Here is a 72,089-nt window from a genome sequence, read left to right on the forward strand (position 1 = left end):
GACAGTACACCTGTCGTATTAAAAAATTCCTCTCTTCCTCGGGCAATCCTCATTGTCTCAATAATTGGATCTTTGTGGAAATGCCCCACCCCCCACCCCAGGGTTTCAACAACAAGGTCACAAGCCCAGGCAGAGGCAGGAGCTAAACTAGAGCCCCCAGGGTCATCCATCACCGGGGGTTTCAACAACAAGGTCACAAGCCCAGGCAGAGGCAGGAGCTAAACTAGAGCCCCCAGGGTCATCTGTCACCGCAGCTGACACCATCCACAGGGTGTAGCGGCTGAGAATGGGAAGAGGCCCAGGAGTGTCAGCCTGGGGAGGTGGAGCCCTCAGCGAAGGCTGGAGGAGCTAGAAATTCCGGGGGGGGGGGGGGCGGTGCTCAGTGGGACACAGGAGGGTCCCAGAGCCAGACTGCCGGGAAACAGTTTATCTAGACATTCCTGTGGCCATTGAGTCACCAGCTGCATCAGGCCTCAGCAGGTTGGGGCTCAGGGCTGGCTCCCCAGCCTTGGATGCAGCTGGCATGACAATGGAGGCACCAGGAACAAGGAGATATCACCCAGGAGGGTCTGCTAGCCGTTCTCCAGACTGCACTGACTGCTTTCTTATTTTCTGTATTCTTGCTGCTCTGATCTTGGCGGTCCTGTCCCTCCAGGGCGAGCTAATTCCTGGGGACAGCACCTGACTCCTGCAAGTTCACCTTTGCTCTGCAAACCAGCCAGTCCAGCGCCAACACCCCACTGTCTTGTAACGGAGTAAAGGTTGAAAAAGGCAAAATGTATTACAAGTTGTCTCTTTAAAGCCCCCCACCCTTTTGGGGAATTAAAACCTGCATTCCTGCCCAGGGCCAGTAAACAAAGGGGCGGAAAAGTGTTCTTTGTTTTCTAGCATCTTAAACCACAAGAGTTGGCTCAACAGAATTTTCTGGAGGTCACGAGATCATCTTCACCGGAGAGAAGGTCAACCAAAACCACCAACTACAGTTAAACAACAGCCCATAGCCTCAACACAGGACACTTTAAAAAGCCCCGTGTTTCTGCCTAAAGGCAGGATGGAGGCTTTTCCAGATGCTAGTTTTCCTGTTTCCCTTTCCTCAAACCACTTATCCTTGTTCGTTCTCACTTTTTGGGCATCATGGACAAGTACCGAACTTTCCATAACAATCTTCTTTATCAAACCCTCATACACCAAGCCAATATTCCCCGGCCCTAAATTCCCCCAGGGCCAGGAACCTGCAACTAGAGACCACTCTGTAGCCCAGAGTCTGTGGAAGTTTTTCAAACTATCCAACCCTAAATTCAGCATACCAACCCTGCCCAAGAAAACCCCAACAAAGGCTCTGGGCCCTGCCGCCCCCACTCACCCCGTGTGGCCCTGCATGGTGTAATGTGGCCTCTTGTTCCTAAGATTCTTTGAATATAAGCTTCTTCCCTCGTGACAGTCACTTTTGTGTCTGCCTGCCCTACCACACCTGCTTAAACCAAATCCTGGGTACCAATTTTAGCACATATACCTGCCAGCTATGCTGGGTTTGATCGTCACATATACAAAGGGAATGGAACGTGGACCAGATCCCCGGTGATGGGAGGGAAGGACAGGAGAAGGCCCAGTGCTGGTCCATGACACACAGTCCAGGCCAGGGGCAGTAAGCGCCACTGGCATCCTGCAGTGCAAGATTTTAAAACATGAAGAACAGGAATTGATAGTAGGAAAATATGTGCTCTCTTTGATTCTAACTGATGCTATTCGCTTCTGTGACTATGCTTGCTTTTAGTTGTTTAATAAATATAGTTAATCAGAATGAAAAACAGAGATAAGAACAAAGGTAACTCCATGATAGGCTAGGCTTCCTGGATGTGAGAAGCCTAGTTCTGCTTCTGTATATATGGCTTGCTGGCTTGGTGCTTAGCGTAAGTGGAGCCATGGCAGGCTTCACTAAAGTAAAGGAAAACAAAGCCCCGGGGAGGTAACTGCAAGTTGCTTTCTGATAAAGGACTGGAGAATCCAGGTGCCCTCCAACCAACTAAGTAAATAAGAAGAGCAAGACATGATCAGCGCATGAATAGCTTGTGCAGGGCGTGTGTTCCCAGTATCGCTTGTAACCAAAAACTAGAAGGTATACAACAACAGCTCCCCCTCCCCCATCAGAGACCCTCCTCTTCCCCTGGATGATGTTAACTACAACTGGCGCCAGTGCAAAAAGTCCGAAACTTAGAGTCAACAAACCTAAAGCCAACGCGATCAGCCACTTCTAAACAAAAGGAACAAATAAACTGAAGGGGGATAAAGTGCAGACTAGTGTGTCGTGTGCAGACTAGTGTGTCGGGTACAGACTGGTATGTCATGTGCAGACTAACGTGTTATGTACAAAATAACGTGTCGTGTGAAAACTAGCATACAGAAAAGTATAAAAGCCTAATCTTTACCCCAGGGCGGGGTCCTAGTTCCTGGAGAGGCCACTGCGTTGGTGCTCTGGAATTTGGACCCTGGCCCGGGGCTAGTTAATAAACTCCTTTGCCTTTTTGCAGCCTCAGTGACTCTGCCTCTCTGTTCCTGGGGCCAAGGGGAACCGGATCTAACAAACAGGCAGTGTGAAAGAAAGCACCAAGCAAAAGACTTCTGACCCTCTATTTACTGGTTGCCGGCAGATTCTTCTCTCCTCTCACCGTCCTGCGCTTGTTCCCTGCACACGGTTCATCATCACCCCCACCTCTCATGCCCCAAGTCCCTCTCGTCCCAGAAGGACTGTTCCGAGGGCTCATCTACGAATCTTCTAGGTTGAAACTAGAACTTCCCAGCGTTGTACACTCAGGAGAAGAGAGTTAAGTTTCTAGTTTACAGTAGTCCCCTCTCACAGGTAGGGCTTTCCTTGGCCCATTTGGTGGAGAGTTTTTAAAAAATAAATAGGTACCTGATTCTCTTCCACAAGATATTGCTCCCACTGTGCTGTCTTCTCTGCTCTTCTTTGCACCCAATCTGTCAGGTTCCAGAGCCCAGCTGGTGTGCACACCTCTGCTAAAATGTAGGCGGCTCTCGGTAATCCCTGGGGCTTCCCTACTCTTTTCTGGGGCAACCCCAGGGAGGGAAAAAATAAAATGCAAACAGTGAAATGGCATAAATCCCGTTTCAAAATAAGGAGAAAAGCTCAGGATAATAATAATTGTCTTAGTAATAATAACTTCCATTAAGTAGATGGCCTTTGTACCAAAAGTTACTCTGGGAGCACCTCATCATTGATTATTGAAAGAAGCTCCCTGGTGGGTATTTGACCCCCCCCTCTTAACTGGGGGTCCCAGCTTTGCTCCTGTCCCCTTTGGACCCTGCCTGAGCCACACATAGCTCTTGCAACCCCAGTTCACCTTCCAGGTATAGGGGTCCTACAGCGGCTCTGACCTGGGCACATATTATATTATTTCTTCCTCTTCTTTCAGATAAACTTCCTTTTCTTGGTAGGGGAATAAATGGTGGACATACGTGGGTCTTAGAACAGAGACATGTGCTCTTCCGTAAATGCTGAACATCTCATTTGAGCAAGAATTTGAGAGCTGGACAGCCTGGGTTCAAATCCCAGTTCTGCCACTCCTAGCCATGTGACCTAATCTCTCTGCATCACTGTCTTCCCAATCAAATAAAATATGAAAGCAAGATCAAAATTTGGACATCTGTACACTTGTAGATTAAAATGTCAGTTGACCTAGGAAGAGCATAAACGTTCGTTCTTTAAAGTGGAACAAATTGTTAATTATGCAAAATTCTATGTTAGTAGATTAAGTAAGTGTTTACAGAATCGTTATAAGCCAAGTGCAGTAACATCACATAAGAAGTATTTGGATAACCTTTCTCCTGGAGTCTTGTTAATGGCCTAAAGACTGAGGAACCTCAGGTAACCAAAGGAACTGTCACGGTTTTTGCCTCATCAGTGATAAAAAAGAAGAAGGGGAAAGAAAAAGAGGAAGGAAGGAGAGAAAGAAAGAGAAAAAGAGGGAGAGAAGGAGGAAGGAGGGAAGGAAGGAAGGAAAGAGAGGAGGGAGGGAGAAAGGGAGGGAAGAAGGGAGAGAAAGAAACTATTATTTAGTGATCTGTCATCTGCTAATTATTCAGTTTCACTGTAATTTCTTAAGCAGAATGTGTGTGTGTGTGTGTGAATGTACATATATAATTGCACTTCTGTGATTTCAATATACTCCTTGAAAACATTTTTTTATTGAGATTTTTCTCATTAAATTGTTGCTTTCGTATAGGTGGTACCCTGCAAAATGGTTTCAAAATTAACTCCTCTCTTTCCTTATGAAAAAAAAAAATCATCTGTAAAATTTGGTCCTGCTATTAAATTAGGCACCCAGTTTAACGTGAACGGGCTTAGTAAAATACTTCCACAGACTCAACATCAAACATCGCCACTTTCACAAGATAAAATCTGAACATCAATATTAGGTGAGGTTGTCCTGTGTAACATAGGTTACAAATTTGTAATCCATTGAACCAAGTAATGGGGATGCAATTAGTAGCATAGTCAAAGGATTTGATGAAAACCAGATCTATTTCTGTTATCAGATGAGTGAGTATTCTAAACGGTTTTCCTAAGGACAAAATGTGCTCCTCCGTAATGGGATAAGAGCCACTCTAAAATGAGAAGTCGATCTCACTTGGATGCATTTTATTGGAAAACACTCACCAGGGTCAATTCCTGCTCCAACTGGTAGAGAACTGAGCAGACCGTGATATGTCATCACCAGATTCCACCCAAGGATTAATGGCTCCAAAGAACCAGATGCCTCTCTAAGTCTTCCTGTAATGTTACACCCAAGTGTGACTCGGCCCACCATTCCAGTCCCCTTTCCACACCAAGGGGCAGAGGGTGGCTTTTCACAAGTCACAGAGGAACAGGGCACATGGATAATCCAGTCCATGTTCTAAACCATCTCTCTTGGTTCGGGCCAAGTCATAGTACTTGTGGGACCTGCCAAAACAGAAGCTCGCCTTCCCTGGGGCGGGTAGGGTAGCAAGAGATGGGATTTGTTTAGAGCCATCTCTCACCATGAGGGAAGGCTACAATGTCCCTGGAAAGATATTGTCTGATTCTGCTACTAAGTTGCTTCAAATTACCTTGAAAGGTTAAGGGATTTCTGTGGCTGCTCCGCTCCACATATAAGGGCTGCAACAATGAGATTTCAAGACAGCGCCGGTGGTCTTCCCGAACTGGAGCTGAGAAGGCAGGAGCGGGGCTGGGATACTTGCCCTTCTTTGCACCCTAGCAGGATATCAGTTCACCTGCAAATTCATCTTCAAGGTACAGTGTGTTGAGCTTGTTTTCAAGCATGGGAATATCTCACATCCTGGGCTAGGAATTGAAACAGATACCACTCCTTATACATGTGTCCTTCGTTGGCCGCTTGGACTCATTTTCTCCTTACCTTAAACTCCAACCCTGTACCAGTTGGGAATAACTTAGGCCAGTAGATTTCTTCCATCTCTGATTTTTTCCATCTTTTCCTAAATGTCAATGATGTAGGACTTTCAAGTTAAAGAGTGTGGAAAGAGCCAGAGATCAGTGTCAATCTCACTGAGAAAGACTCTGTTAAGTTTAAAAATAAAGACTATATCTCAGGTTGATTGATGGGTAACAGTCTCAAGGAAACATTCATTATAGGTGCCAGACCATGGAAGCTTCTCAGGAAGCTGATGGTCAGGAGGATTAATCTTTAATTTGGGGTTTTTACTTGTCTGAATAATGTGGGACTTGGGAAATTAAACTGTAGAATTTTCTTTTGTTTTAGTTTATACAATTGACAGTTCTCTAGCCCCTCATTAGATAGACCCAAGTATATGAGCCTTACACAAAGTCACGGTTCAATAAATGTTAGTTGATTAAGTTGATATTTCATTTAAAATTTGTTTTAAAAATGAGTCCTAGTTCTCTTTAAGTGTTAAGTTAATTAGTAAATTTAAGAATTGCCGTTGGAATTATGACTTTTCCAAACTGGTAATGATTTGCTGCAAATAGAACTAATTCTCTCAATCAATGTAAACTGTAGCCAAAACTACTTTTGCTGTGGGGGGATACAGAGAAATAGAATTTCTCATTTATCAAGCAACAGTTCCTTTTGCTAAAAGCCCATCATCTAAGTATTGATATTTGCCCGTCGCATATGTGCAAGGCAACCAGATCCTCATTTGGAAGTGAAGAAACTGAAACACAAAGCGCCTGTCATTTTGAAGGTGAAGGTACAGACTATTCCTTGAACTTGATGCTGATCATTTTCCCGACTATTAGAGCCACAGGGACCTTGATGAGCCTGTAGACCAAACACTTTAACTCACAGATGAGGAGACTGAAGGGAAATATGTTTTCCAAAATCTAAAAAAGAAACTTTTTAAGCAAAGTGAACAAAATCCATAAAATAAAAAGCACTAACCATGTATTTAAGATATAATAATAATATGATTATAATAATTGTATAATAATCTTAATAATAATATATGGTTAATAATAACATAACTATAAGCCAAATAGCCTTTAAAGAAAATAGGAGAAATAGAAATTATAATTGGCTATTTAGCATACCTATGTACTATTAGAACTTTGAACATTTCTTTTTCCTTACCTCAAACTATGTATCTTTTCTGTTAACATAAGAATGCAATAAAACTGGTTACAGCTTATATTTATTTGTTTAAATGATGATAATTTATTTTTATGTTGGAAGCAAAATTTAATTGAGAGACATAGTGACGCTTCTCTATCAGCTCTGCATTGATTCATTTACTCATTAATTCAACAGATATTTTCTGAATGCCAACTGCTTTCCAGGGCCTGTCCTGGGGTGGCACATTCAGGTATATTCTCCTGAGTACAAGATCTTAAGCTAAGTATATTCCGTGTTTTCACTAAGAGGCAAATACATTGACAGCCTGGTTTTTTCCTGTCCTAGAGAAGACTGGAAGTACCTCTACAGAAGAGGGTCTTCTAAGTCCACACACTTCCCAGCATTCACGTAACTATAGAGGGCAACACGGAACTGCACAGTAAACATGTCCTAGCACGTGAACTGTGACCTGCAGTTATACTTCTAGGAGTTTATGCTGTAGATATACTTGTATATGTGAAGGAAATGTATGATTCACTCTGGAATTTTTGTAATAGTCCCAACAGGAACTAATTTAAATGTTAGATAAATTATGGCATATCCATAAACAGATTACTACACAGCCATGAAAAACAATGTGTGCTGGTAAGGAAATATTAAATAAAAAAAGCAAAATGCAGAACAATGTATATAGTACAACTCTGCATGCAAAAAAAAAAAAAAAAAACCACAAAATACTTGTACCGTATATATACACATATAAGCTTTCATTAAAATGGAGATAGAAAGAAGACATCATTAACAGCGGATATCTTTGAGCAGTGTTACTGGCAGCAGCAAGGAAGGAGAAAGATGTTGACTTTTAGTCTCATATATTTCAGTACTTTTTGAAATGTTTTACCGTGTGCATGTAACTGCATTCATATTTTTAAAAATACAATCTTAAAGGAGTGTCTTTGCTAATAACGTAAAACCCTGTAACCCTGTGACCAAATTATTCTGGGAATTTTCTGACACAAGGATTGAATCAATTATGACATGCAATAATTTTCGTATGCATCCCCAACTATATGAATTATTACAGCAAAAGGGAAAGAAGGAAAACAAACTGTTCTAGAACACTCGGGGGAAAAGGAAAGTGACTGCTGCTCTGATCCCGGCGCCTTTGCTGTCATGCGCGTTTCTGTCCGCGCCACCCCAGTGCCCAGCCTGCTGCTCTCCCAGACAGCTCACTGTCCTCCGCCTGCTCCAACTCCCCCGAGTCTGTGGCATTTAGACCGGCTGCTCTCTGAGGCCTCTCGAGTTTCTGAGAATTATGCTTTATTGATCAGATAACCCAGCACGCCCAGAAAGCTCACCGTGGGGGGCGGGAAAGTGGGACAAGCACCACCACCATGATTTCATTCTCACCCAACGGGGTGACAGAGATGATGAATGAGCTTTGTTCCAGATAGTCTATTTTCTAAAAGAAAAAATATCTAGTTCTGGAAACACAACTATTTTGAGAAATCAGACCCTGGCTAGAGCCTACTTTTTTGTTCCACATAAAATAACACTGATTAGTGACAGCCAAAAAGCCACTGGGCTGGCAAATTGGTGAGGGGAACGGGAGAAACAATATTTTAGCCAAATTTTGTATTTTATCCAACTTGCCTTTCTGAAAGCTTTTAATAGCAGCAGAATATAAGATTTTCTAGAGAAGTGATCACATTTAGCTCAAAATTCTTTGGAGGATTTTGACAGACTGTGTCAGCATGAGGGAATTGTGGGTTCTTTGACCACTGGACACACTGTATAAAGGACACTGTATTAAGCAAGGTCCCTGCCCCACAGTAGCTGAGTCTACTTGAAGGGACAAGAGCATGGGGTCACAGCCACAGAGAATGGAGACCTGACTCCTGGCCCCAGCCTGGCCAGGCACGGAAGCTTTCCATGCCTCAGTGGAGCTGGACAAAGCCGGGGCCACCTCTGGGCACAACAGGACGAGCTTAATGACCTCCCAGTTCCCTCGCAGCCGCAGTTAGGTGAGAGATTTCAAATCAAATAGTACGGATACGACCATACAAACCTGGGGAGGTTAGCAGTGACCACGGAGGTGGAGGAGGGCTAAACTCGGCTTTTACTTTGTGCTGTTTTAACTCCACATGCACCGGGGGTGTGTTTCTCCTGACATCTAAGGTGAGGAATCCATAGGTTTCTCTATTGCTTCATGTGGGGCTCAAAAACTGGTAACCCAAAGGCCATGTCTGGCCAACAGACATGTTCTTATGCCCTACATAATGCTTTAATATGTCTTAAATCTATTTCCAATGTTTTAAAATGAAGAGATTACACAATTTTTTAAATCAAGATTTCTGAAGCCAGGCATGGTGGCTCACGTCTGTAATCCCAGCATTTTGGGAGGCCAAGGCAGGAGGATTGCTTAAGGCCAGGAGTTTGAGACTAACCTGAGCAAGAATGAAACCCCATCTCTCCAAAAAGATAGAAAAATTAGCCGGGCATGGTGGCACATGCCTGTAGTCCCAGCTACTCGGGAGGCTGAGGCAGCAGGCCAGGAGTTTGAGGTTGCTGTGAGCTATGATGACGCCACTGTACTCCAGTCTGGGTGATAGAGCAAGATCCTATCTCAAAAACAAACCAAAAATAAAATTAAGATGTCCAGCTTCTTTTGAAAGATTTAATATCAGGCAACACTGGGACCACACCTCACTGGCAACAGCTGGAGCTGAGTGGCAGTGTCTCTTATAAATGGGCCATATGACGGCCATGGTAGCTCATACCTGTAATCCCAGCACTGTAGGAGGCCAAGGTGGGAGGATCGCTTGAGGCGAGGAGTTTGAGATCAGCCTGGGAAACATAATGAGACCCCATCTCAACAAAAATAAGAAAAAAATTATCAGGGCATGGTGGTGTGCACTTGTAGTCCCAGCTACTTAGGAGGCTGAGGCAGGAGGATTGCTTGAGCCCAGGGGTTAAAGCCTGCAGTGAGCTATGATCACCACTGCACTCTAGCCTGGGCAAGAGAGTGAGACCCTGTCTCAAAAATAAATAAATAAATATTTTTTTTTAAAAAATGAGCCATGCATTCTAGAATTTGCCACAGAGCCCTCTAACCACACCTGGATCCCACAAGCTTCTGAGTTTGTGGTCCCTGATTGTAAGTAAGCAATGTGAGGATATAAATTAAGCAATACAGGATTTTATTAAGCACTTCCTGTGTCAGGTACAAAACATTCTCCACAGCAGCTTTTTCAATTGCAAACTGGTCAACCTTGAGAACTTATATACTGTCCCATTTCACACATGAGAAAACAAAGACTGACTTCAAGTCACTCCTGTGGGAGATAGAGGTCTCCCAGTTCCTAGTCCAGGGCTCTTTCCATGACACACGTAGGGCTGAGTTTCAGGACACTGCTGGCTCCAGGACAGAGACATGTCCATGTGCATTGAAAACGTAACACAGCAAACAATGGCCCTTAAATCCTATCTGTCGATAGTGTCTGGAAGATGCACGTGCTTTCGCTTTTTATTTTGACGTAATGTTAGATTTAGAGAAAGTTACAAAGATAGTACAGAGTGTTCCCCTATACCTGTCACCCAGCTTTCTCTACTATTAACGTCTTCCATAGCCGTGGTACATGTACCCAGACAATGAGATTAGCATTGGTGCGATAACATTCACTGAAGAATTTATTCACATTCTTCCAGTTTTTCCGCTATTGTCTTTTTTTCCTGCTCCAGGATCCAATCCAGGACACTCCATTGCATTTATGTGGTGTATGTGCATCGTAGCTCCTCCTTATTCTCCTCCAGTCGGTGACAGTTTTCCTTGTCCTTCAAGACCTTGACAGCTTTAACAAGCAGGGGTCAGGTGTTTTGTAAAATAGCCCAGAATTTGAGCTTGTTTGCAATTTTCTCAAGAATAAGACTGAGCTTTCTGGAATTAGAAGTGTATCACAGAGGCAATGGGCCCGTCTGTCACATGGTATCAACAATACTTATCACTGGTGATGTGACCCTTACCCAGCTGGTTATAACGTGGTGTCGGTTTCTCCACTACAGAGTTACTGTTTCCCCCTCAGTCACGGAGTCATCCCAGACTCAAGAGGAGGGGAATTCGGCTCTGCCTCCTTTGGGTGGGGGCATCAAAAATTCGTGATCTTACGTTAAAACCACCACAGTAATTAGTACATTTTTGGAGAGATATCTTTGATGTTGTGCAAATATCCTGTTTCTCCTTAAAGTTTCATCCATTAATTTTGTCGTGGATCAAGGATTCTGCCTGCAGTGATCACTACTGTGGTGTCCCTGGTGCTTTTCTGTTTCCCTCACTCCTTCTACACTTGTTCATTGGAATTTTCTGAAAAGAATAGTTGTTCTTCCTCCTCCACTTATTTATTTCAATAATGTATATAAATTCCGATTCATTCTTTGAGTTGCCACTAAGATCATGTTATGTATTTTGTTGTTCACATTGTTCCATCTTTGGATATTGGGCACTTTCGAGTCGGCTCCCCTACCCTCCTGCAGTGCCCCCACCGATTTTCCTTACTCCGTTCTCACTTTTTGGCACTTTGAAATGTGTCCAGGGCTTATTTTCAGAGGTTGGGGCTCTGCATAAGATGATTGGGGGATAAGTAGGAAAGAAACAAAGTAAATAGCAATTTTTCTCTTGAAAGGAGATAGAAATATTTTTTTAAACTTTTATATGGAAATAATTTCAAGATTACAAAAAGTAAGGATAGGTCAAAGAACTCCCATACACCATTAGCCCAGATACGCCTATCATCACCATCTTACCCTGCTTGCTTTATCACACGTCTTATCTAGCTACATATTTTTTCTGAACCGTTTGTGAGCAAGTTGGCACATCATGACCCTTCACCTCTAAATGGGTACTTCCAAGTACTCCAGTGGGTACTTCCTGAGAACACAGTCATCCTCTTACATAATCACAGCACGACTGTCAACTTTCGGAAATGTAACATCGATGCAATTCTGTTATTGTCTATATTCCAGTTTTGTCCGTTGATTCAATATTGACCTTTATAGTATTCTAAAATTTAGTTTTTGAACAGATCAACTGAGACTGATGTTTGTGATCTTACTGGTCCTCATCCCGGGCGTGGTGCCCGTAGCCTCTCTCCTCCGTAGGCTGCTACGTATTGGGCTTGGTTGACAAGCCTCCCCGACCACGCCCGCATAGACGCTCCAGACCGGGAGCACAGGCTGGACCTCGGTGGGTCCAAGCAACACCCTTGCAGAGCATCTTGGGAGAATTATATTCTATGATGACAGACACAAATTAGTCCTTATTTTTTCCTGAGGTAGGTGAACTTTCCCCTAAATAGATGGGGAAGCTGTGCACGGTGATGACGGGACCTTTGGCATCAGACAGCCTGGGCTCAGAGCCCAGCACCAGCATTTACTGGTTCTGTGATTTAGACAAGAATTTAAACTTTCTACGCCTGGCTCCTTGTTCAGTAACGGGAAATAATAAGACCTACTCCCAGAGCTCTTGATATCATTAAATGAAATAATTTTCAAGACTGCATTAACAATTGCAAAAGAAGATTCGTTGTTCACTGTCACTTCTGTGATGTCAGTGCCCAATGAGTGGACACTCTGGGGACTGTAAAAGCAGCAGGTCTGGGCGAGATTCCTGGCCTTCTGCATCATTAGCTCTGGGACTGGGGGAAAGTCAACCTTTCAGGCTCACGTCCTCCCCCACAAATACGAGAATAATGAAACCTACCACACTGTAATGAGGAGTAAATGAGATATGACACCAGTGTAGATGGCTAATGGGAATATGGATGATGGTACTCATCATAAGCATTTGTTATGAACCAGGTATTATGTCAAGTGCTTTGCATGTTACGTTATTTCACGTAATTCTCAGAACAATGCATTTTTATATGAGAAAATCAAGCTTCAGAAAGGTTATATAAGTTTCCCAAGGTCACATGAACTCAAAGTCACAGTGATTTCCCTAATAATTGTTGATGTCCCTCCTACATGACTTGGTGTCACCCCAGTCAATTCAGGTAAACCCCAGCAGGAACCTCAAGGCTGAATTATTATGGGCCATTCCGTACAAGCATTTTTTTTCTCATAAGTCTTTTTTCAGTTAAAATTTCCAGCTACCCAAGAGCTCACTCAGATAGCCCCAGACTACCTTTTATTTCCCCTGAGCCTCTTCCTATGACCCAAATGCACCGTCAGAAAAACCCGAAGTGACTTTGAAGGATAGTAATTATAAGGAAAACATGGAGAGAGACTCAGACTTAAATTTAAATAGCCTGACAGAATTTTAGAGTGGAAGTTAAAAAAAAAAAATGTTTTTTCAAAAGGTGCTAAACTGAGCAGAACCACTTCCATAAATGCTCCGGCTTCCGTCTGCAAAGTGAAGGAGGAAGGGGAGGGAAGCTCAGTGTGCTCCACCCAGTGGGGCCGAGGTGGAGCGAGAGGAGACAACTGCCAAAACGTCTCAGGCACAGTCAGCTGCAGCCGTCTCAGCACCTGGACCTGGTAACCTCGGACCTAAAAGTGTTGTCCCCATGGGTGACAAAGACCACCTGAGCGGAAATGGAATGGCAGTGAGTGCCCCTGCCTGGCACCTGTAGAGGCAGAACCTCCAGGTGACGGGGACTCAACAAACAGACAAACACACGTTTTTTGTGCTGGTGTCAGGAGTCGTCTCGTTTTTGTTTGTTTAGTCCTTATCGTATTAAAACTGGTGACAGTGGGTACCTTGGACAGAAGGTACTGGAGAAGAGAAGGGAAGTTTGTCTTGATGTATGAGCAGAGAGACATTCTGGGAAAAAAAGTTAATCTAGCTCTGCCTTGATAAAGAACCAATGTTTTGCACGATTCTCAGAGCATATTTAACAGACAGCTGCTCCTCACATTCCTGCCTCTCTGTCCGGCAGGTCAGGGGTGTGAGGGGAGGACCTGGGCTCTGGATATGGGCAGGTCTGAATCCCAGCTCCACCGCCATTGACAAGACGACCTGGGGCAGCGGCTGGCCTCTTCGTGCTTCCTCTGTAACATGAGGGTAAGAATAGGGCTGTCATGAGAATTGAAGGCAGTTGTAGAGCACTTTGAAGAGTGAAGGGTATTCACTTAGTACTCAATAAAGAGCATAAAAATAAGCCCGGGATCACGAAGCTGCAGCCCACCAGCCAGGAGGGAAGCTTGGAAGCAGGTTTCACTGACCACTTAGAGGGGCCAGGCCAGCTCCGTCCCAAACTCATTTCCAACCCCCGTTGTCACCCAGCACTGAGTTTCAGTCGCTAGCACCGATGCATTTCACCCCACTGTCTATTGTAATAAAAAACACAGAGGAATATTTCCCTGTACCCGTGAGTTTATAAAAATAGGGGAAACAAAAAGATAAATGCAGTGAACTTGATTTTTAGAGGTGTGAGGGAGACACAGATACTATTCCTATGTGTTTATTTGACAACATCAGGAATAACTCATTTACGAGTTATTTAATTTGTTGCTCCTGATTTTCAAGCCATTGGGGATGGAGGAAAACACAGTTATCTGGGAGTCGAGGAAAAGAAATTATCTATATTTTTAGAGAATCTCAGGGTTAGAGGAAAATAAAGACGTCAAAGGCACACACACACTCCCCTGAAAAGCCTCTTCCCCTCCAATCTACACACACCATGGGATGAACATGGCAAGCTGAAACTTAGAAGGGGTTCGCGCAATGATCTGGAACTGGGTTTATAAAAAAAATCTATTGTACAAGAACAGCATGAAGACACCTGGGTTCGAAAAGTTGCTCATGTGAAAAATAGGAGTTTACTCTTACAGATCTTTCAAAGTGTCTCGGGAGGGCTCAGATACCTGATGGCTTTGTGTGTCTGCACATTTCTTAGTATTTCTTATTTCCATGACAATGAAACACCACCGAGCCATCCCAAGGGAGATCACAGTGGTTTCCCTTCTTCCTGACCCCACAGAGAGAACAACTTGAGAGAGTGACGCCTTTTCACTCTCATTTGAGCCTGGACGGGGCAGCACCATGTGCCCACGGCACATAGATGACGATTTTCCCTGCCTGGTCCAGGTGTAGGTGCGGAGAGAGCAACTGTCAGTGCTTAGGTTTTCTATCGGTATCCCCACGGAGAAACAGACACCTTTTATTCTCTCCTGTCTTATTTTGATATTTTCCTAAAAATACTTTTCTAACATTGCTGTCAATTTTGTCTCATGAGGATACAAAGCAGGCGATGCCAGCTACCACCACGCAGCTCACAGTGTGCACGATAAACGAGCAGCAAATGTGAAACAAGTAAAAAAAAAGGGGGGGGGGCGGGAATAGCATGGCATAGCTCCTCTAAAACAAAATGCATTCCTCTCATAGAAGTTCTTACAGATTGTCATAGCCCCGCATGCTGAAGTTCAGGTTTCCCAGCAGTTCCCAGCGAAACAAGCAGCTGGGCTGTGACATGCAGGGAGGGACTGAGTCTCGTCCTTAGTACAATGGCAACTGTCAACTTTAGCAAGACCGTCACTCCTTAAACATGCTCAGCATCACTCAGCAAATGTGATTATGGGGCCTGACCACTAAGAGCCTGCAAATATAACACCCTAAATGATGTAAGGGTGAAACCCGTCACCAGGAGCTTTGCTAAAGGCTTCTCGGGACACGGTCCAGCGCTGGGCCTGGGACAAGATGGGAAGCTCTTATCCCGTGATCTGAGACTTTCTAATTCTGACAGCCCAGCAACAGACATAAATAAACCTTAAATACTGAGTCAATAAGAAGCAACGCATTCGATATCGTGTATAAATTAAAGACAAGAATGTATTTAAGTGGTGGTTCGAATTCCGTTAACATTACTGATGCTTGCCAGGGGTGAGGCAATGCACTGTGAGCTCCCTGAGGACAAGCGTGTGGCTCGCAGGTGGATGGACTGTGGAGAGTAAGTGGCGGGCTGTGCATGAGGCAGCGTCCTCTGTCTTACCACCCTTCATCTCCACTTCACGGGTGAGGAAACTGGGGCTCAGAGCCGGTGAAGTCGCTGCCCACAGTCACAATGCTGACAGCAAGTCCTCCGCCCTCCCTCTCGGCTCCCTTGCCCTCCTGCCTGTCAGAGCACAGCCTCCCAGCCTACAGGACAGCTGTGTCCACGTGTCCCCTCGTGGGTGGGCTGAGGCTTGGTGAGGAACTCCGATCCCAGTTGCTGCTAGAATGACAGCAATAGCTCGTCTGGCCAAAGGAGTGGAATTTGCAGTGCGGAGCAGGAAAGGGGGCTGCTCAGAGAGGCTCACAGGAAGGAGGGAGGCAGAGAGAAAGTGAAATAGTTCTGGGTGCCCTGCAGGGAGAGCACAGGGAGGAGGGTTTGGAAAAAGCTAAAGAAGAAAGAAGGCTCTCTCTGTAGACAGAGAATGCATTCCCTAAGAGGGGCAAGTAGGTAGCCCTCAGACAGCATCCAGTCAAAACGTGTTTTCTTTTGCCAGGATGGTGTTGGACTCCTTTTTGAAAGTGAGGTCTTGGAGCAGACCATGTGCCCTTCAGACCCCAGAGCCACTGCTCCCCTTCCGCTTTGTGATGCTTACCTGGGCCCTGAGGGCATCTGAGCTCCTGACCCTCCCTAAGTCCTTCCGAAGGTCAAGGTCACGGCCACTACACTCAACCTCCTGCATAAAAACAGAGCCCCCAAAGTGCTTCCTGACCCAAAGAGAATGAGCAGGAAGCAAACCCAGCACACATGGGATTCTTCCCAGCCTGATTTCCTGTGGGCTCACTGTGATTAATTTGCTCCTTGGGTGTGTGGACACCACCCTGCTTTCAGCTATTCCCTTAACCCAGCTCATGATTATGCAACTGCAGTGTTTGCTAGAACAAATCCTTCCACATCCAAACCACATCTTCCTCCCAAGCAGAGTGGATATGAAACGCCTGGTGACATAAGCAGGTGTGTTCCTGCATAGGCCACTCTTGTCTTTTGAATGAAATCTTTAACGTAAAATGTTTGTCCTACATTTTGAGAAAAGAAAAAAATGTCAGTGGTACCTATTTCAGCAAATTATCCTTTCTCTGACTACCTGATACCTAATATGAACTTGAAAGTCTTAGGAGCATTTTGTAACAAAGGAATCTGTGAATAAATTATGCACAGGAACCGGTGTTACCTTTTGCATGCTTAAATTGCGAGTTCTACATTTAATACCTTTCTCCCAGTTCAAAGCAGCACTATCTTCTTATCTGGCATTGGTTCATCAGGAAAATGAGATGCCTTAGATAACCGTGGAGCCTGAAGGAAACCCTCAGGAAACAATTGCTGGGGGTGGGGGGAGGCACTCATTTCACACCCTAGCTCCATGAATGAAAATGTAAAATATGATACAGTTTTGTTAGCAGCTTCTCCTTCAGTGTTCAGGGGCTGGGAATTTGTTAGAATTCTGTACACTGAATCCATTAGCCTGGGAAAGAAAATAAGTAGGAAACATGCCCTTGAAAGACAGGAGCATGTGCTGAGGTCAGGCTGGGGGATGCAGCCCGGGTTCAGAGAGAAGTTCCAGAGGCCCCGGGCACATTTCCCGTCTGGTGTTACCACAGAAGATGACTGGACTTGAGCATTTCCCTTACCCGGAAAGGACAAAGCAATCTCTTCTCACACCTTCGCTCAATGTCTAAGATGTTCGAAGGGGCCATTGCCATTTCCAGGCCAGCTCTTCTTATGAAAACAAATAATTTGGAAAGGGGTCATTTAATTTAACTTAATGAAGGATAGCTGAGCACCCTTTAAATGCTGTGACACATTATAAACAGAGCGAGACTGAATCCTTCTCTTCAGGAAGCTCTGCCTCACTGTCACGAGCACCCCGGTGTCTATCAGTCGCAAGTCAGAGTAAGCTCTCTGGGCTCCTCAAGGGGGAGAAGGCACCTACTTAAAACTTCTTCCCCTCCAGGGCGATGTCTGGGGGTGGTGGGCTCCGATTCTGACAGCCGCACCACTCTCACACTGCGTGACCTTGGCACGGTCCATTAATGCCCCTCTGAAAATCAGCTTCTTTATGCACAAAATGAGATGGTAATTAGCTCAACTAAGCCATTCCACAATGCAACATCTCTCAAAACATTGTGTCATACACAATAAATATATACAATTTTTATTTGTCAATTAAAACATAAATTTTAAAATTATTTAAAAATATTTAATTAAGGCCGGGTGCAGTGGCTCACGCCTGTAATCCTAGCACTATGGGAGGCCGAGGCGGGTAGATCATTTGAGCTCAGGAGTTCGAGACCACCCTGAGCAAGAGCAAGACCCTGTCTCTACTAAAAAAATAAAAAGAAATTAGCTGGACAACTAAAAATATATAGAAAAAATTAGCTTAGCATGGTGGCACATGCCTGTGGTCCCAGCTACTCGGGAGGCTGAGGCAGGAGGATCGCTTGAGCCCAGGAGTTTGAGGTTGCTGTGAGCTAGGCTGATGCCACAGCACTCTTCTCATGGCAACAGAGCAAGACTCTGTCTTAAAAAAATTTTTTTTAATTAAAAATGTTAAAAATGAGAAAACAATAGCTGTCACACAGCTGCGTGTGACAAAGGAGAATCAGCAGAGAGCACCTGGTAGACAGCAGGCGCTGGGGAAACATCCTCTCTGCCTTCTCTGCTCACCAGCTCGTCTGACACCTCTAGGGCAAAGAGCATCCACTCTGAGTGTAAGGTTTTTTGGATTGGCTGGCACCAGAGAAAGAAAGATGAGCAGAGTTGAAAAGGGGTAAGAAACGAGGCTTTACTGGGGCGCTCCCGGGAGAGGTTCACGGGCCCGAGAGAGAGACCTGGGAAGTCGCATCACCCTGAAGTTTCAGTGGGTTTATATATGATTTTAGGGCTGGAGGATGGGAATTTCTTCTGGGTGGGGGGAGAAGAGTGAGGAATTTCTTTGTTGCAGTTTTAGGGCGGGTACTGAGGAATAGGAGGGGCTTCTTCTTTTTTTCATTGGGGAAGCCCCTGTGCCTGCCGCCAGCCTTACACTGAGGATGGACAGATCTAGGTCCAAACTCTCGTTCTTCCATTTCCAGTTATGTGCCTGTCAGACAGTTCTCTCTCTCAGTTCCCTGATCTGCACAGTGAGTGTAGAATAGCACACCCCAGAGTTGCAGTGAGCATCAAATGGAACAATGTATAGAACATCCCTGTTATTCACGAGGTGCTCAGTAGATGGCAGAGATTATTGTTACTCTGGGAGGAAAACGTGGAAAGAGCGTAACATTTACTGAGTGGGCCTATTGTTTGCCATATATGTGTATATACACACACGCGCACACACACACAACTGTGAGGTAACTGTTAGAGGCTGATTTTTTAAGAAAGTTAAAATCATGACTCATAAATATAGAATGAACATATATCAAATATTTTACTTACAATAATGAAAAAACAGTAAAATATTATAACTGATTCAAAGGAAAATTCAAAAAATACATGTATATAGCTAATTAATAATATTGAAATGAATTTACAAATAGATGAACAATGTATTTACATCCATAGATACATCAATTTCATCCACTGGGCAAAATTTATTTGCATGAATTACTATAATTGTTCTGTAATTTACAGAATTGTAAAACAGCTCAGATAGTGACAGGGGCAGGTACTTGTAGAATCAGATAATCTGGAAGGGTTACCAGACACCCTTTTTATTTCAGTTCATTTCAAAGTCTTTCACAATGCCTCCGTCGTAGCCATTATTGTTCCCATTTGCAGTTGAGAAAACAGACTCATGATAAGAGTGTGTGATGTGTCTATGGTCACAAAAAAGTATAAATGACAGTGTCTAGATTTCCTATCACTCCAAAATTAGAGTGGCTTCATTTGAAGGACTGGGATTTGCTTATTCTATTATATTTCAGGAGATGAACAATCAATACATCCGTCGGGAAATCTTCTGCTGCGAAACCTGTCATGAGCTCAAAAGCTTCTGGGAAAAAGAAATTAGCAAACAGACTTGTTACCGGGAACTGGAAGAGGATCGTCGGGGAAGAAGTGCCCTGAGAAAGTATGTGGTTCGTTTTGCTATTGTTATTTTTAAAGGAAGTCTCCCAGAAATATACCAGATGTGAATGCGGGGGCTGAATTCTCTAGTGTTCTAGGAATGTCCACACTGGATATGGCACCACAAAGTCTGCACAGCCACAGGAGGGAACAAGGACAAGGCTTGGAAGGAAGAAGTTTATTGTCTTCACGGGTCCCAGAGAGGGGTCATCACACGTCCTGCAGGGCCACAGGGGAAGCACCAGGTTTGGGTCAGGTGGCGGAAGACCTGGGAGGGGGGAAGTCTAAGCCAGAGCGTTTATTGGGTTTCCATGGAAAGGCAAGGCGGAAATACAGCTCAGAGTTGGCAGGTCTGAATAACTCTGGTGCCTTGGGGCTGTAGGAGTGGTTTCTAGTTGCCTGCTACCTGGCCCCAGGACGATTTAGGACAGGTGTGTGTGAGAGTTAGCTAAGGTGTTTGGGGTTGCAGACTTGGGATTGTTTGGTTTTTGTGTGAGAGTTAGATAAGGAGGTGAGGTTGGCGGAGGCTTTTGCTGCCTCTGAGAAAGGGCTGGTCCTAGCAGGGGCAGTCTCTCCCTGACCAGCAAGCTTTTCAAGATTGCAAAGAATCATGATACACAAAAAATAGAAAACATAATGAATAAATCCACTCATTCAGTCTTACAACCATCTATAACAGGGTTTCTCAGCCTTAGCACTACTGACATCAGGGCCAGGTAATTCATTGCTGTGGAGGGCCGTCCTGTGCCTTGTAGGATGTTTAGCAGCATCCCTGGCCTCAAAACATTAGGTGTCCCCTCCCATATTGTGACAACCCAGGGTTTCCTGGAGGGCACAGTCGCACCAATAGAGAACCAATGACTTATAGATATAGACAAACCTTTTTTTAAATATAAACAAAAATGAATTTGTGTTATTTATAGCTTGATGAACTGAAAAAATCTGTTCTATGTTGCGATCCTGAGCACGTGAAGTTACACTGAATTTCAGGGTTAGATCAACAGATGAGTGTGTGTGTGTGTGTGTGTGTGTGTGTGTGTGTGTGTGTTTGTAAAACTGGATCCCCCATCTGGGATAATATTAATACATATTAAGCTTCTTAGGGGAAGGATAATGAGGTCTTGCCCTCATCGGCAGCTGAACTTCTTGTTCTGAAGGAGTCTGCTGATAGGGGAATATTTACTTTTATGAGAAGACTCATGTCCCATGTGTCAACATTACTCTGAGTAAAGGGCCAGCACCTACCCTCGCAGATGCAGCCCTGGAGCAGTTGGGTCGGTTCAGCTCCTCAGGGCCTGTCTGTCCTCTGTCCTGACAGTGAGAACAGCCTCTTCGGCCATCTGCTTGCTAAGATGCATACTTGCTTGCGGAGTGGTATCCTGTGTTCTTCTCCACAGTAGGCTCCGTGCCTCCATGTTTCTCTGTCTGTCCAGCGCATGCTGAGCTGAAAACATGTGTAATTCATGTGTGTTAAACTCAACACTCAACATTATTTCTAAAAAGCTTCCTAAGCCCCAGAGAGGAGCCTCCCCCCACACCCAGAGAAGAGCTCTGCCAACATTCCAGCCACATTCCTGGTGCCCAGCTGGCAAGACCAGGCTTTCCTACTCGCTAGAAGGGCCATGTGTTGACGCGTCCTCCTGGAGATCCTCAGGGAAGTGTGGCGAGTCCGTGGTGTGGTCCCCGCCTTCATCCTCCCCCAGCCCTGGCCCACTAGCCCCTGGGGAGCCAGAGCCCATCAGGAGCCTGAACCACATCTTCCCTTCCAGAAGCTCTGGGGTGCTGGAGTGAAGGCAAAATGTGCAATATCATCTTATTTTTGTCAAGATATTATATATATATATTAGCTATTGTAATCCAAGGTTTTTTGGATTGGTGGGTGCCAGAGAAAGAAAGACAAGCAGAGTTGAAAGGGGTAAGTAAAGAGGCTTTATTGGGGTGCTCCTGGGTGAGGGTAACGGGCCTCAAGAGAAGGGGGCCCCGGGCGAGATTTTCGGATCCCAGAAGAGAGAGACAGACCCGAGAAGTCACAGTGCCCAGAAGTCTGAGTGGGGTTATATATGTTTTTAGGGCTGGAGGTAGGGGTTTCTTTGTCAGGGAGATTTATGGTGGGGAGAGCAAGGAATTTTCCATTGCAGTTTTAGGGCGGGTATTAAGAAATAGGAGGGGCCGGTGGTATGTGTGGACTCTAGGAACCGAGACTCTTCTCAGGGTAACCATCCAGGTGTGGTCGTCCTTTAACTTAGCTGGGCCTTGCAGGCATTGTCCTTGGCAGGTCGTGGGCTTCTTCTTTTTCCATTAGGGAGGGGATGGGTGCCCCCCACCAGCCTTACAGCTATAGGGAAAAGATTAGAAGAAAACACCCCAAGATATTAAGAGTGCTTATTTTTGACTGGCGGGATGGCAGATTGCATATGTGTGCTCTCCTATTTTTCCTAAAGTGTCTGTAATGATACTGGGCCATTTTGTAATTAGGAAAACAAGTTATAAAAAAAGGAAAACAATTGCAAATGTTCATAGAACAAATGCATTAATTCTGCAGGCTCCCATGTGCCACAGAAATGAACCCCTTCCTAACGTTTTAGGCAATTTTCTCCATTTTCTATGACCAAAAGAATAAATCTCCAAAATGTGCTCCTCATGAAACATTGCATCATCATCTCCCCCAAACAAGAGTTTGGAGATGGGCTAACCCAGCAAGATGCTATGCCAAAGCTGGGTGGAGGGTGTCAGCACACTGTCTCCGGATTCCCTGGCTCAGAGCAGGCAGCAAAGCTGGCAAGGACCCATTTTCCCTGGGCATGGATGGGCTGTACCTGGCTCAGGCCCTGGAGGTGCAATCACAAGGCACAGTGGGTGGCCCCAGACCCGAAACCCCTTCCTTTCTCTGAGTCCGGCCAGAAAGAAGCAGCACAACATGGATGGGTTGGTCCCCCAGAGAAGAAGGAAACGCTTTGCAAACAAGAAATCGAGGCAGCTTGAGAAAAGTCGAGTGTAGCACAGGTACCATCCATGACCGTACCTGGTTTGCCTGGGACAGTTCGGGTGTACACCTGTCACTCTGGTATAATTATTGCTTGCATTCCCTTTTATTTTCAAAAATATCTCAGTTTAGATGATAAATCATATGGATGCCTAAGCTAAGTGACCAGCTGGCAGCTATACCTAACAAACTATGCAGTGCTTATAATGAAAAAATCATGTTTTAATGAAAGCGTGGTCTTACAAATACGTCTTCAGAATTTTGCAGAATTCAACAGTGTCAGACAGATGTTGAATCTGGTGGACTTGATCACCCCAAGACCACTCCTCCCTCTGCTCCGATGCCTGCATGTCAACGGGATCAATCAAAATGCTTTCTGCGGCAGGTGACAAAATATCAGACACCTAATCTGCTAACCAGATGAAACAACTATTTCAAACTTTTTATAAGACAAGGCTTAGTCTACGAAGAATAAGGAGCCAGAAAAATTTCAGTTAGATTTTTCATTCAAACTGCAGGGGAAGGAAATGTGGCTGGCAAATTTTGTGTGTTGTCAACCTGTGTTGATTGATTAACCGAGCTCTGCACCTTTACCAGAGACCCTGCCAGTGGGCTGCAGGTCACAGGGAAACAGGCTCAGGCCCATCTCTTCCCACCAGGAGAGAATCTAGAAAAATAAACAGTAAACATTACTTGGTGAGGCCAGTATTTCCAGGGAGAAGGTAAAAATGTTCTCTTTGAGCTTTAATGCCAGCTGTAGCACCCCTTTGATATACTCGATTTGTAGAACAATTTTGAAGCATTATCTTCCTCATATAGACCTTCCCTACAGCAAAATAAAAACTTGACATATGATCTGTATTCACCAGTTTACTGAAAACCCAAAAATAAACAGGAGTGACACAGCAATGAAAGATATCGACAAAAAAAAAGGGCAGCAAACAGTCTAAATATTCATAAAACAGGATTTAAAGGGCATTTGGGTAGATGGGAACCTGAATCCTTCACCATTTGTCAATAAATAGTTGGTACAGCTGCTATGAAAATTGAAAAGATGTGTTATGAACCCCAGATTTCTGAATGCTATTCCAAGAGTAAATGCATCGTACCAAATGCATTTTCCCCAAGATTAATCCAGGAACCACCAGACATCAGGCCGGCACTCCGGATCCTTTCTATTCTCTCCGGGGCCGTAATTAAGCAGAGTTTTAGATAAGAATTTTACTGAAGGGAATTTGGTAATAGGGCCAAGAGGCTTCAAAATTCATAGTCTAGGTCCTCTGAGAAGCAGAGAGCAAGGCTAGATTCCATGTGCATGAGAATGACTGGAGGGAGCACCTATGAAATAAAAAGGGGAAGAAAGTTGTGGTTTGCTAATAATGCTAACAACTGGCTCTCTGTGGGGGAAACGTATGTACATAGATACACACATACGTTTACATCTTGTTGATATAAAGGACGGATGGCATGCAGTTTACAAACAATAAGAAAATGTACAATGCTTTTTATTATGAATTCCACATAGCCACCTTCTCAAAGTGTGCCTTTATCAGCTTTCGCCAACCTCTTGTATCTGTAGCAAACCACTGGTTACAACTGAACCATGATTTGACAAAATCAGATGGCAAGTTTTAAATGCTTGATTACTGTCCAATTCAGCAAAAGTCACATTGTTGATGCTAATAGCTTTCTAGTGTTGGAAGAATATTTCCTTAATCTTTACGTTTTTTCTATTCACAATGTAATAAGACATGACACACTTCCAAGCTTAATCTGCATTACTGAAACTTTCTCCATCCCTTATTTAAGTCCAAACCAGGGGTGAGCAAGCACTTTCTGAAAAGAACCAGAGAGTAAATACTTTTGGCTTTGTAGGTCACGTGGTCTGTGGTGCAGCTACTGAGCTCCGCCACTCTAATGTGAAAGCAGCTGCAGCAACACGTAAACAAAACATGTAAACAAATGGGCAGGGCTGTATTCTAATAAAACTTTATTTACAAAGACAGCTTTTGGCCTGAGGGCCAAACCTTACTTCAGATAATGAACAAAACAATAAATCAAGCCCCACTTGATTGATAGGGTTTGAAAACTTTGCTTCCAATGAGATGTCAGTGAAGATGAGCTCAGAAGAGACGTTTGGCAGTAACAGCTCAGCATGTGGGACTTTCACCACGCAGATGGATCAACCTAAGTAACCTGAAGAGCATAGATTATTGTAAAATAATTAGGAAGTAATGAATTTTTCATGGTTATTATCATTGTTTTAGCATAACTTAATTGTAAGTTTATAGAATTGACTTTTAATAATGTCTGCATTCAATAATTAGCTCGCAAAATTCCTGAAAAATTAATTGGTCCTCACAGACCATTAGGAGGCAGCTTCAGCGCAGCACTGGAGTAGACAGAGAAGGTGAAAGGGCATCTGACTGGGATGCAGTCTGACCCCCACGCAGGAGACAGGGAAGGAAGTAGGTAGGTAGACAGCAGGGCAGGCCCAGTAGTTTTGGCCAGACTAATGGGGAGTCCCCGAGCCACAGCCACCTGTTAAAGAAGTTCTGCATCTTGCAGGAACAGGCCTGCATCAGGACCTCGGCCGTGCTCAGTCACTGGCTGGGAGCACCTGCGAGAAGCTTGGCCTTGGTATTTAACTGGGGCCACACAGGTGAGAAGTAGCTGCGACCGCCAGTCAGTCGTGCTCCAGACGTCGGAGTGGCACCTTGCTGTGGCCACCACACCAAGTAAAAGTTAAGGTCCCTTTGTTAATGAGTGAATCCACATTATATTAAGACGTCCACCAAGTTCAAAGAAACACTGAGGCAGCAACCCCTATTAGTGAATGTTAAAAGATGGCACGTGACAGAAGTCACGCAGGTGGAGGCAGAGTTGGTGACAGCCCCTCAGAGACGCGGACAGGAAGAGCGTGTGGACCTGGGCAGTCTCTAGGTTGCAGAGGTGGGTTACAGATTATAATAACGGATGAAAGCTTAACAACTACAATGAAGAAATATAATTATGAAAAGCACTAATAGCTGGATGTAAAAATAGAAGGTCATCTAAGCTCAATAAACCATCATTTCTTAAGCTCAGCAACTTCTGGCCACCAGTGCAGGACCCACGTGGGGCAGCCGCCCACTCACGGGAGGGCAGCGGCTCCATGCAAGACCCCCGCCCCTTCAAACAGGCAAACGGTACTTGTATGTCACTCATTTCTATTGAAAGTTGAGGTACAATGAGGATGACAAACCATGTCTTGGCAATATTCCCCCATGTCCCTCATCCTTTGCCAGTGTTCCAGCTTTCAGGCCTGGGTTGCTGATGGGCTCACGCAAGAGCCGCAGCCCGAACAGGCTGCTCTCGGGTGCTGAACATTCTTTCCTGGCCCGTAGCTAAGCAGGGCTTTAAATAAGACTTTTTCCTGAAGCCGGTTTGGTAAGAGGTGCCGAGAGCCTTCAAAATATTTATACCCTCTAAGTGATGAGATTTCACCTCTGGGAACTACTCTGAGGAAAAGAGACTGGGGTATGGAAGAGTATTAAGCATTATACTCATTGTAGGTTACTTATAAGAATGAAAAATTGAGGCAAATTTGAGTTTTTATTCTTTTTTGTATGTTCTAATTTTCCTGTAAGAAGCGTATCTTACCTAACCCTCAGGACCTCAAACATGACTCCCCACGCTTCCCCTTCTCTCCTGGGCCCGTGGCTGAGCAGTTTAACAGCGGCGGTGGGAGTTAGGGTTGCAACTTGAGGGAAACACAGACCTTCAGACCACAGCAGACTCCAAGTCTGTTTTTTGAATATGAATGTACCATGTTGCAACACCATTTGTTAAAAGATGATCCTTCCTGCACTAACTTTCCTTCACCCTTTGTCAGTAATCAATGGACCAGATTGCTGTGTGTTTACTTCTGACTCTGTTCTGTGCTACTGATCTGTCTGTTCCTTTGCTGACGCCGCACTGTCCCGAGGATGGAAACTTCCAGTAAGTCTCCAAATCAGGCGGCCTGAATCCTCTGACTGCATTCTTCTTCAGCACTGCGCGGCTAATCTTCTTCTTTTGCCTTTCCGTGTAAAATTGAGAACCAGCTTGTCAGTGTCTACAGAAAAGCCTTGCTGGGATTTTGGTTGGGATTCCACTGAATCCGCTTATCAGTTTGGGGAGGATTGAATTCAGGGCTTGGGGGGACCTAGTCATAGTCATTTGCTGTCTTTACTCATTTGTGAAAGCCACAGGATTCTTTTAAAAATATTCTTTAGAAAAAAACGCAAACACTGCAGTGGAGCAGCGGGTGTGGAGAAGCAGCACTAACCACGCGCTGTCCCCTGCCAGGCTCAGGGAGGAGTGGAGGCAGCGGCTGGAGAGGAGGCAGCGGATGCTGGACAACCCCGACGAGAAGGAAAAGCAGGCGACCCCCGTGGACTGAGAGCTTCGCCTCCCGACTGCAAAGATGACAAGCTTCCGCCGGCACTTTCCTAGTGGAAAAAGCTCACACCCAAGTTATCTTGACTCGCTAAGCAGGACACTGGCCCATTTGCTGGGGGATTTACATGTGAAGCCTCCCCCAGTGCTAATGAGAGTTATTATCCAGCTCAATCCTCTGCACAGAGGACAGGATGACCGCAAGCGGGACAGGACGCCCGGGTTATTTAATATAAAAAGCTCTTGGAATTAGCACTCCCCAGGTTTCAAAGATCCATGTAGTATAACGTATTTCCACATTTTCTTCTCGTTTTGAAATCTGAGTGTTTTCTCTAAGCATGAGTTACCGAGGGCCATGTCCTTGCTGGGAATCTGGCTTCCCCAGGCCTCCCAGAAAAAGAGAGTCATAAAATTTTGTCTCCCTTTCCTCCCTTTTTGTGAATACAGAAATGTAACTGCTTGCAGAAATAAAGCTATTATTATAAAAAGAATTTACTAACAGTATGGGTTGAAAATGAACTAAATGTTTTCTCTTCCTGTAAATTTAGGGTTTTTTTTTTTCATAAACATGTTTAATTAGAGACATACAATGAAAGCAGGACAATGCTTAATAAACTTAGTGGTGGCACCCTCCCTCCTGTGTTGGTTAGGTCTGGTGGTACAGCAAGTGTCAGCCCCAGCTGCCCAAACACATTCTGGAATTTAAAGTCACCCTCACGTTAGCCTCCTCTCAGGTCCCGCACGTGACCAGAGCGCAGGTGGCCTTCTACAGGAGGCTCCTCTGCCTGGGGCTCCTCGCTGCAGGACAGGAGCAGAGGGACAGAGGATGGGAGCCCTGGGCAGCCAAGGAGCACAGATGGCCAGAGGGACGCAGAGGGTGCCATCGGGGGACAGTGTGAGATGGTGCTGGAGAGGACATCCCAGCCCTCAGGGATGCCACGTGTTGGCGTAGCCTGCTGCCTCTGCTTCCCCTGAAACATAAGGCCTCATCACAGCTGGGAGAACCGCAGGAGGCAAGAAGGGGCGGAGAAATGTGAGCAGATCCGGGGTACAGTGCTCAGGCCCCTGCTATGGGCTCTTAATTCAATTGCGACACAACAAATAAGCTGTTACCTACAGCTGGGAAAATCTGAGCAAGGTTCAGAAAGGGAGGCTGATAATAAAATAGAACTTTAGTAAAGACAGGAACCTGGGAATAAATACCAGGACACTGACCGTGTCTGGGGGTCAGAGAAGGCCCCGGAGAAAGCCGCGCTTAGCTGAGACCTGGACTGTGGTAATCACCTCACTGTGTATGTGCGCATCAAAACGTCAGGTTGTACTCCTTGAATACACACAATAAATCAACCATAAATAAAAACGAGTAAAAGTCATCCAGAAAAATGGGACAGGGAGGGTGTCTCGGGCAGAGGAGAAGAGCAGGCGTGAGGAACCACAGGGGAGCAGGGACAGTGTGTGTATGTGGGGGGTGGCCCGGGGTCCACAGGGAGATGCGTGTCGGTAGCAGAGCACAGGGGGCCACCCGGTCTGCGGCAGAGGGAGAGGGCAGCGGGGCCTCGGGAGCCAGGCTAACACACCGGGACTGAACCACTGAGTGACAGGGGCCACTGACAGGTTTCAGGTGGAGGAATGCACTGATTAGATTTGCCTTATTAACTTTTCAAATTTTCAAATACGCACATACATGTGTATATAGTTTTATGTAAGTGCACAGGCATGGTCATATCATGCACGCTGATCTGATTTTATAACAGTTTTTTTAGTAACCTTTTCTGCCTGTCTTTGTTGTCTGGACTCGATACTTCTCTTTCTTCTCCACCCCTGCCATCTGTGACCCTCACACCCCAGCAACCCATAGTGACAACCTCCCATGGTCTTCTCCATGGTTACATAGCCATGTACACACAGACACACACACATACACACACACACGCTCACACACACTCTACATCTAAAAGGTTTTGTGTGGATGTGTTCATGTGGTAACATTTTGCAAAATAGGATCGTATACTTTTCTGCCTCTTGCGTTCCTCACTCAACTGTACCTCTTACAAATGTATCCAGGTCAGTTTAGCTCCAGTTTGCATTTTTAATGGGGCCATGTGTACCAACATATGGCTGTTCCGTAATAAAGTTAACAATTCTTTTAGAGATGGACAGTCACATACTTTCCAGATTTTTGCCATTTGAACAGCAGTAGGTACTCTTGTTTCTCAGCCCTTTATCCTAATGGTTTTATACTGGGAAATAGATTCCCAGGAATGGCAAATTAGAACACAGTATTTGTGGGTTTTACTTTTAGCATGTTACTGGAATGCTTTCCAGAAAGACTGGAGAAATTCCCACTTGAACCAGCAGTTTATGAGACTGTACTTCTCCTCATGTTGCTGCCAGCAGTAAGTGCCATAGCGGGTTTTGATTTTTTCCAGTCTGAGGGGTGTCGAGTGACATCACTTTGTTTCTTTGACCACTAGCGATTGGGGTCTCTTTTCATGTTTGTTCGTTAGGTAGATTTCCTCTTCTGTGAATGACTTACTCACACTTACTGCCCGTTTTTCTAAAGTGTGCCTTCCATGTCAACATGTATAAACTCTTACTGTATTGTGGAATGTAACCCCTGGGTGTCATTTGCATTAGGAATCTAGAGGGCTGAGCAGGCCTGCTTCATACGAACTGTTCAGTCTGCCAACCGAGAGGCTATCTAGGAAAAGCAGACATACTTGTCTAGGCAAAAATGAAAAGCTTGCGTGTTAAAATGGCCCCTATGCACAGCAGCTCTGGCAGATTTTCAAGTTTCAGTGATCACTTCACTGCCGCTGGGAAAGTGGATTCGAGGGGAGGTGGCAGGAGATGGGGAGATGAATTAGGAGATTGTGTTCGAGGTCTCTATGCGGAGAATGGACGTGATCGAATGCAATGGGCAGGTCCTGCACGTTGCTTGAATTTAGGGGAGCCTCTAAAAACATAGACATTCATTTATTTTGTCTAGCGTTTATTTAACATGAGCTAAGGAAAAAGAATATGAGCCCAAAGAGACCGCAGAGCTGGTTCTGTTAACAGCTCAGGCCGTACCAGTAGGAACCTGGGACACAGCACCTGGTCTCCAGGCTTTGGTTTCCTCATCTGGAGTGATGGACATGCCACCATCTCTTTCTCCAGGTGACTGGATTAAAGGAGCAGGTATAAAAGCCCCTAGAGCAGGACCTGGCTCAGAGCAAGCCCTTGGTCACCTGCACTCTCAGCCTCCTCCCTCCCTCTCTCTGCTTCCTCTGGCTGTCACCGCCTGGCCCAGGAAACAGGAACGGGCTCTTCTGGGGTGGCAGTTACCAAGTTACCTGGAAAATGTTTGAATTCACAGATTCCCAGGCCCCACTCCCAAAGGTTCTCACTCTGTCGATCTGGTGTGGGGCTCGGGACCCGTGTGTTTATCAAGCTCGGCCAGACGAGGAAACTGATGCCCCAGAGGGCTCGGAATCTAGCGGAGACACCTGATCTAAATGGAGTCTGAGTGGTAAGGTCTTAAAGGGAAGCGTGTGGGGTCGTCTGGGGGGGGCGTGGAGGTCCCCCAGAGAGGGCGAGGTCTGGCCTCGAGGGGGTGCAAAGGGCATCCTGGACGGAGGATTCAGCTCTGCAAAGTCAGGAGGTGGCCTCTGCGTGGTCACTGTGGGAGGGGACAGGGGGTTGGTTGGGGTTTAATGGGGAAGGCCCCTGAAATGCTGAGCTAAGGAGTTTGGATTTCATCACACAGGCAGTGGAGGCTCATCAAAGGTTTTTATGCAAGGGAGCAACTTGCTAAGAACGCGTCTTAGTAACTTAGTCAAACAACCCTGGCAGCAGCGTGGAGAATGCACTCTGCAGATGTTAGGGATTGTCTCTGTTAGAACTATGATTATCCAAACAGCTTTATTTGGAAAATACACCCTTTATGTGATCCTCGACTCTGTTCAAGGTGAGGTGAGTGAAGATACAAAAGAGAGTGTGGCTAAGCAGTAAGACACAGGCACCAAAACACGGCAGTTTTGCCTCATGCTGCAACTGAAGATAAACACTTTCCAACTTCCAACCTTTTATTTCAGAGTCAATTAGCACTTTTCCTTTAATAACCTCGTGTGAAACACAGACAGAAAAATGGCAAAATCTTGAACTGTACCAACTTAGAGGTGAGTTTAGCTGCTCAAAAAGCTTCACTGAATTTAAACCATTGCTTTATTTATGTCTGACAACGAGTAGCAACGAAAGGCCCTTTTGTCTTTTGGGCAGCCAGACATGATTCAGTATTAGTGACAGAAGAAATTAAACCAGCAAGTGTCCCTTTTCGCAAAGCAATTTACAGGAAAGTTGAAAAGAGCCCTCCACTTCCAGATCAGCGCACAAGTCCTCAGGCTGTCTTCGGCACAGACAAGCCGAACTGCTTGTACCCAGCCCGGGGGACACAGTGGCACTTGGAGGCTCCCATACTGGAGACAGTGCACATGGGCAGAGGGGAGGGAAAGGGAGGGAGACGCTGGTTAGAAAAGATTTCTGTCCCCGGCATGCAGACGAGGTGGGCAGTACCCAAGGACAGCTGGACAAACCAGAAGATTATTTATAACACAGCACTGGGCCACCTCCCCCAAACACCATGAGAACTGAAACGCTGCTAAAGTGCAAGCCAGGCACAAAGCCAGGCCTCCCCAGATGACCATGACAAGGACAGGAGAGGGGACTTTAGGAACCAGGAGCTCCAGGGCAACTCCCTTAGCCTCGGCTCCAGCAACATTTTCCTTGAAAACATGCAGCTTCTAAAGGAGGAACATAGGATTCTCCCACACCCAGATTCTCACATTAGCTTAGAAAATAAGAAGAGTTTTCTTTGAAAATAAGCCTGGGCAACACGGTGAGACCCGTCTCTCCAATAAGGAAGCCAGACACAGTCGCCTGTGCCTGAAACCCCAGCTGCCGGGAAAGCGGAGGCAGGCAGGCCCTGGAAGCAGGAGTTCAAGCCTGCAGTGAGCCGGGATTGCACCACACTCCAGCCTGGGTGACAGGGCGGGACCCTGTCCCTAAAAAATAATAATAATAAATAACTTGACTTTTTCTAATTTTAAAAATGTATTTGTTTGTGGTAAAAAATTCACGAAAATAAAAGAGAATAAAAATTATCCACAGTGCCACTACCCAGCAGCAAACACTGCTAATATCCCTCTATTTACATGTACTCAAAAAGAGAGAGAAGTTCTCAAAAGCGAGATATTATCATAGATTTTTGACACCCATTTTTACATTCAGTAATGTGTTGTGGGGATCCTAAAAGTGATAAACATAGATCTACATCATTTTTAGTTGGCTACATAGTATTTAGATGTGAATTATTTATTTGAACAATTTATTTTTTAATAAAAATAAAACTTTAATAAAAGTTCAGAATTATAACAATGAATTACTTAAGCATATTTTATTTTATTATGATTGACAAAGAATTTCTTGAAAATGTCATTGCAGGCCGGGCGCGGTGGCTCACGCCTATAATCCTAGCACTCTGGGAGGCCGAGGTGGGCGGATCGTTTGAGCTCAGGAGTTCGAGACCAGCCTGAGCAAGAGCGAGACCCCATCTCTACTAAAAATAGAAAGAAATTATATGGACAGCTAAAAATATATATAGAAAAAATTAGCCGGGCATGGTGGCGCATGCCTGTAGTCCCAGCTACTTGAGAGGCTGAGACAGGAGGATCGCTTGAGCTCAGGAGTTTGAGGTTGCTGTGAGCTAGGCTGACGCCACGGCACTCACTCTAGCCTGGGCAACAGAGTGAGACTCTGTCTCAAAAAAAAAAAAAAAAAAAAAAAAAAAAGAAAATGTCATTGCAGACATGATCACATAGGAAGGTCGTGCTACCCATTCTGGATATTTCATATTTCATTAACAATTCCCTCTTGACAGAGTTTCTGGGTTTTCACTACTATAAAAAGCATTGCAATGATCATCATCATATACATATATACATATATATTTGCATGTTTGTCCAATTATCTGCTGAGGTTAAACTCTAAGAAGTGGAACTACAGAGGCTGAGCCAGAGAATAGACACCTCCTGGCTCACAGTTCCCCTCCATCATGAAGGCTGTTGGCTGTTGGCTGTTGGCTGTGCCTGACCAGTGTCTAGTCCCCCTTTCCCCTGCGACAGTAACAGGCAGAGAGGAGGGAGATATCTGTCTCCAACTCACCTTCTGTGGGTGAAGGAAGGGCTGACTCCACCCCTAGGCATGTGACACAGGCCTGGCCAATTAAAGAAGTGCCATGGCCTCTTGATGCCAGAGATTGGCTCAGGGGTGGTCCCATGACCCAAGTGAGACCAGGAAGAGCCGGAGCCGCGGCTTCAGCTGCAACTATAGAGAGGGAGAGAGCTCTGTCTTCCGGGTCTGCCACCGGTAAAAATGATGGAGCTTGAGGTTGCTATCAGTTGCCATGGGAGAGTATTACCCAAGAATAAAGCCAATGCACAGGAAGGCAAAGCTCAGAGATGGAGAGAGAGAGAGAGAGAGACTTTATTCTAGTCCCTAGACCCAAACAGATGTGAAGCCAACTGTATCTCCCAAGATCCTTTAATTTCTTTTTTTTCCCCTTAAGTCATTATAGTTGTCTTTCTATCTCTTATAATTTAAAGAGTCCTGAATAAGTGGTGTGGGGGAGGGGCAGTGAGTAGTCCTTCTTTGAGACTGGCCCGGGCACACAGGCATCTGCCCCAGGGCCATGACTGCACCTGGCAACCCTGCCCACCATTGGCCAGAGTAAGTGACCCAGGCCAGACACTTGCGTGGACCCAGGTGAGAGACCAGAGGGCTCCGAGACAGCCAGTCATGGAGCTGGGAGGAGAAGGCCCCCCCCCCATGCCTGATAGGATGGCCTTGCTAATAAAATGTCTAACATAGAAAACTAAACTACCTAACAGAAAGAAAAAAAGGAGAAAACTCACAAAACATAATTGCCCCTTTGAAGGGAAAACTCACCACACACAACTACCCCTTTGTTTGATTAACCACCTGTGGCTTCTCTAAAAGTTTGTTTTTCCAGCACTTGAAAAGACCTGAGAAGATAGAGGAGCTTGGACTCCAGTTTCTGCCAGACCATATTCCAAGGACCTGAAAAGCCAGCCCCACAGGGAAGAGGGGAAAAAAGGAAAAGCAGACACAGCCATTCTCACAGCTGCCTTTTGCAATCAGCCAGCAGCAATCACTTTTTTTTCTCTTTATCCCCATAAAAATCCCAAAGCCCTTACTCTCTTGGCCATCACCTCTCCTTTCTTTCATGCTGAGCCATCCCCTCTCTTTGGGAAGTAAAATAAACTGTCTTTCTTTCTTTAAAACTGTTCTAATTTTTGTGTCGAGACTTCTTTCTCATCTCACGCTACGAGCCCCCACCCTAACAATGCCCGTGCAGAGAAGCCCACAGCAGCCTGGCTCACTGCCTCCACTGTCCTGCAGACTGACCACACCATTTAAAAGGGGGCATGGCTCATTGTCAACTATACGTGAGAAACTCTGGACTGAAGAAATATACACAACTTAATTTTTAAGCATTTTCGTTGAACTCAGAATCTCCAGCATGCTAATGTGTTTCAGAATTCTCCAAAGTTGGGGCCAGGGGGGTCTGAGTCTGCAGAGAATGGGCTGGGGGTTGGGGTTCTGGGGTGCACTAGTGTACAGGCTTCCATTGAGCGTCCTGGGCTGCACCTCCCTAGCTGGAGACCTCAGGGAAGTCACTTAACCTCTCTGAGCCTCTATTCCTGCCTTTCCAAAGTACCTACTTCTTACGGCTGCCATGATGATTACACCATGCAAAGTGCTCAAAGAGCACCTGGAACATAAAAAGTCTGCAGTGTTAGCTATTAATGTGGTAGGGGTCCCTAGCCCCTGTGAAACAGGAAGAAATTCTGTGGGACCTCTGTACCAGGGGCAAAAGGTGCAAAGTTGTAAAAACTGCTAATGGATCTAGATTGTAAAACTGCTAACTTGCTTTATAACTTCTGTAACTTACTTACAAAGAGCAGGCCAGCACCAAAAAGATAAGAACTCAAGGCCGACATGCATGCCTGACCACTGCCTGCTCAGGACCCTGCCCCCACTAGGAATAGAGATAACAGCATTGTAACTGTGCCCCACACCCTTCCCAAAAATGCATAAACGGCTGTTACACTGTTTGTTCAAGGCTCAGAATTTGGACCCTGTCCTCTGAGCCTCACTGGTGAATAAACGCTCGTCTTCCCCCTCGCCTGGTCTCTGGGTCAGTCATTTGGAGAAGGCTCCCCCTTCTCATCCTGCAACATAAACATTTTGGCATTAATGTCTACAATGTGCTTTTTCCACTATTACCTCATCTGAGGGCTCTTGTCTTCCTGACTAGAGTGCAAGCTCCCCTGCATTCTGCCTGAAATGCGTCTGTACCCCAAGTTGCACAGTCGGCAATGAGCATTTGGTTATGCCGTGCTATTTGCTAGGGTGGCAGGAAGCCAGTAGTGAGGTGGTGGTGGGGGGGTTGGCTTAAGCAATTAAATGAAAGGAGTTAGCTGGGATCCAATTGTCACCTTGACTTCCCACCTCCACACAGGCCTTGGAAACCCCCTAAACTCCAGGATTTCAATGTGTGAACTAGAAAGTGATCAGCCACTTCTGGGGAGTTACATTTCTGAACTTGCCCCAGAAGTTGGCCTCTACACTTTCGTACACCGTGGGAAAGCTCATGTGTGAACTGTGGTCACCACAGAGCATCTGCCCAGGGTGCTTGGGGGGTCTTCCTGCCAGGGATGCTTTTCTCTCCTGAGGCTTAGTCAGGCCTGGTGTTCGGGACAATTTTTTTCTTTTCTCTTTTGTGCCGTTTGAAATTCACAGTCTCAGAATGTTGCCATTCAAAATGGGGTTTTTACATGTACTCACCATTAAATTGGTACTAATCAATCAATACTAATGTGCATACATGGGAAGTAACATTCCTAGGGTGTCAGGCAGGCGGGAGGGGGAGGAGGGGATGGGTAAATTCACACCGAATGGGTGCGGTGCATGTTTGTGTGGGGGATGGGCATGTTTGTAGCTCTGACTCGGGTGGCACAAAGGTGATCTACATAACCAAAGGGTTTATACCCCATAATACTCCAAAATTAAAAAAAAATAATTAAATAAATGCCAAAAAAAAATACCCCAAATGGGGTTTTTTATTGGAATGGTGCACAGTGGAGTAACCAACCCTGGAACTCACAAGCCCTGCTCTCTGGAGCAGAGGCAGGTGGGCAATTGAGGGAGCTGTTGATACTTGCATTGCATTTCAGAAGGACACCTCCCACGGTGCCGGTCTTAACCACAGTCCCTGTCAGACACCCCTCCCTATGAACCTCTGCCAAGGGATCCATATTTTAAACATGGTTTGTTTATTTGGGGCTCGTGCCAAAATATGGTACAGTTCCTCCCAGGGAGAAAATTCTCATCTCTTCAGACACTTCCTTCTTGCCCCAGTGATCACCCTGAGTGCAATAACTAGGGGACTGGCTCCTTAAGGGCCACATCCCTTCCCAGGGAGACATGTTCAGGGAGTCCTCCTTGTATTTCAACCAGTGGTGACACCTCAAGGTCAGGCCCTCCTTATCCATAGCCCTTTTTGAAAGATCATTTGCAAATATATTAGAATGCAAGGGCTTTTCCATTGGTGAGCATAGAAAACTGAGCAGTGTGGTTGGCAGGTGGGTGGGAAATGTTTGTCCTGAGAAGCCAACAAATCTCAGAGTTTAGAGTTATTCTGATGTTAATATTTCTACTCCATCTTTCTTATTTATTTATTATTTTTTTTTTTTTGAGACAGGGCCACACTCTGTCACCCAGGCTAGAGTGCAGTGGCGTCCTCATAGCTCACTGCAGCCTCCAGCTGCTGGTCTCAAGCGATCTTCCTGCCTCAGCCTCCCGAGTAGCTGAGACTAGAGGCAAATGCCACCATGCCTGGCTAATTTTTCTTTTCTTTTTTTTTTTTTTTGTAGAGACGAGGGTCTCATTCTTGCTCAGGCAGGTCTTGAACTCCTGGCCTCAAGTGATCCTCCCACCTCAGTCTCCAAGAGTGCTAGGATTACAGGTCTGGGCTCCTTTTCAATTTTTTGAAGAGTTAAAGAAGCTTTTCAAGCTAGAAAGTCTCCTTCTAGAATGGGAAGCTAATAGTGAAACAGAATGTGCCTGGCCCAAGAATGCATCAGGAGACACAGCCATGGAGAGATCTTTCCTGGAGATGTTGAGCAAACCAGCACGTTGCAGGCAAACGCAAGGCAGTGTCTTGTGAGGCCACACCCAACAGAGCCGAGGAGAATTACATAGCCTGGATAGGCAAGAATTTCTGAGGGAGGGGACAGTTGTGGACATTTTATTAAACCTCCCTGGTGGTTCTACCCTGTAGCCAGGTTGAGGAACCTGCACTAGCGTTGAGGTGGGAGGTGGAAGCTGCTGCCAGAGGTTCCCGAGAAGAACAGATCATCCCAGCGTAGGAGCAGAAGGGCCCTCAGCAGCCCCTGTGCTGACAGAGTCTTGCGTAGCAGGCCGAGGTGAGCAGTGCTGGGGATGGCTGATCCCCAGCTCTGTCTGCTCTGAATGACAAGTTGGGAGAAGTTTGTTTCTTGAGACAGCAGAGCTTCTGAGTCCATGAGGAGTTCCCTTTGTCCCTCTTCAGTATTGACCTTGGGATTAATTCTCCAGAGAAGGGCACAGGCATCACTTGGCTCAACATCATCCAGGAGAACATCCCATATACCAGATGCACAGATAATAATTGTTAGAAATATGATTTTCAGACTTCCTGAGAAATTTTGACTTTCTTACTACTTAAAGAGAAAAGTTACAAGAAGTTTCAGGGCTATCACATTTATAAATGAAAACTGACACATAAATGAGTCTTTCTCAAGACACATTTGCCTCTAGAGACAAAAGACGTAGAATGAAATGGAGCTGAGAAACTAATCTTACCTGTGGGGTGTGGCCCAGCAAGAGTCCATAGGACACCAGAGCAGGCCAGGGACGTCTCCTTGCCCTGCCATGAGCGCACCCTTTGCCTGCTGCGATACAATGCGATTCGCATGTTAACCACCCAGAGCTGGCATCAGACTCCACGGGCTAAAATGCAGGATACTCGACAAGACTGCTCTTACGTCAGATGCCAGCTGCAAGTTTAGGGATTCCCAGGCTTCCTGCATTTCTGATCAACTGACTGTAAGTCCAGAAGTTTCCCTCAACTCCCTTCAGTTTTGCTAATTCCCTAGAATAACTCACAGAACTCAAGGAAACACTATACTTATGAATAATAGTTTTATTATAAAGGATTCACATCAGGACCAGCCAAAGCCCTCTCCCCTGGAATCAGCACATCAATGTGTTTACCAACCAGAAAGCTCCCCTGAGCTTCAGCGTCCAGAGTTTTTACTGGAGTTTCATTGTGAAAGTAGGATTGGATCATTGACCACATAACTGAATTCAATGTCCAACCCCCTCCCCTCCTGGGGGGTCCAGGCTGGCTCAAAGCCCAAACCCTCTAATCCCATGGCCGGTCTTTATGGCGACCAGCACCCATTCTGGGTTGTCTTGGTGGGATAAACTTGAGTGTGATCCCAGGGGCTCATGAATAACAGAGACACTCATAGGATTCAGGAAATCCCAAGGATATAAAGTCTCCTTCCCAGGAGACAGGGACAGTGGCCAGTTGGATTCTTTATGACACAATAAGCCTCCTACTCTGAGACACCACTTCAGGGAAGAGGGAGAAAGGATCATGACATCTCAAGGACTGAGCTTTTGTCTAAGAGCCATACATTGGAGAATATTTAAACCAGCCCTGACAAGGAATGAGACTCTAAATAGACCGAATGCTCAAATTCAGAATGTTATGTTTAAAGTACTTTTAATTGGGGCATCTAAAGTGTTCTGCCACTCCCCAGACCAGGTGCACATGGAAAAGATCCAAGCAGTTTAGAGGCTACTGAACTGACCAGCACTAACCTAACTTAACAAGGTCACACAAATCCAAATGATAGTGTTGTAGCAGCTCACAGTAAGGAATACTTTGTGATGCGGAATCATTGTGCCATCTTCTTGCTGCCTTCTTCCACCTGCAGCAAAGCCAACCAGCAGGGCCAAATTCATAAGACAATGGTGCTTGGTGAGTGTGGAACTAGAGCATGACCAACACCGCACATTCTCACTTTGGGGCCCCTTTCCCACCCTCCAGGTGCACTACCACCCTGCTGTTTTCAAAGTGGAATGTTCTCCTTAGACACACTTATCAAATTTGTTTATATGTAGCCTTACTGATGTCATGTCATGTTTTCTTCAGGACACATCAAGATCATCTCGGTTGACCTTTGCAGATTAACAAGTTTCCCTCAGTACATATTTGTCCTTAAATCTGAGGGTGAGTCATTGCTAAAAATGGTTTATCTCATGCTCTTATCCAATTTTGACTCAATTATGATCAGCCACTTCTGGGGAGTTACATTTCTGAACTTGCCCCAGCATGTGGCCTGTACACTTTCGTATACTGTGGGAAGGCTCAGTCATGGGCATAATTTAAAAGCTTTCATTCAGTTCAGATCATGTTTGCTTCTTGAGGCATGTGTGACTAATTGCAGGCATTTATTGCACGCTTAGCTGCCTAGGGGGTGTGTTCTAACTGTTGTTTTCTTGACATTTGATTGTTCAGTTGAAGCCTTTACGCATCTTTCATCAGTGGCACATGAATAAAAAGCACAGTTTATTCACAGCAGCACTGGCGTGAGCCTAGGGATCGCAGAGGAACCAGAGGCAGGGGGAGCCCTGCGGCCTCTGCCTCGGCTGGATCGCAACCGTATATGTTTTTATTTTCCAAGATCATTAAATGAAACTCAAGCCTTGTGACTGGACATAACATTTAGCTTCAATCACTCAGCACATGGGCTCTGCCTTCTGGGCTGACATTCAGAAGCTCTCTGAAGGCTGTGCACCCTGGGGTCTAGAGGACCCGAGCTGGACACAGACGGCTTCCCAGCTGTGTGCACCCAAACCCATTTTATCTGCCACCCACGGCACAGACGGTTCCGTCAGGATTCTGTCGCAAAGCCCATGTGGCTTCTTTGGGAGCAGCCATTCTGAAGAAGAAGAAATTGCTCTGTCAGCCGCCCAGGAAGCAGGCCTGCCTGCTGCACAAGGCAGACGGGCCTTCCATCTGTTTTCTCTCGGGAGCAGTCCTGAGCCCTCGCGTGTCCCGGGACAGCCGTGCCCGGGCCGGGCAGAATCGCTGGCGGCCCTGCCAGAGATGAGTGCGGGCCTCGGTGAGCCCCAAGTCAACGCCTGGTCCACAGGATCTCCCCCACTCCCCCCGCAGCTGCGAACCTCACGGAGGCGCAAACTCAACACATTCGACACAAGAATCCTGTGCCCTCCCCGCAGCCCCTTCTCTCTGTGCTTCCTGCCCCGCCACGGGCGCCGCCGGCCATCCCGCAACACGGCGCCCTTTCTCCAAGGGCCTCTTCTCTCACGCCCGGAGAAGACCATCAACAAGTTCAGCCATGTGCCTCTCGAATTTTCTCAAATCTATCCACTTCTCTCCCTGTCAACCCCAGCACCCTGGTCCCAGCAGCAAGCACCTCTCTCCTGAAGAACTCTGACACCTTCCTAACTGGTCGGCCACGTCTGCTGCCCCTCCCCCACTCTCCACCCTAGTTCAGGCGGATTTTTTAAAACACAAATTTTGTCACTGCCCTGATAAAAGCGGCCTGGCCCCTGCCTGAGACTCCAGCCTCATCTTGGGTCACAGGCACAGGCCAACATCCCCCGGCGGCCGCCCACCCCCCATGCCCCGCCGCTCCCGTCTTGGCACACCAGCCCTGCGGGCTCCCCTCAGTCCACTGACGCTTGTACCTGGTGCTCCCCCTGCCTGCAATGAGCCTTCCCAGAGCCACCCCACAGCCTTGTTTTAAATTGTGGTATAATACACATAACAAAAAATTTGACATTTAACCACTTTAAGTGTACAGAGTTCAGTGGCATTTAATGCATTCACATTGTTGTGCAAAAATAATGGAACACCTCACAAATTTCAGTGTCATCCTTGCACAGGGGCCATGCTAATCTTTCCCGTATTGTTCCAATTTTAGTATATGTACTGCCAAAGCAAGCACCTGATCCTCTTTTGTCTATTAACTCTGACTAATTCTTCAGATCTCAGCTTAAAAGTCACTTTTTCATAGAAGCCTTCCAAGCCCAGGCCCAGTGCCCTGTCACACAACCCGTTGGCTTCACAGCAAGTAGTGTCAGTGATACCACTATCTGATGGGGGTCTGTCACCCTCACTAGACTGTGAGCATCATGTGGGCAGGACCCAGGGTCTAGGCGAGTGCAAGGCACATGGTGGGTCTCAGCATATCCTAGTTCATTGAACAAGTACATGAATGAATGAAGAAATGCAATTCTACCCACAGTGAGGAACACCTGTGACATTATCCTAGAAAACCATGTGATTCTGCATTGTTGTAAATTCCATCCTAGAGTATGTGCTTGGCTTTACCTTTCAAAAACCCAAAACCATAGTCGGTGTCTTTTTTTTTTTTTTTTTTTCCTTTTCTCAAATGAAAGAACAATTTTCTCCCAAGTGTGAATCTGGACTTCAACTCTCACAAAAGAGGAAACTACCTGGTAGTTTTTAAAACGTAGGTTTTCCTCAGATTCTATTCATTAAGGTTTCAAAAGTATTGAATCTAGCATCAGGCTTCTGAAGCGGTTTGCAATTTCTGTAATGATTGTAATTATTTTACAAGAAGACACTCAGCCTGGTCCTGCCCCACCACATCTGCGGAGAAGCCCCCACCGCTCATCTGGGGCCGACTGTGGGATCCAGAGATGGGTTTGCCTGGAACCTGAGGTGTGTCTGCATTCACCACGTTCACGGGAAACTCAGCCACATCCGACTCCAGAAAGCCCTGCCATGGGATCAGGTGGGGCGGAGGACTCGGCCCTGAGTTAGAGCAAGAACAGCTGACGTTCACTCACGGACCCTTCCCACTTTGTATGTTGCTCATAACACCAGGAGCAAAGGATGGACATCATCATCATCAAAAAAAGCATCTTAATTTATAAACATGGGGAAACTCTGAGGCCAAGCAGCTGGCCCCAGAGCCACTGGCTGGGGCTGGGCCAGATGTGGCATGTGGGTTATGTACCGAAACTCTTGCTCTTTTCACTCTACTTTGCTCCGTCTGACGTTCATCACTGCATTGTTAGAAGCAACTTCTACTGTTAACATAATGGCATCCTTGAACTAGCATAAATAAAGATCGTCTGGTCATTTTGCACCATGGGCAAAGCCATGGAAAGTAGAAAAACAGGTGGCCTGTGACTACAAGGCCCTTTAATGTGACTGAACACTCAGCACTTGACCGCACACTCTGTGGTTGACTGTCTGGCTGATCAAAAGTCTGAGAGGTGGTAGCACTGGTGATCGAGACTGCCTGGGAACACGAGAAACCCTGAATGTCCCGGGCCTGTGGGCCATGCCCCAGGCTCTGCCTCCATTGTCAGAACTGTCCTATGCAGACACCATCTGGGAACTGGAGCCTATTCTGGTTTTCTGCAATGTTTCACTTAATCTAAGGGAAAAAAGCTAAGATGCCCTCTGCCTCTGAGTGTAGCCTCTGGCAGGCTGGGTCCCCCGGGCTTCCTCTAAATCCTGCCCGTCCCCTCCCTCCTCGTGGAGATCATGGTGAAGAACACACTGATCTCTTGGATCAAAGTGAGGACTGAAATGCATAAGGCTCCCACGGCAGGATCAATTCGTGCTGAGATAACTCCTCGGGCTCTTGGCCCAGGAGGCGATAAAAGAGGCGCCTGTCATGAGGTCACCGGCTGAGGCCTCCTCACACCTGTCCCTCAGCACCACCCCACCCAGCGTCGGCCCCACTGAGCCAAAGGTTCCAGTGACTGTACACGTCCCGCAGTCCCACATTTCCCATCTCCCTTTAGGTTTCCCTGTTGTCGTGTCTACAAAGCTGCCTTTCATCACCTCTGTGACGTTTTCCCCTCCACACACCCTCTGTGACCCTTGCCTCCTCTGCCCTTGGCGGAGGCTCACTCCCTCCACGTCGGCTGTCAGAACTCCAACTGGGGCAGGACACGGGGCACTAGCCTTACTCACACAGCAACACCCACGCGTCCCCCCAACTTTTGTTCTCTGCCTCCTTGTAGGCTTTCCGATGCTCTTCTGTTTCCAAAGGAAATCTTCGCAAGCTCACTTCATCTGACCCCAGTGGTCTCACCTTCCACTGGATTCTGAAAGGACTTTAGGGGAAAGAAAAGTGTTTTATAATTGTTTATGTTCTTTTCATGATTTTTTGAAAATCTTCCTTCACCATCACCATGATTATTAGTTAGCATTGATTTCCACTCTGATCTCAATTTATAAAATTATCTCTCCTGACATAAAAACCTTCTTTTTTTTTATTTCTTCAAATTAGTGGTTTTATTGTTGAGTCTTAACTTAGTCACCTTACGAATAGTTTCCACTGACTTCAGTGTTTTACCCTCTGTACCTGCTCATTGCTCCCTCCAGGTGTGTGTTTTTTACGTAGTGACTACTGCTGAGGTGTGTTAAAGGTGTCAAGAATACGAACACACTCTGGTTGGGGATCATGATCTCCCCAGGGGCACAGAGGACAGCTCTGGTTGTTCAGGTATTTATTCCTGTCCTGTGACTTTCCTTGCTTTTCAGGTAAAAGTGATGCCCTTACAAGACCACTGGTGGTCATAGAGAAATGCTAATGTTTTGAGGGGATATTCTTGAGTGCAACTAGTCCATTATCAGGTGCTTACTTATTTCCAGCACCTATAATTTAAACCATTTCACTGTTAAAATTATTCGTCACCACTCATTTTAAAGGGCTCCCTTAACAAACGTGCTGTTGACATTGTGGAACAAATGGAAAAGGTGAGAAAGCAGAGACAAGGGAGAACAGCACACCGAGTTGGAAGCCACCGTGCAGCTTGCTTTAAGCTAATCTGAAAGAGTAGCTCTCTGGCTGCAAAGTCTGGCATTTTGTTGGGAATTAAGTTTCTCCTAGTGCACGGAGTATTAAGCAAAGAGAGGGATTGCTGTGCTCTCCTCTGTATGACCATTCAGTGCGTGCGGGGGGCGGGGGGGGGGGGGGCGGCGGTGTCTGTGCCGTGTAGCAACACCACAAGCTGTAACCAGTTCCTACAGCTGAAAGTGGTCTGCCAGCCTGGGGGGGGCTGCGGGGTGGCAGCTGTGCTGATGGAGACACTAGGCTCACCAGATCTTCCATCACTCAGTGAGTATAAACCTGGCTTCTTGGTGCTTCAAAAGCATAAACCAGAAGATGATTTATAGGGACTTGACACCCAGTTTGGTAGAATAAAGTAGTATAATGAGACCAAAACACAACTAGTCAGAGGCCTTTCCTTCTCCTTCCTTCTTACACAGTCACTTGGGCAAAAGAGGCCCTGCGGTTGTGCCTGGTTTGCTTCTATGGGAAAATTCCTCAGAAAGTAACTTCCTTATGGTTGTCTCATTCTTACCCAGTAGTTCATCCCAAAGACACCAGCCACGGCTCTAGAAAACCTATTCTGCATATGGAGAGAGTCTGGGTTCATTCGGAAGTGAACCCAAAGTGGAAAGGGGCAACTAGAAAATGAGTAACATGATATTACTTGCATTTTTCATTTTCAGGTCTTGACATGTTTTAATTCAAATTATGCCTTATACATAGCACTCAAAACTGGCTTTCCAGATTAGAATATAATATATAAAGAATCTCAAACATTTCAATCATTCCGAGTCATGAACTATCCTATTCAAACATGACCACTAACTGTGAAGACAAGTATTATCTATTGCTGTGTAACAAATTACCGCCAAATTCTCTGGCTTAAAACAATGATAAACATTTATTATCTCTTGCAGTTTTCTGTGGGACAAGGATTTAGGAGCAGCTTCCGTGAGTGCTTCTTGTTCAGGGTCTCTCATGAGGTTGCAGTCATAATGTCAGTCGGGACTGCCTGGGTCTGAAGTCTTGACTGGCTGGGGAACTACCCAAGAATCGGCAAGCTCACATGGCTGCGCGTTGTTGCTGGTTGCTGGCGAGAAGCTTCAGTTCCTCAGGGTGCACACTGCTCCACGAGGCTGCTTGACTGCCTTCACGACATGGCGGCCGGCTTCTCACAGAGCAAATGTTCTCAGAGACAGCGCGCCAGATGGAAGCTGCATCCTTTTTATGACTTAGTCTCAGGAGTCACACAGCGCCGCCTCCCGCACCTCTGTTCACCAGCTGTGAGTCACCAAGTCCAGCCCACGTTCAGGGGAAGGGAAACTAAGGTCCACATTTTGAAAGGAGGAGTGTCAAATAATTTGCAGATGTTTCGAAAGCATCACTGGCTATATGTTCATGCAAATAATTTTTAAACCATTATGACTTATTTTGAGATACAGTTTATGTAAAGTAAAATTCACAAAGCTTCAATGTAAAGCTCAGTGGCTTTTTACATAAGTAAATACCTGTGTAATCATCATCTAGATCAAAATAAAGAATGTTTTAGCACCTCAGAAAGTTCCATAATGTGAATCTTTTTGAATCTTCTATGTACACAATCATCACCTACAAATAAAGACAGATTTAATTCTTCCTTTCTAATCTTTATTCATTTTATTTATTTTTCTTGACTTATTGTACTACTGGGACCTCCAGGACAAGGTTGAATAGACCTTGTGTGAGTGGCTACCCTTGTCTTGTTCTCAGCTTAGGGGAACATGTTCAGGATTTCATCAGATTTATCTGTAGGGTTTTTTACAGGTAACTTTTATCAGATTGAGGAAGCTGCCTTCCACTCCTAGCGTGATTAAGCTTTGGCAGTAGAAGTGTAAGTAGAATTATAATTCATAATTTTGTAATTGATCACAGCTTTCAGCATCAGCCAGGGCATTGCCTTTAGCTGTGAGTGTCCTTTATCTTATTTACAAAACAGATCGTGTTAGTTCTACACATGGAAAAACATTGCCCAGGCAGTCCTCAGTTTCCAAATATGCTGATCTTCAAATGTATATTTTCTTGTTAGTTCTTTGGAATTGCAAGACTTTTTCACATGGAAGCTTAATTATTCTCGGCGCTTCGGTGTTTAGACCAACTGCAAATGTTATTTCATCTACCTTATGCCCAAAGAATGGTTCTGTGCTGCGGTGCTGGGGAGGGGGAGGGGGGCTGTGAGGAGACACGGAAGGGAGAAGAGGGAGGAAACCCGAGCACCAGCAGCAGCAGCAGCAGCATGGCAAGGGCGTGTCTCGGTGTTTGCACAGATGGCGGGGCCACCCCAAAGCTGGGCATGACTGACACGAGTGAACTGACATTTTGTAAGTCAGGGCTCTATGAACCCTGCCACAGGTGGTGAAGAATTTTTAACTGTCTCAACACCCAATTCGCATGGCTCTAAAAGCAATAAATTTAAAAACGAGAAGGTTTGAATAGCACTGACAAAGCATCCTCAAATTCATGATCACGTTCACTCTTCGCAGCAGCAGCCCTGTGCGGTTCACACCCAGACTCGCGGATGAGGACACGGAGGTTGGGGGTCGTCGGGGTCTTGCCTGAGATCACAGGTTGGGAGGCCAGCACCCTGGACGACCCACCGCTCGGGGCAGCAATCTTTTCACCACATGGTGCTGGCAATAATTGCCTGACAACTTTTTTATAAACTTTTGAAATTGCTGCAGCAAATGTGTTCATGCTGAACGTAACTTCAGATGTTAGTTGGCTTCACATAAATTGAAGTGGCTGCTTTTAGGTCCCCAGCTCAGGTCACGGTGCATTCACCATTTGCATTTGGCTGAATGAATGGAAGGACTGTTTCTTCCTCCTCCTCCCAGCACGTGCACCTTGTTCACATTTGAAGAAATCTGCTCCAGGCGCCCAGGTACGAGACAGGGACAGATGTAGAAAAGGAATTCGTAATTCTATAATTTGGCAAAGACTGTGCACCACAAGCCTAATAATCAATGGAAACCATCCATCGTTTCACTCACGGCTCCCATCACCAAGTGCAAGCCCCTACCTTGGGCATTTGTGGGGCCGTGACTGTCTCATAGTTCAGAGGGCAAATCTCAAGTTGCCGTCAATAGTTACTCCCTAATGTAGATGTTGGGATCATTCCTGGTTTGCAAATGGGAAAACAGGCCGGGACACTGTAGGATGCACACATTGGGGGTGTCGGGCTGGCTTTCATGGCAGGCAGTGGTCTGCAATGCTGGTGCAGAGGCTCCTTTTGATGCCAGACAAGCCAGCACTGGTGAGCGAGATGGGGTGTCTTGGGCTTCCCTAGAGCGAAAGTCCACTTACCGCAGGACACGCGCAGGAGCCACAGGAGAAGGGCACTGGGGCGTCATGGGGGCTGGTGGGCCCACCGCAAAGGGAGCCTGCGGTTTCTAGGCGGCTGCGGATCCCTCTGAAGGGCTGGGCAGAGAGCAGCTGGCCCAGCTTTGTGTTGCCCCTGTTGCTGTGATGCACAAACCCAGCGGGAACAGCAAAGGGGCTCTCGCTGCTTGCAGAATAAGCGCTGACCTCCGGAGAAGACAGACTCACATTTCCTCAAGGTTTTCTATTTGTACCAGAGGAGCTCAGTGTCAAACAGGAAAGGGCATCTTTCCAAGGGCCGTTCATTCTAGATAGTAGTTTCATTTACTATGTAAACAAGGGCAGAAGGCATCAAAGCCAGAAGGCCATTATCCCTTGGCTTCTGAGCTTCAGCTGGAGCTGCGTGCTCTGTTGTTATTATTATTATTAAAATATTGACGCATCCTCCCAGGAACATGAAAGCTGACAGCAAAGAGTGATGTTTCCAAAAGACTAGCTGCACCAGTATTTGACTCTGGCTTCCGTCTCCTCACTTTTCTGAAGCTCCCTCTGGGAGGAAGCCCGTGCCCTGGAGAGTAGGGAGGATTTAGAAGGCTTTCTCAGGGCTCCGGTGAGTCTGAATTTTTTTTTTTTAACACTCCTCTGAGATTTATTTTGAAGAGCCCCTGCCACGGCTTTTCTGACCGCCCAGCCACGTTTCAGACCAGCCGGGCATGCACTGAGGAGAAAATCAGTCCTGCGCAGGCAGAAGGTAGCGAGAATCCCCGGCCCCGTGGGGAGATCAGGACAGCAAACACTGGCCAGGACCTGGTCCTCCCGGAAGTCGCCTCAGAGAAAGGCAGGCGCTCTGAGGATCACTCCGCTCCCCGACCGGTGCTTTTCTGAGCTAATTATTTTCTCCATGACACAAAGTCTGTCTGAGACACCGTAGGAAATGAGTTTTAGACCTTCTTCCACCAAACATTTCTTTTGTTGTTTTCCAGTGAAATTCACGTTTTTTACCTGAATCTCATCTGTTCAACATTTGTGACATTCTTCCAAGCCCTGGTTCATCTTTTTTCACATGCCTGTCTGGTCCTTTCAGAATTTTGCACCCTGCTGCGAGGCCTGTGCCTGTTCAAGTGCAAATGACGCGCTGAGCAGGTGGCGTCCCGTCCCGGGTGTGCAGTTCGGAGGGGCTCGCTGCTGTTCATCCTTCTGAGTCCTGCTGAAGACAGGAATATCCAGTGCCCTCCCGTGATGCCTGTGGCTCTCCCATCTGAGCACAAAAATAGGCTCCAATAATCATTTTATCAAACACTTGACTCAGAACTTTAATAAAGACTAAACAAGTATCTTGAAAACCTGAATTTATTTTTTTAACTTATTAGGTGCTTTGTTTTGCCTGCTAACTTACTAATTTATAGTTACAGAGCAGTGTAGGGTTGGCTATTAAAGAGGGTGGTTAAAGTCTGGCACAGAAAAGCCTCTCGGTAAACTTCTAAAGGGCATCGGTTATGGCGAGTGACGCAGAGAAAAGCCACGGGCTTCGATTACTGTTGCCAGTTTTCTTGTCTTTCGTGTTATTTACTGTTTTAGGCTCTTCAGTGAAAGGAATTTTGTTCTGTTCCTCCCCAACTCTTGCTCCTCCATAATTTAGTAACAGTTAAGTCAGAAATATCTTAATTGAGAAAGGCTCATTTCTATTTAGACTCTAATGACTCCACAGACCAAGTTCCGAGGCAGGGGAAGTTGCCGTGAGAGTCCACTAGCGCCCACTGCTCTCAGTGTCCTCCGGTCGCTGATAATGTGCAGGGAAGGTCAGATGTGCCTCTGATGATTTATGTTCTTATTTCACAGATTTTCTTAATTGCTTTTTACATAAATCTGAGACATAGTGATTAAAGTATTGCAGGCTTTGAAATATTTATCAATAGTTTATAATCTCTTCTGATAAAACTTTAAGTGCTCGACTAACAGAAATAAATCAGTGTTTTAGTCACAGGCTCTCTCTGCTGCGCAGAAGGTTCTGTGTCCCGGCAGGGTAGGGCTGGGTGGTGCAGACCGTCCCTGTCTCAGAAGCACCCATCAGCTTCCTGGGAATGAGTGCTCCACAGCAAGAAACATGTCACTCTCTCTGCCTGTCCGGTGGGACCACACCCACCGGTACAAATGATAACACAATGTCCTTTTCTGCTTTAAGTTTTAACACACTGAATGCCCGAGGAATGGGATCTGCTCGTACTTTTGCCATAAAGCCCTGGTAACTGTGAAAACTGCTCCTGGGGACAGGATGGGCCAGTGTTTGAACTAAAGAATAATAACAAATGTGTGGCGTCCACTCCGTGAGGATTCTCTCTGAGAACATGCTGTCCTGCCCCCATCTTGTTGTCTGTGCCCTTGTAGGGTTGTACAGGAAATGGGAGGGTCATGGTAAGAGGTGGTCCAGTCTTTATAAATGTTCTTTTCAAGAAAACAAGTAAAAGCTATGTTATAAAGTATCCTGGAGTGACATTTCATAATGCATTTGGGCTATAAAAAAAAAAAGATGGGGGAAAATAGGGAAAAAATTGAACGCTGTACACAGCAACCTCGAACTGAAGATATCTGCATCAGCAGTATGCCTTCAACCTCTTCAGAACTTTCTCATTCTTCAATTAGAAATTGACCAAGTTATCTACATAGAAAACTCACAGGCTTCATTCTAAGATGTAGAATGAAGTTGTCTTCATTCTACATCAAGTACATGACATCTTCATGTCTTCAAGTACATGACTACTTGTGGAGCTGTTCCTGCGTGGCTCCACAAGTAGTACCTGTGCAGTAAAGGGTTAACCCAGCAGGTCTGAGGAATTCAAACCCTCCATGTTAAAAAAAAAAAAAAAAAAAAGTGCCTGGCCCTTGACCAGTTCCTGGGAGATAACCTCTAAGTCCTGGGAACATCCTGCCTTGTAAGAGCACCTGTATATACCTGGAGCCTTGGGCCACACCAGAGTTTGTGCTAACAGTGTGGTTTTCCTGGTGGAAGCCTTGGGCCATGCTCCATCGGTTTGACCTCTGAAGGGGCTGGAGACTGAGTAACTGTGGTCAGTGTATGGTGGGAGGGCAGAACCTACATTTGTTCCCCACCAATTATGCCCGAAGCACTGACTGGCCCGTTTCCTTCCCTCATGACGTGTGATGCCTCCTATAAATCCTTAGTCCCTCTGCTCTGCAAGCAGCCTGTGCACCCCAATTAATCCATCCACTCTTGTAATAGACCTATATCTGCATACAGATCTACAACATATTTAAAATGCTCCAATACACTTGATTTTCAAAGACTTCGTGGTACATCTTTGTGTTTATTTACAGAAGAATTTTAGCAACACCTAGTCAAATCCTGCTCTCCCAATCCTATTGGGCTTTTGATTAGAATTTAACCGTATTAAGAGTTATCTTGCTGTTTATTCATGTCTTCTTTTATGGGTGTCTGTAAAGGTTTATAGTTTATGTCATGAAGCTGCTGCCTTTTTTTTATTTTCTTTTAGATTTTTAGTTATTGTGTTGTTGCAAATGGGCTTCTCCACCAGCAGCATCTTGTTTTTTACCCAACTTTGCTGTGACCAGCATCTAGTTTTATACACATAGTAACATATAAAAAACATGACCTCTTTCTATTTTTAGAACTTCTACTTAAGGAAGCCAGAAAGTACCACGCCTACTATTTGCTAAGAATCCCATGCCAGGAACAACACCCAACATTAAAACTGCCCTAAAGACACACAGAATCAAGGCTTAAAATCCCTGTTACCTCACTCCAAACCCCAAAAGCTAGTCACCTATGCACATCATCCTGGAAAAGTAATCCAGGAAGGAAGTGAAAATTTGTCTGACAGTTCTGGTCTGTCACAGACCATTACATAGTTCTTTTCACCTTTATAGATCCTGTGTTGTTCTCATCCTAAAAATGCAACAAGAAATCATAGGAATATCTTGGTCACTGGGCCATCCCTGCCAACTTGCAGCCTTTCCAACACAAAGGGAGAGAAACAGACAGAAATCAAGACAGTAATCAGTGGCCACCCTCTTCTTTGGCTATAGGAATGATAGTAATTCATTTTCAACAAAGGTGCCAAGAACATACAATGGGGAAAGGACAGTCTTTTCAATAAACAGTACTGGGAAAATAGGAAATCTATATGCAGAAGAATGAAACTAGACCCCTATTTCTGCCATATACAAAAAATTGAATCAAAATAGATTAAAGACTTAAATATGACCTGAAACTATGAAACTGCTAGAAAAAAACATTGGGGAAACACTGGGCAAAGATTTCTTGAGCAAGACCTCAAAAGCACAGACAACCCAAGCAAAATTGTACAAATGTGATCATATCAAGCTAAACAGCTTCTACAAATATAAGGAGCTCAAACAACTCAATATGAAAAAAATAGACATTTCTCAAAAGAAGACATACACATGGCCAACAGATATGTGAGAAAATGCTCAACATCACTAATCATCAGAGAAGTGCAAATCATAGACCATAATGAGATATCACCTCACCCCGGTTAAAATGGCTTTTATGTGAAAGACAGGTGATAATGAATGCTGGCAAGGGTGTGGAGAAAGGGGAAATGTTGTACACAGTTGGCAGGAATGTAAATTAGCACAGCCACTATGGAGAACAGTACGGAGGCTCCTCAAAAAACTAAAAATAGAACTACCATATGATCCAGCAATCCCATTGCTAGGTATATATCCAAAAGAAAAGAAATCAGCATACTGAAAAGATATCTGCATTCCTGTGTTCATTGCAGCACTATTCTTAATAGCAAAGATTTAGAATCAACCTAAGTGTCCATCAGTGGATGAATGGATAAAGAAAATGTGGTATATATACACACAGGAATATCATTCAGCCCTAGAAAAGTATTAAATCATGTCATTTTCAACAACATGAATGGAATTAGAGGAAATTAGGTTAGCTGACATAAGCCAGGCACAGAAAGACAAAAATATCACATGTTCTCACTCATATGTGGAAGCTAAAAACACATTTTGAACTCATGGAGACAGAGAGTGGAATGATGGTTGCTGGAAGCTTGGAGGGGTGTTGGGGAGGGGAGTATAAAGTGGGGATGGTTAATGGGTGCAGGAATACAGTTAGAGGGAGTAAGATCTAGTGTTCAGTGGCACAATAGAGTGACCATAATTAACGAAAATTTATTGTATATTTTAAAATATCTAAAAGAATGGCATTGGAATGTTCATAATGCAGAGAAATGACAGATGCTTGAGGCGAAGGATGCCCTGATTTGATCATCACACATTGTTTGCCTGTATCAAAACATCACATGTATCCCATAAATATATACAACTATTACGTACTCAAAATAATAAAAAATAAAAAACAATTACGAACAAGAGACAAATAAGTAAATAAAAATAAAATTCTTGCCTGCAATGGAAAAGGAGAAAAAAAAAAAATGCCTTAGCTTGTCTCCACATCATAGCATGGAAAATAAAATCATTCTGGGCCACAGAGAAGCGGGCAAATTCAGGTCCTCCACAATCGTTGAGAGAGTGAACATTTTCTCCGGAGGGAGGATTTCAACATGAGCTGGCTCCTTTTACAGCGTGAGGACCAGGCCCACAGGATGTCATGAAAGCCCCTTGTCCTTTTGGCTGGTTCTGTGGACGAGCATGATGTTCTCACCACCCCCACATGAGCCCTGTGCAAACTGAGCCCACAGCCAGGGCCATTTTCATTCCAAATGGGCTGGTCACAGACCCAACTAGACAAGTAGATCCTTCTCAGCAAGTCTGTGTTCCCCAAAGTACAGCAAACTGGTAGTACTGATTTTAATTAATACACAGAAAACCGCTTTTATTCTTAATTTTGTTTCTACAGTGATTCACTATGGCAAGTGATCTGGTATTTTAATCACAGTAAAGATTTAAAATTTCCTTTTTACATGTATTTTGGTTTAAATTGTGAAAATAATTTAGAATGCAAACGAATAGTATAGGTAGTACTCGTATATAAAAAAAAATCATACAAATGGCACAAGAGTTAAGTTAGTTTGGGATTCATTCTATGTAATCTGTGAGTTCTGTAGACTATGAAAGTCAAATATTAATGAGCTGAGTCCCAATTGGTTTCTCTCCCCCAGAGAAATGATTTGGGGGACCCAAGCCTTGAAAAACTGATTTCAGACTTGGATGTAAAATTTAAATTATTAATTTTAGTGGTAGGTGTTCTGGAAAGAATGAGTAAACAATCAATAAAGAGTTCATTTTTTAAATTCTGTTTGTGAAAAACTGTCCATATAATATTGAGTATACTGGGGAGAGACGGATTGAGCATGACCCCAACTCCATCAAACAAACAAGACCAATGTGGTGGTGTCTAAGGAGGCGTGTGGACAAGTTGTAACAATAGCAGTCATCCGAAGGTGGTTTTTCTTCCTCATGTTCCCCTCTATTCTTTAGACAGGTTTCCAATTATCATGTTTTACACTTATTACAGAAAACATCTCAAATGTTATTTACATATTTTTCCATTTCATCAAAATTTCATACATATGAAAGTCACTTAACACTATTGTCTGGCACATGCACTGGGGTTTTATTAATAACTATGTTTTCAGTGTCATGTTTCCATCTCTTAATAGGGACCTCAATACAAGAAGAAAGAACCACTTCCCACTGACCTGAGGCATAAAAGAGATGGCAGGGAGCCAGGTGACTCACAAAGAACATGCTGATGTCCGTTCACAACTCTCTCTAAGCTCGACAACATGGCTTGCCTTTTCATTCTCTTAACACTTCTTTCACGGAGCAGAAGTTTTTAATTTTAATAAAGTTCAATTACCTATTTTCTCCCTCATGTAGTGTCAAAAACTCATCACCAAGTTCAAAGTCATCTAGACTTTCTCCTATGTTATCTTCTAGAAGTTTTATGCTTTCGCATTTTATGTTTAGGACTGTGATCCATTTTGAGTTAATTTTTGTGAAGGGTGTGTTTACAAATGTTGAACCAGCCTTGCAGACCTGGATTAAATCCCCCTCGGTCCATCAGCCTTGGAGATGGAAAAAAAAGAAAAAAGAAATTACTCTTACTTGGTTGTGGTACATATTCTTTTTATACATTGTTGGATTTTATTTGTTAACATTTGGTTATTTTTCCATCTATGTTCACAGGAAATATTGGTCTACATAGTTTTCCTTTCTTGTCATGTCTTTATCTGGTTTTGGCATCAGGGTAATGCTGGCCCCGTAGCATGAGTTAGGAAGTGTTCCTTCTGCTTCTATTTTCTCGAACAGACTGTGGAGAACTGACATCATTTCTTCCTCAATTGTTTGCTTTAATTCACCTTTGAACCTGTCTGAGCTGGGTACTTTCTGTTTGGAAAGTTATTAATTATTGATTCAATTTCTTTAGTAGATACAGGCCCATTCAGATTGTCTATCTCTTCCGTGTGAGTTCTGTAGATTGTGTCTTTCAAGAAATTGTTCCTTTTCATCCACGGTAGGAAATGTGTGGGCATAGAAGTGTTCATAAAATTCCTTTACGGCCCCTTTAATGTGCACTTTACCAGTAATGACATCCCTCTTTCATTGCTATTAGTAATTTGTGTCTGCTCTCTTTTTTCTTAGCCTGGAAGAGGGAATTGCGAGGCTGTTTTGACACCAGACCAGCGTGGGGACATTCGCAGAGTCCCTCGCGAGCTGCAGCGCCAGCCCCACCCTCAGCCTCCCTGGAGCCCGCGGCTCTGCCCTCTGCCTGCAAACTCCAGAAGCACCTGGACATCCGGGTTTCTGAGGTGCTACATTTCGTCTTTCCTCTAAATTGTGGCACTGAGGGGACATTTTCCACTGAAAGGTAGCATCTTAATTTCTGTGCAAATTAGCACAGAAGAGAAAATCCTGCTCACACTAATGACAGCGATTTGTGGTTTTGCGACTGTGGGAACCTGGCACAGGCTCCGGGCTGAGCCGCGGCGCGGCGGCGTCTCCACTGTGACCGTCCAGCCCTGAACGTCACAACAGGAAAATCAGGGTAGAGGAAAGGGCGTCGGTGGAAGGGCAGAAAGGGAAGTGGGACTCCACCTAGCTCCCTGCTGGGTGATAACACAGAGACACAAATGTGAGTGTTACTCAAGATGCCAGGGACATGGCTTATGGCCGCTCCCTCTTCACAGAGTTCCCTGAACAGACGCAGACGCTGGGCGGGAAACGAGACGCTGCGCAACACCCAAGAGCGTGAAGAAGTCACCTCTCCCTGCCTGTGATCCTAGCACTCTGGGAGGCTGAGGCGGGAGGGTTGCTTGAGGTCAGGAGTTCAAGAACAGCCTGAGCAGAACAAGGCCCCCAGCTCCCACCGTCTATATGAAAATAGAAAGTAGAAAAATGAGCCAGTAGCTCAAGTAGTCCCAGCTACTGAGGAGGCTGAGGAAGGAGGATCTCTTGATCCCTAAGTTTGAGGTCACAGTGAGCTGTGAACTCTAGCTGGGGTGACAGAGTGAGACTTTGGCTCAAAAAAAAAAAGTCATCTCTCTTGTCCACTGAATCTTTCCATGCCAATGATAAAGCTGTGGCATAAAGTTAGATCTGCAAGTATTTGAAAGAATTTAAGTATATATTAGTAACATATGGTCCATATATTACTAATATTTACATGGAAATGACCACATTTCATCAATATCTTAAGGATTTTATTGATTTGTCATATTACATTATATTTATTGCCTATATAGCACAATATAATCTGGGCACATTTGATTGACTATATCAACGAAATTTTGTCTTCCAAATCTTAAAGTTTACACACAATGAAAACGTACTATACTGTTAACTTGCAAGCATTAGCATAAACTGATTCTACTGTATCTCAGAGAATATTTAATTCTTTAACCTCCTCTTACTTCCAAATTGTTCCTTCTAGGATCAAAATAAGCACATAAATCTCTACTGCAGGATAATACTTTATCCTCATATACTCTTTATACTGCCTCAGAATGATCTGAAGATTTCTTCTGCTACTCAAAACAGTTCTGTGAAATAAATATTATTTCTTACTATTTAAAAAATTAAAACTCAAAGAACTTGAGTGAATTTTCTAAGGATCACAGAGGTAATTAGAACCAGAATTAGAATCTTTAACCCTCAAATAATTTTTTTCTGGAATCTCCATGACTACATGTTTTTCTCTACCCTTTAATACTGCTAGTGGTGAAATACAGCGAAGATGCCACTGTAATGAGAATCAAAAAACATGGGAGGGACTTACAGATTATCTAATTCCATTCATTCATTTTACAATGAGAAAATAAAGACCAGTGTAAGTGAAATTCTTGCCTACAGTCTCCTGGCTCAAACCATTGCCTTGTCTGCTGGATTTTGCTGATATTTGTACCAATTTTTTAAATGTGCTTTATTATTAAGGTGTACACTCTCTATTACTTCCCTCATACATAAGCTGCTGATTATTTGGAAACTACTTTTTGTACTTTTCAGGTCTTTTCACCTTTGTCATCGCTAATAGTGTTTTGGGTGTTTGGAGTTGTTTTGTTTTTGTTTTTGCTTTTTTTCATTTTTACATTTCAAGATCATTGAGTAGTGTTTTGGGTTTTTAACAAGATCTTCATGTTGGCAATGAGAAGGTAAGTTATTAGATGTTAGCAACAATTTTTCAAGCGTTATGTAGAGAAAAGTTTTGAAACTGATAGCTCAGTAAAGTTTTAATCTATATCTGTAGGTTTCACTTAAGTATGATTCTGTCTGTAGCCCCCATTTTCACAAGTAATGAAGAGTTAACTACAAAGACAACAAATAGAAAAGCAAAACATTGGCCCACTGTGAATTAGACAAGTCCCTAAAAATAAAAATTATGAATATTTTGTCAAATTAACAGGTTGATAAAAACAGTGAGTGTAACTTATTACATTGGCTTATGAAAGGTGTCAGTAGGATTGCACATTTTTACAAAATTGGGTTAAAAATCAAGCACTAAACCTGTTAGTTTGTCTTGGGTTGTGACTATATTCCAGTGATAATGTGTTAAAGTAATATAACAATCAGTAGTCTTGCCGGGCGTGGTGGCTCACGCCTGTAATCCTAGCACTCTGGGAGGCTGAGGTGGGTGGATCGTTTGAGCTCAGGAGTTCGAGACCAGCCTGAGCAAGAGCAAGACCCCATCTCTACTAAAAATAGAAAGAAATTATATGGACAGCTAAAAATATATACAGAAAAAAAAAATTAGCCGGGCATGGTGGTGCATGCCTGTAGTCCCAGCTACTCGGGAGGCTGAGACAGGAGGATCGCTTGAGCCCAGGAGTTTGAGGTTGCTGTGAGCTAGGCTGATGCCACGACACTCACTCTAGCCTGGGCAACAGAGTAAGACTCTGTCTCAAAAAAAAAAAAAAAAAAACAATCAGTAGTCTTAAAAATAATACATAAATTTATACCACTCACTATTACTTACTTTTATTACTTAAACAGAAATAAGATGATAGATGATAACTTTATATATGATGGCATATTTAGAATGTGATGGTATATTTACAGTTAACATAATGAGGGTCTGATTTTCACTTTAAAATTTTTAAGACGCATTCCTGTAGCACCCATGGCTGTTCAAATTAGCCTGTGTAATATCTGGCAATACAGACCTCACAGTTCTTACCTTCACACAATGGTTGCTTCCTTGTGATGACATGTCACATTCATTGGAATGGGAAGACTTATTGTTAATAAAAAAATTGATATATCATATGAAAATTCAGGCACTTTGTCTACCATTTTCTCTTCTTTTACCCTCTGTCGTTTGTGCAGAGTTAAGCCAGAGCCTTCAAAGTGAGAATGCAATGAAGTAAGGAAAGGGAAGGAGAACAAAAGACATAGGCAAGGACAAAGAGAGGGAGGAAGAGACAAGAGGAAGGTTGAGAAAGGAGAGAAGACCTTTGGGAACAAATTGTTATTAGCCTCGGACACCTGACCACAGGAAGAGCATAGGCCTGATCCTGAGCAAGAAGTCCGCGTCTTCTGCAGGACTCACAAAGGACTTGGTCTCTCAGACATCTGGTATTTTTAGTTAAAGTGACGGCAAGGTATTCTGAAACTTTAGCTTCAAGAGCCTGCATTTCAATGAAATCTCCTAGTTGGGAGTAAAATATATTTTTATTTAGTAAATCTTCAAAGACATATTGTATTAATTGGAAGAATTTTTTTAAAAAATGCCTCTCTTTTTAAAACTTTTTAGTACTTAAAAAACAATAAAAAGCCTACAGGTACCACTATGGCTTGAATGTGTTCCTTTCAAACTCAGGTGTGCAAACTTAACGGCCAGAGCAGTGGTATTAAGAGGCAATTAGGTCATGAGGGCTCCTCCCTTGAGAGTGGGGTGAAGGTCCTTATCAGAAAGGCTCTTGCAGCAGCATGTGGCTCTCCTGCCCTCTGCTTCCTCCATGTGAGGACACATTGTTCTTCTTCTCCAGAGGATGCGGCAACAAGGCATCATATTGGAAGCAGAGAGCAGCCCTCACCAGACAAACCAAACCTGCCGGCACCTTGATCTTGAACTTCCCAGTCTTCAGAACTGTGAGAAAATAAATGTCTGTTCTTTATAAATTATCTAGTCTCAGTGTTTTGTTACAGCCGCACAAATGGCTGAAGACATGCACTATGATCAGCAGTGCCAACCCCATAGAAATGTGTGCATAGGTTCCCCAAAAGACATGTACAAAAATGGGAGTGAGAGCACCATTAATAACAGCACTAAACTAAAAACCACCCAGCCTCATCTCAGAATGTATCCCATTTCTCTGTATGCTCTGCTTGCTAGAGACCAGCCTGCTGCAAATGTCACCAGCTTAAAAGAGGTCCAGCATGTGCCATCCTGAGCTATATCCCATGCAAATAACTCCCTCCATGAACAGTGAGCACATCCGATCGCTTGAACTTCATTCTCGTGATCATCCTGCTAAACCCCCCGGATGTGCTGCTGAAAATTGCGGCTCTGAGAGACATGTTCGAAATCCCTGCTTAAGAAAACAGTGCATCACTGGGCTTGCACGAAATAAAAAAACCTATGGATCCTAAAGCCTTGCACGTTGGATTCCTCAACAGAGGGCTGAAGGGAGCACACCTAGAGGTAATTTGCATTTAGCTCCTGAATAAGTTTTTTAATCAAAAGCAATTTGGTATGAAGCATACTGAAATATCTTGCATTTGCAGTGGTTGGACTGATGTAGTGGTTTAAAGCACATATGCTGTTGAGGCAGTGGTTCACAGCAATTATAAGCTTGGGCATTCCATGTTTCTGTTGCTGGTGCTCTAGTGGGCTGCTTGATTTTATTGTCACAGTGCTCAGGGCTGGAGGATTCACTTTTTCTATGATTTCTGGCTTGGGAGTTAGTATGGCTCTTCTTTTGGTTGTTAGTATTGCAGAAAATACTTTATCAAATACAAAAGCAACCTTGTAATGGCGTCATCATATGCCAGTATCATGAAGACCTCATCAGGCATGTCATGCCTAAACCCACATGCACGTCTCTTCAACTATTCCTGTTCAAAGGGCCTGTGGTTCCTTTGCAGAGCATTGACATCATTTGGAAGTGTTACAAATGCAGACGCGCAGGCCCCGCCCTAGGGCAACTGAAGCAGAATGTCCACTTTACAGGCTCTGCAGGTGCCTCACATGCACGTTAATGCCGAGCACCACCATCCTCAACCACCCTGGGGTTTGCACTGTTTTCAGCCATTCCTCCAGATGCTTCCACAGACAGGATCCCCTTCGATACAGCAACCTAGTGGGCAGCTGCTGCCTCCCCACCTCACATGGAGGGAAGGGGGCTCGGCAGGAGTGACCTGTGCAGGGTGGGCATCCTGCCTGTGCATCAGAATAACCCTGAATTTTTTTAATCATTTGCCTGGTTCTCTTTAACCTATTGATGCAGAATCTCCTGGGACTGGGGTCTTGGTGTCTGTCTTTTTAAACAGCTCCCAGCCTTATGCAGCCAGTCTGGGGGCCTGCGTGCAGAACCATCACTCCCATCCAGCTACCCACCGGGCTCTCAGAAAAGGGAAGGTTTCGAGTAGCTGATAACACTTGTTTTGGCAGCTATCACTCTGTGACTGTGGGATTTAAAAGCATATGTCAGTGTGTTCTGTTTCCACACAGCACCTGTACTGAGACGTACAGGAAGTTGACAACAGATGGGGACATTTCACCTGTGTGCTTTCAGGGTCTGGTGCTTAGCAGGTGCTCTGTGTCGCCTGATGACTATGGTCCTCACCCTACCTGGCCTCCCAGCAGCCTCTGATGCTGTTGGCCACTCCCTTCTTCCTGAATGTTCTCCTCCCTGGGCCTCTGAAATAACCCCTCTGTCCCTCTGATCTAGCCCCACCTCATCTACCTTCCCTTAGGCTCCTCCTTCTTTACCCACCATGACGTGCGGAGCTCACCGAGGCTCAGTGTGGATCCTCCTCTCATCACCCTGAACTTCTTCCCAAGGCAGCATGTGATGGGCCTCCTCTGAGCTCAGGACTTACACATCTGCCTGTGCACTCAGCATGTCCAGGAAGGCGACCCAGAGTCTTGGGTGGCTTGTGCACAGTTTCTATGCCAATCCCCCCAAGAAAGAACCTCTGATCTTCCTCTCTGAGCCTGGCCCTTGTCTCATGTGCCTGTGTCCATGAATGGGACCATTGTCTGTCCCGTGTGGAAGGCAGACACCTAGGAATGCTCCATAGCACTCTCTTCCTTGCCCCTCATATCCAACTTGTCTCTAATCTATTGTCTATCAATTTCACCTCCTAAGTATCTCTTCAATATATCCACCTGGCGTTCACATCGCCATGGCTACCGCCCCAGTCCAAGCTCCAATCTGCTACAGTGTCTTGCCTGGAGTCCTGCGATGGCCTCTCAATTCTTCTCTCTTCTTTCATTCTGACCCCTCCAGTCTGTTCCCCACACTGCAGTGGGCAGCTCTACAAGGCTCCCAGGATCCTGCCTACGGGCAGTCACACCTTGGTATAATCCTGAGTGTGGGCTGCAAGTGACTTGCTTCTATGAATAGAATGTGGTAAAAGTGGTGGGATGTCATGTCTGAGATTAGGTTACAAAATGAGTGTTCTCTCTCTCTCTCTCTCTCCATCCCCACTCTGGGGGAATCAAATTGCTGTGAGCAGCCCAATAGAAAAGCCATGAGACAATGAACAGATGCCTCCAGCCAACAGTGAGTCAAGACCTGAGGTCTGCCAACAGCCACATGAGTGGCCTTAGGTATGAACCGTCCCCTCCCCTTGTCAAGCCTTGAGATATCTGCAGCCCCCGCTGACACTGGATTGTCGTCTCATGGGAGGGAGACCCACAGACAGAGGACCCAGCTAAGCCATGACCAAATTCCTGACCCACAGAACTGAGAGATTATAATAATGTGAGTTGTTTTATGCTACTACATTTTGGGGTAATTTGTTACACAGCAATAGATAACTGACACAGCCATCATGCCACCCTCTGCTTTACTTCAAGACCACCTGTTCTTTAAGAATAAAGACTAAGACCCTTGACACCCAAGGGTCTTTTGGACCTGGCCTCTGCTGACATCTGCACCCCACCTGGCACCAGGATTTCCTGCTTCCAGGGTTCCAGACATCTCATCTTCTTGCAGGTCCCTGACGAAGTTCTGCTCCTTCTGTACACAGGGCCTTTGCACAGCATCTCCCCACCCCCACCTACGGCTTCTGTCAGCCTTCCTTGCCTCCTCTGATCCAGGCTGAGTTCCACTGGTGAATGTTCTTACCAATGCCTGTCCTTGACTTTCAGGCTGACCTGCTGACCTCAGTTTGTAATTGTACACTCATGTTTGGGGCTATTTCATTAAAATCTGTCTCCCTCACTAGATTGTAAATTGCAAAAGTACAGGGACCATGTTGCAAAGCCCATGTCTATTTATGTCACCACTGTCTCCCCAGTACCTGGCACATCAAAAGTCTTAATTAATACCTGACAAAAGAATGAGTAGGTCCAGCAAAGCGTCCCATCTCCCCTTTCCCAGCCCGGGCATGCACACCTTCTCTAGCATCATCTCCAAGGACTGTGGTGATGTGGAGGGGCCGAGGCCAGTCACACAGAGCTGCGTGAGCCAAGCAAAGGATCTGCCTTTTAGTCCAGGTGCATCAGGTGCCTTCCCTGGGCCAGGCAGCAGGCTGGGAGGTGGAACACAGTGGGGGGAAACAGACGCAGCCCTTGTCCTCACAGTGTTTGTAGTCTGCTGGGAGAGAAAGGTGACAACCAAATAATCACATGAATAAACGCAGCAACACTCTGTGATGGTGGCAGTACATGGGAGCTGTGAAAACATGTCACAAGGGAGCCTAGCTTATCTAGAGACAAGGGGTCCCTGTTTTATAGGTGACCCCAGTCTGTGACCAAAGCCGATGAACCCCACCAATCACACAGGTGCACTCCTGAAAGTCACACACTGCCAACACCAGCGCTTGAGTCTTTCACAGCCGCACTCTGTTCTTCCCTCACTTTGCAGTCCCCATTGCTCGCAAACACTGTGAACCGTTCAACCACATAGTGCACGCAGGGCACATTCTCCCTGTCCTCTCCATGAAGTCACCTGATGTTTTTTAAGGAAGCCAAAGAGAGAAAAATATGTATAGTGGGGTGAGACTCAAACACCGTCTTCACATTTAAACGATACACAGCAGTGCATCTAGATGTGCCCAGTGAATAACTTCCATAAAATTAGTAATTCAAAACCTATTCATGGGAGACCTTTCCACTCAGATTTTAAAACTTCGGCAGCCAACATCCTCAAAAAATACTTTTTACGTTAAATGAATCTGAAAGTACAGTAAATAGAGCACGCTAAGAACAGCTCCCTTTCTGTTTTGAAGCGTAAACGCCGCGATGGGAAAGCAGAAAACATTTCTCACTGCAGAGCGCAGGCGAGGAAGTCAGCCTTCCGCTCAGGAGGTTAACGGGCTGCAGCCCTGCGTTGTGATGGCACGTGGCTAGGAGTGTTTAAGTGCCACTGAACAAGGAAAACAGAAACAGCCCCTCTTGATGAGCTGTTACCATGTCTTACCTGGACCAGCTCCCCTCAAAAACTAAATAAAAATGAGCAGAAACAAATGTGCTTCGAGTTGCCAACTTCCGGGAAAGCTCTGAAGACTTCATGCCGCCAGGAATCATTCCCAGGTGTGAGGAAAAACAGATGCGACTGAAAGGGGAAGGAATGTGGCAGTGAGGATGGCAAACGCCAAGGGGACTAGGACGTGCCATAGTGGCCGGTGGCCCCGTAGCTGAGAGTCTGGGTGGCTCTTGTCTTCTCAAAGTCCCCGTCTCGTCAGTGGCGTTCAGACACTGACAGCCCTTTCCTGCAAGGCCCCACTCAGCCCTGCACGTGACCAGCTCGGCCGCCCTGGGCGGACGGTGTTCCTAAGGGTGATCGCAGCTCACCGTGGGGAAGGGGCCAGTGTCCTGGAGTAGCTGCCGTCTCTGGGCAGCCCGGGGCAGGAAACCTCCTATCAGGAGCGGGCGTGTCTGATCGTGTCACACAGTGTGGCACAGTGGGAATTACTGAACTAGCTCTCCTAAGGCCCTCCTTGCATTTGCAGAAAGTGTAGGAAATTCCGTGGTTTTATGTCCTCTTCCCGGCCTCCCAAGTGTGTGATTCAAGTCTCCAAATCAGCCACTCTGAGTTGTATAACGCGAGCAAATAGCACCACCTAGTGTATTCCTCCTCGCGACTTCCCAAACCGTCCCTGCTGCCTTTCCCCGAGTGCCAGACATGCACTTTCACGCCCCGCCCGTCAAGCTGACATAAGAAACATGAGCAGATCCTAACTCATTTTTTCAGTGTTAGAATAAATCATACTTATTTTCTAATAAAATTGCACCTAACTTTTGAGCTGTACCCTTTCTACGTTTCCAAAATTAGCCCAGGCGGTGGCTGAGTGTGACTGTTTTGTCCTGACACACATCACGAGTTTGCAGGGAACATCCCGTTCCGGGAGGTGGATCACGGGGAGATGCACAAGGTCTGACCTCTGAGAGAGAAAATCCCCCGGGAAGGTCATAAAAGTCAAGTTGACCCCAAATTGCCATTGTCCTCAGAGCAGAATACATTTCAGAGTTAAAGGAGACATTTTTGGCTAAGATTCAAGCATGCCTCCCTGGGCCTGACCATATTGCTCTGAAGCTACTCTCTGCTTCCCTTTCTTACCTCCGTGCGCTGCTGGCTTTATTCCTTCCCCCGCCCTTGGCTGGGTTTCTGCGCTTCCTGGGCCACAGAGCAGGTCTGGCTTTCCGCTGCCCCTGGGTTTACCACTGCTCTGTTCTAGGGAGTGAACCACGGGGAGGGAGCGGGGTGAAGACCAGCGAAACAACACAGTTGTTACGGATCCAGTGCAGTAAGGAACTCAAGGGATCCGCTACCCAGTTTACACTTCTCTCTCCTCGCACCCCCTTAGAAGTTTGGCAATACAAAGACCCACGGCTGTAGAAAAGGCTCCTGCGACCCACAGCATGTGAGGCCCCTCAGTGCTTTCTCTCCCCTCCGTGTTGGTTCATTTGCTCCTAAGGCCGCTGGGCTTCCATCCTGTCAGAGGGGGAAGACCACCGCTCTGGTGCCAGGTCCAATTCCTCCAAACCCTTTAATCCCAGCAAAAAGGAGATGTTCGGTCCCCCAAAGTCTGGATATCAACTCAGAGAAAGACTCTGATTGGCCATTCTCAGCCCCAGGCACACTCCGTGGCTGGGATTCTCCCACTGGGCCCTGGCTGGACCAGGCACACCTGCTGCTGCTGGGTGGAGAGAAGCTGAGACCCCAGGGCCTCACGGACTAAGGGAGGATTCCCAAATGAAAGGGTGTTGTCGCCAGGATGGGGTGAGAGAGTGTGCAGGTCACTTCAGAACCTCACACAGAGCCCCAGTTAGGGGTGGAGACAGACTAGAAACCAGGTCGAAAGTAATCTTTCTCCTGTATTAAGGCTCATGTCTAACTGGAGAAATAAAAGCTTGTTTCCAGTTAGAGACTTCTCAGCATTCGGCTAGCAGGCTGAGGACATGTGGGGTCACTTCTGGAGACTCCTCAAGTCCTGCTACTCACACTCAGAGTGTGAATCATCTTCCTTCTGGAGAAAAAAAAAAAAGCCTGTGAAATATAGCCATCCATAATAACCAATGGCAACCTTACAAACACATGTCATTAAATTAACAAGTCTAATTTTATTAAATTCACAAAGTACTTTTTATTATATTAAAATACACATAACATAAAATTCACCATTCTAAACATTTTTAAGTGTACAGTTCAGTGGCATTCAGTACATTCACAATGTTATACAGCCATGCTCAGCATCATCATCAATATCCTGAACTTTTTCATCTCCCCAAACTGAAACTCAATGCACATTAAACACTAGCTCCCCATTCCCCCTCCCCCCAGCCCTGCTGACCTCTATTCTACTTCCCTATGAATTTAACTACTCTAGATACCTCACAGAAGAGAAATAACACTGTATTTGTCTTTCTGTGACTAGCTTATTTTGCTTAGTACAATGTCTTCAAGGATGATTCATGTTATAGCATATGTCAGAAATCTCAGAAATCTCTTCCCCTTTAAGGCTGAATAACGTTCCCTTGTATGTATATACAACATTATGTTTATTCATTCATCCATCAGTGGACATTTGGGTTGCTTTTCACCTTTTGGCTACTGAACAATACTGCTATGAACATGGATATACAAATATCTGCTTGAGCCCCTACTTTCAGTCCTTTTGGGTATGTACCCAGGAGGGGGAATAGCTATGGGGGAATCATATGATAATTCTATGTTTACTTTATACAGAGCCACCATACTATATTCCACAGTGGCTGCACCATTTTACATTCCAATCAACAGTGCACAAAGTTCCAATTTCTCCACACGTCTTTGTCAACACTTTTATCTCTCTCTCTCTCTTTTTTTCTTCATAGCAGCCATCTTAATGGGTGCAAAATGGTATCTCATTGTGGTTTTGATTTGCATTTCCCTAATGGATGGTGATGTTGAGCATCTTTTCATGTGCTTATTATCCATTTGCATATCTTCTTTGAAGAAATATCTATTCATATCCTTTGCCCTTTTTTAATTGAGTTGTCTATTTCTTTGTTGCTGAGTTGTAGAAGTTCTTTATATATTATGAAGCAATCCCTTATTAGATTTATGATTTACAAATATCTCACATTCTGTGGGTTGTCTTAACCCTATTGATAGTATTCTTTAGTACACAAAAGTTTTTAATTTTGATCAAGTTCAATTACTCTATTGTTTTCTATTTTTGCCTCTGCTTTTGGTGTCATTTAAAAAATCATTGCCAAAGTCCAATATCATGAAACTTATACCCTATGTTTTATTCTAGAAATTTTATAATTCTAAGTTTTACACTTAGGTCTGTAATCCATTTTGAGTTAGTTCTTGCATAAAGTGTAAGATAGGGATCCAAATTCATTGTTTTGCATGTGGGTATCCAGTTTTCCCAGCATCATTTGTTGAAAAGACTGTCCTTTTCCCATTGCATGGTCTTGGCACCCTTGTTAAAAATCATTGACAGTATATGTGATGGTTTATTGTTGGGTTATCTATTTTATTCCATTGGTCTATATGTCTGCGTTCATGCCAGTGCTACACTGTTTTGATTACTGTTTTGAAACCAGAAAGTATGATATCTCCAAATTTGTTCTTTTTCAAGATTGTTTTGGCTATTTCACAATGTATACATATATTGAAACATCATCATGTTGTATACCATAATTATACACAATTTTTGTCACTTAAAAATAATAAATTTTTAAAACATTGTTTTGGCTATTTGGAGTCCCCTGAGATTCCATATGAACTGTAAGATGAATTTATACATAGAACTTTTTAAATTGCAAATTTTAGTTTTCCTGTTTAGAGAGATGACCATTCACCCTCATGAAAAACAGCCTCTCTGTTAAGCCACAGGTTCCTTGAGAGTGGTAACGAATAAATATAAATGTCTGTATGCCTCTAATTTGAAATATATGCATTACATTATAAGATGTTCCTTCTTGGTCTCCCTTGGGGTCCTCCTTCTCCAAGTGTCTGAGTGTGGTACAACCCCATGTCTCCGCCTCAGCCCCTTCTTTTCTCTCTGTATACTCTGTCATTCAAAGTCACAGTGGTCATGACTTTGAATATATGTCTAATATTCCAAAATTATAATCCCCAGTTCTGATGTTGTTCCTGATTCACAACATCATATATAAATAATCTATTTGCCGTCTCCTATTAGATATCCAGTTTTCTATCTCTCAGTAGTTATCAAGTAGGCAACTCAAATTTACCACATTTACAAGTGTCAAATTTTTCCCTTCCTTGGCTCCTCAGTATCAGAAAATGGTACCACCATCCATCTAGCAATTCCAGCCAGGAATCAGGAGTCATCCTAGATTTCTAATTCCTCCACATTTATCCAAACTCTCATTAAGTTCTGACTCTACTATGATATATACCAATCTGCCTTTTCCCTCTATCTTTAACACCATCACCCTAGGCCAAGCCAGATCATCTCTTGGCTGGATTAGTCCAGGACAGATGATATCAGAGGGGGAGGAAATGGTAAATTCATTATCCATTTGATGAAACTTCAAATTCTGGCCTTCTTTTCCAATCATTTAGTTTTCAGAGGTCTCATATAGCTGTTCCATGAATTCTGTCTGGGATATATATAGTTGAATTCAGTAGAAGAGACAGGATGGTATGTGCTTACTCCATAGTCCCTGAAACCAATACTGAATTTCATATTTTACAGAAATATTTATGTAAACATGGCCAGAAAGCAAGCGGAAAGTAAGCTTATTTGGAGCCCCTTCAATTAGAGAAAGCTTATTTTTTAAAGAAAAGTCTCATGAGCATTAATCTGAAAGCCTAAACTTATAAATCATCAGGAGAATCATAGGATTTTTCTTATTTTAAAAACTAAAAACAAGCAACATGCGAAACTGGGCAGTCTGAGGAGGCTTAAAGAAACTAAACACATACTGGGTACAAACAGAAAGAATTCAAGAAAATCTCTCCCTTTCTGGGCTAAGGGAAGGGAAAATGAGCCCCTACAGGTGAGAAAGAGTAAGATGAATTCTCTAGAATATTTCTGATTTCCTTTCTTTCCAATCTAGGCAATACTACTGTGGTTATTGAGTGGTGGCAGCTGGGCAGGGGCAGCAACAGCTACCAACAGAAAGCGCCTAAAACTCTAAGGACAGGAACTCTTCTCTCTTACCAGAGAAGCTGTGATTCCAAGAGTTTGGAGCGAGTCTTCACTGCTTTTTTTCCTCTCTCTCTCTACGTGCTCATGCCACTTGACTCCAGATACACACGCAAATGAAGGAAGCATGTGGTAGAGTGAGGAAACTAAAGCCCAGATTTCTGGCAAGAGGACTAGGAAGAAAATTACAAAAAGGTTGAGAGGGTAATACCATAAAGTTCTATGTAAATTCCTAGGCTCGCCTCTGAGCTGTGCACACATGGATATGACTCTAGACAGAATTCCACAGGCTTTGAAAACTGAGCTGCATGGTAGAGCATCTCCAAAGTCCCAGGCTGACCACTGATGGTACTTAGGAAAGACCGACTCAAATAGCAATGCAAATGTTTTGAAAACTGAACCAACAATAGAACTACAGCCCATTGGCAGAATTTATATGTTGAATCTAACCTGGATGATTGCCAGTTAAAACAATGACAACAAAAGACATTGTCCTAAAGCTTTAACAAGACCCAGAGTCTCATAAAATAATATCCAAAGTATCCAGAATATAATCCAAGATAACCCAGCATACAAAGGGCAAAGAAAATCTCAATTTATAAATGAAAATAGAGCTATAGATTCCAGCCATGAGACAACACAGATGCTGGATTTTAAAACAGCTATTATAATCATCTATCAAGAAGTAAGGGCAAACATTCTTGAAATGAATGGAAAGATTAAAAGTTGCCACAAAAAAATAGAAAACATGAAAAAGAATTAAACAGAAATCGTAGAACTAAAACTACAATCACTGAAATAAAAAATTCACAAGATGGGCTCAGTGGTAGAATAGAGGTGGCAAAGGAAAGAGTTAGTGAACTTGAAGATAGATCAATAGACATTATCCAATATGAACAAGAGAGAAGAAAAGGGATTTAAAAAATGAATAGAGCCTCAAGGATCTGAAGAACATTACAAAAAGGTATATATTTGTGTCACTAGAGTTCTACAAAGAGAGAAGCACAAACATGTAGTAAAAAGTATGTATAATACAGCCATGCATCACTTAAAGGTAGGGATCATTCTTAGAAATATGTTGTTAGGTGAGTCCGTTGTTATGCAAACATCATAGAGTGCACTTCCACAAACTTAGATGTTCCAGCCTACTACACATGATATAGCATATAGCTCCTAGTCTACAAACCTGTACAGCATGTTACTGTAGTGAATATTGTAGGCAATTGTAACATAATGGTAAGTATTTGTGTCTCTAAATATATCTAGACATAGAAAAAGTACAGTAAAATATGGTAGAAAAGATAAAAAATGATACACCTATATAGTGTGTTTATGAGAATAAAGCTTGCAGGACTGGAAGTTGCTCCAGGCAAGTCTGTGAGCGAGTGGCGAGTGAATGTGAAGGCCTAGGACATGACTGTAGACTTTATAAACACTGTACGCTTACGCTACATTAAACTTATTTAAAATTTTTCTCTTTGTTCACTAATAGGCTAACCCTTAGCTGCTTGTAACTTTTTTACTTTATAAACTTTTTAATTTTTTTAAAGTTTTTGACTTTTTTGTAATGACACTTAGCTTAAATACAAACACATTGTACAGCTGTAGAAACATACTTTTTCTTTATTTTTTAATTCAGCTTTTCTATAACTTGTTAATACTTTTAATTTTTTAATTTTTTGTTAAAAAATAAGATACAAACACACACTAGCCGAGGTCTACACAGGGTCGGGATCATCAATATCACTGTCTTCCATCTCCACATCTTGTCTCACTGGAAGGTCTTCAGGGGCAATAACACACATGGAGCTGTCATCTCCTGTGATAACACAGCCTTCCTCTGGATACCTCCTGAAGGACCTGCCTGAGGCTGTCTTTTGTTAACTTTTTTTTATAAGTAGAAAGAATATAGTCTAAAGTAGCAATAAAAAGTATAGGATAGTGAATACATAAACCAGTAGCATAGTTGTTTTTTACCATTATCAAGCATTACGTACTACTGTACATAGTTGTGTGTGCTGTACTTTCATATCATTGGCAGCACAGTAGGTTTATTTACACCAGCATCACCACAAACACACGAGTAATGCCTTGTGCTACAATGGTATCATGGCTATGATGTCACTAGTTAATAGAAGTTTTTCAGCTCCATTATAATCTTAAGGGACCACCATCACACATGCAGTCCATCATTGGCTGAAATGTCATTATGTGGTGCATGCTTGATGCAAGACATAATGGCTGAAAACTTCAAAATTTGGCAAAATGCATAAACTTATAGATTCTATAATCTCAGCAAATCCCACACAAGATAAGCTCCAAAAAAACCCATCTTTAGACACATCACAATAAATCTACTTAAAACTGAAGACTAGCAAAAGTCCTTTAAAAAGTCAGAGAATAAGACTCACTTCATACAAGGAAACAATGATTTGAATGACTGTGGATTTCTCATTAGAAATCATGGAGACCAGAAGAAAGAGGCACCATTTTAAAGTGATAAAAGAACTATCAAAGGAGAATTCTATATCCTGTAAAAATATTCCAGTAATGAAGTGAAATAAAGACATTTTCAGATGAGTGGATTAATCACCAACAGACATGCTAAATGAAATTCTTCAACTAAAAAGAAAGTGATTATCAGAAGAAAACTTGGATCATCAGGTGTGAAAGAAGAGAAACAGAAATGGTAAATATTTGGATAAATATAATACACTACTATTTTTCTCTTAAGTTCTTTAATGTATGTATGATGGTTAAAAGAAAAGTTTAACACTGTTGATGGACTTTTCTGTGTATGTTGATATAATACATATGACAACTATACCATGAATGAGGAGGAATAAAGAGACTTCCATTGGTAAGGCTTCTACATTTCATTTGAAATGGTAAAATATTAACTCTGCGTAGATGGTAAAGTATTAAACATGAATATTATAATCTCTAGAGCAATCACTATAAAAAAAAAGCTATACAGCAAGCTATAGTCAAAAACTTAATAGATAAAATGGAACACTAAAAACTTCAAATAATCAAAAAGAAAGTAGGAAAAGAGACTAAAAATAGGGAAAAACAAACAGAAAACAAATAATAAAATGGTAGAACCAAATAGAAACATATCAATAACTACATTAAATTTAAATGGCCTAAATACACCAATTAAAAGACAGAGATTGTCACAATGTATTTTTTAAATATCTTAACTATATGCTTTCTCCAAGAAACTCAGTTCAAATATATTGTATTTAAAAGTAGATAGGCCGGGCGCAGTGGCTCTCGCCTGTAATCCTAGCACTCTGGGAGGCCGAGGCAGGTGAATTGTTTGAGCTCAGGAGTTCGAGACCAGCCTGAGCAAGAGCAAGACCCTGTCTCTACTAAAAATAGAAAGAAATTATATGGACAGCTAAAATATATATAGAAAAAATAAGCCTGGCAT

The 72,089-nt window shown here is 44.4% G+C and overlaps 1 protein-coding gene and 1 non-coding gene across 2 annotated transcripts; one reads left to right on the forward strand and one right to left on the reverse strand.

Moving 5' to 3' along the window:
- Positions 1 to 19,479: 19,479 nt before the first annotated feature.
- Positions 19,480 to 27,024, forward strand: LOC138387137 (protein FAM240B-like). The gene is made up of 2 exons (XM_069474041.1): positions 19,480 to 19,622; positions 26,931 to 27,024. Exons 1-2 carry the CDS (start codon positions 19,480 to 19,482, stop codon positions 27,022 to 27,024), a joined length of 237 nt encoding a protein of 78 aa, XP_069330142.1.
- A 14,036-nt stretch (positions 27,025 to 41,060) lies between these two features.
- LOC138388800 (U6 spliceosomal RNA) lies at positions 41,061 to 41,167 on the reverse strand. The gene has a single exon (XR_011234287.1). It is a non-coding gene; the product is annotated as a U6 spliceosomal RNA (small nuclear RNA).
- Between the last annotated feature and the right edge of the window lie 30,922 nt (positions 41,168 to 72,089).

Source organism: Eulemur rufifrons, chromosome 7 (assembly GCF_041146395.1).
Source record: "Eulemur rufifrons isolate Redbay chromosome 7, OSU_ERuf_1, whole genome shotgun sequence".
NCBI lineage: Eukaryota > Metazoa > Chordata > Mammalia > Primates > Lemuridae > Eulemur > Eulemur rufifrons.

Bases quoted from the DNA above. Each gene is read 5' to 3' on its own strand.
- LOC138387137 (XM_069474041.1), top strand. From the start codon at position 19,480: ATGAACAATCAATACATCCGTCGGGAAATCTTCTGCTGCGAAACCTGT. The intron at 19,623-26,930 runs GTATGTGGTTCG...GTCCCCTGCCAG, and splicing joins GGAAGAAGTGCCCTGAGAAA to GCTCAGGGAGGAGTGGAGGC.